We start from the raw sequence: 72,089 nt of genomic DNA, 5'->3' as shown, positions 1-72,089 counted from the left end.
GCTCGGGGGTGGTGCAGAGGATTTACCTGCTGGGAACAGGCAATGCCTGGCTGGGGAAGCGGGAGAAGTTCCTTACAGAATTAGTAAAACATTGGAGGTCTTCTGTTGGTACAGTTTCTATTCCAGCATCTCTTGGCAGCCCTCGTCCACTTTAAGCCTGGCCACCGGCAGGTTGCACACAGAGTCCGTCTGTCTTGGTCTGTGCCTGCTCTCTTGGGCAGCACTTGGAAATCCTGCAGGTATCCAGCATCAATCCAGATGCTGCCATTCTTCACCGCTGTCTTGTACGGTGGCATCGAGCACTCCGGGCTTCCGAGCTGCTGGTGGTGCCTCTGCAGCAGTGGTCTTTGTTAGGAAAACGAACTGCACGTAGTAAAGCATTGCCCCGTGGCCACACAGCAGGAACTTTGCAAGGACACTTGCGAGTAAAAGTTTATTTTTGGCTTGCAGGAGGTCACAGCAAAAGCACATGTCAAAGAGCAACTCCTGTGTATTTTCTTCATGAATATTATTTCAAATACTTGGAATTTATTCCTTTCTTTCCCCCCTGCCAAACTGAAGTTATACTAGTGAATATTGTTTGTTTTGCACAGGGAACACAAGTTGTCTCTGACCTTCCAGAGCACTGGCAAGGGTCTGAGCTGCAGCACTACATTAAATTAATTCTCTGCAATTAATAGACCTTCTTTGATGTTTGTCAGAGCAAATGATTGGCAGTATAAAAGAGAGCAAATCCAGTAATGAAGAAATATGCTCCACTCTCAAGTCTTTTTTCAAGTTATTAGGAAATGGCACTAAATCTCTATAACTCTTCCAGTCTGTTTGCAGACATGCAGAGGAAGAATTGACATGTATGTGTCCTGGTTTCAGCCAGGGTAGAGTTAATTTTCTTCACAGAAGCTAGCGTGAGGCTATGTTTTGGATTTGGGATGAGAAAATGTTGATAAGGTGCTGATGTTTTGAGTTGTTGCTAAGTAGTCAAGGACAGTCCAGCTTCTCATTTCTAGTAACATCACAGAGCTGACTGTATCTGGCTGTGATGTCATTTAGCTTGGCAGATCCAAACAGAGCTACTGGAGATGGGCTCAGATTTGTACCTCGCTCCAGAAATGACATGAACACACCGCACAGAAGAAAGATGATATTTCCTGTAATTACTCACTGACAAATTCCCTGCTTGATGTTTTTCCTGATTGCTACTGCAAGAGAGAAACTGGCAAATCCTTGAAGTAACAAATGCCAAAACACCCTTCAGAGCTGACACAAGCTTGATTCGGCACCAAACAGCTCCACCATGGGCTATTGTAAGGAATATTCGCTTTCTGGCTTTTCTCTCCTCCCCCTCCTGATTGTAACTTGTGAGAATAGCTTGAAAACACTCTCAGTTTTGAGATCTATTTATAAACCTGCCAAGGGTTCACTAGTTCGCTGACTGGTTGGTTTATCAACTTAAAAAACCATAAGCCACCTTAGTGCTGATGTCAATACTTAATGTGACAAGGCGGTTGAGGAGCCTCAAGGCAGCAGGAGAAGGGCTTCAAAAATATTTAGGCAGCAAGACCCCAGGTCTCAAAGGCACTGAAGGAGATATTTGGGGAAGTGAGTAGGATTTATGGGGTTAGGACTGTATCCATAAGGGGTATTTTTGAGATATGTAGACGGCAAAGGATTTTTCCAGTGCTGCTGCACCCATCCACCCTCCTTCAGTCAGTGTGCGTGCCCAGCCCTGCAGGGACCCTTACTCATACTGCAGTCCTAGCAGGATCTCAGACTTGAATTTCTTAAATTTGGGTGAGGTGAGCACCTCAAGCCAGTTGGGCAAAACACAGCTGGATAGGTAACCTTTGGGGACTGAGTCTTAAGTTGATGGCAGCTTTTAGCTTATTAAATGCTCTGGCTTTCTGTGGGACTCAGACTACTAAATGATGGCTTTTTCCAAATCCAGGCATGAGTGTGCAGCCACAGTGACTAAGTGGCTAGAGCACTCCAGTGCCATGTGGGAGATGAAAAGACACTTTAGATTCCTCCATCTGTCTGAACCAGAGTAAGACCTTCATGCCAGCTCAGTTTGACCCCAGGAGAGCACTCTCCTCTTGCTGCAGCATCTCTGGGTGCAGCTCCCTTACCTCTTCTCCTGATGCTATTCCATTTGGCTCATTAATCAAGGGAATTGATATCACCTATTGCTGGGCTAAATGTAACCACAAAACCAGGGCATCTTGCCTGAGCCTGCAGCAGTGACTAAATAGCCCAAACTACTGCAGTGATCTGTAACAGAAGACACCTTCCATTTCCCATCTTTCCTGTACAAGGATGTCACCTCATTCAAAATCACAAGTTTGACTTGCTTTTCTTTAAGAGGGGTTGGGCATAATTGGGGGTTAAAGAGTGTGTAAAACTAGGAATCAAGTGATAGAGTGATCCAGTGGCTGCCTCCTCTACCCATTTGGTCTCAGTCTTCACTACCTGAATCCAAGACTGCAGCCTTGAAAAACCTTCTTGCAGCTGCCACATTAACTCTGAGGGCTGTTAAACTCTGCAATCAAACAGTTAAACTCCTCTCCTCTCTTCTCCTCTCTTCTCCTCCTTCTCCTCCTTCTCCTTCTCCTTCTCCTTCTCCTTTTTAAGCATTCTCTGTGCTTAACCTAATGAACTTTCTCTGTCAGACATTGATTAGTAGAAAGGAAAGCTGAATGAAAAGTTTAGGTGTCATCAATAAGCAGCAGCTTGATCCTCCATGCAGAAAATGGCAAGGCAGTGGGATCAGCCTCACAGGTACCTTGCCACTTCAGAATTCTGCCTTCCAGGGTTGTGGACAAGACGACAACAGGCCTCTGGAACAGGGCTGGGATTGTTGAGACGGCGCTTGGTTGCTGCTGTCTCTCTGCACTCCATCTGGAGCTACAGGCAGGCTGTAGCTGTATGAGACAACTTCATATAACGTTACAAATATAAGATCTTGACAAAAAGATCAGGCAAAATGATAAAATGTATTTTATGAGAAATGGGGGAAAAAAGGATATAAAAAAAAAAGAGGAAAAAAAAAAGAGAAGAAAAAAAAAAGACATGAACCCTTAGCAGCTTTAGAGCTCCAGGTGGGGATATCCCCTGTTGAGGATTGCCTTATCATTTTCTTTGAAAAAAGTCTGCTCAGAAACCCTCCTGACTCTAGTCTTTGTTCATATGCCTTTTTCTTGGGTATTTCCCCAGCAACCTCACCAGGTAAAGAAATCTCAGCCTGTAGTGCCATAACAGCTTTGTGTGGGTACAACATATGTTTGTCTTGATAAACAAGGTGTGGTTTGTCACCAGGAGACTGCAAGCAAATATCAGCAAAAGCTGCATGTATGATCTTTGTTCTTGGAAGGCTGACAGCCTCACTGTATAAAAAACACATCTTAATCAGACCTTCAATCTAGAAAATAACATGACCTCTCTGTGGTGAAGAAGCAGCTGGTTTAGGTGAGAGGGAAAGACAGTTCTCAGAAAAAAAGAACAAAAAGACAATGTAGGAGCAGCTCTGGCTTTCTGGGTCATCCTCAGCTGCTCACAAGCTATTCCTGCCTCCAGCCCAAGAAGTTTAGGAGCAGCAACACAACCCTGATGATTGTATGGTGGAGAGGTTTTCACTTGACTAGCAACCTTGATGAGGAATTTCCACAGGGTTGAGAATGAATCTCCATCCAGGCTTGTATCAATCACGTTCCTTCTGCAAAATGAATCAGTCCTATTTCATTTTGCAGTGGAAATGACATCCCGAGTGGAGGATGAAGCAGGAAAATATAACCACATGCAAGCATTTCAACACCTCTGTAATTTAAAGGAAGCTTTTCTGGAGGTAGTAGGAGTTCAAAAAGATAGAGGAAGTTATTGCATTATAGTTAAAGAAGCTGATGTTCTACCCAAATATACAATCTCTGTCTGTCTTTCATCCCTTCTACTCCTACATTTAGACCCATGCACACTGAAAAACCCACTTCAGTTTTAGTCACTTTTAAAGTGTGGGGAACTCATGGTCTCAGTGAGGTGATATCTGAAGAGTTACTCACTTGTGCCCTTTTAGGCGACATTGAGGGTAAGGGTTTTTTTAGGGTAAAAGTCCCTCTTCAGGACCTGAGAAACTGCAAAAGTTTGGGCTGAGCTTTTCAAAGGGGTCTTGCAATACAGGAGGCCCAAGTCACATTCCTTATTGCTGATGTTTTACTTCCCCGACTTGGCTTCTCAGAAGACTGGGAAGAGGAACAGCGGGAACAGGTTCAAAACGGCAGCTCTGGCTGTGCCACACCGACGGGAGCCTGCAGACTGCCTGCCCCTGCCCAGCACCCGGCTGCAGCTCCCAAGAGCCGGCCGGGCAGCCTCGCGTTTTTCGGTCTCTGCATACGGCGCGGAGCCTCCAAAGCCCATGCACTGTGTGCAGAAGGACCACTAGTCACAACGTGTTAACGGCCAAGAGGTTTTGGGGGCTACAACGTGCAACGTAACTAACAGCTGCTGTTACTCACTAATTCAGGACTCGTGTGCTCGGATTGCCACAGGTAAAAATTCAAGCCTCAAGTATCTCCCGCCTGCCACGCACTGGCAAAACCACTTCAAAGGCATCTCGTAGCGAGATAGCATCTCTGCCTGAAACCATCGAGGATACAGGGGTAGTGACGAAGTCAAAGGGCCCAATGATTTTACTCGTTCACCTCTTTGGCAGGTACTTTCCTCAGAGGAAATCATTCAGCTTCCTGTGTTTTTACTGTAAATTATATGCTGCAAAGAGGAAAGAGAGAAAGAAACCAAGACAGATGGGCAGATTAGGAGGGGAAAAACGAACACACGGATGGTTTTGGTACAGATAATCCCTTTCACTGCCACTTCTGTGGCTCCCTTTGCCTAAGACATCCCCCTTCTTTATAGTTGAGCTGTTAAAAACAAGAGCTAACCTGAAATTTTGTCCACTGCTTAAACTGAAACTACTTTCAGGACTGAAAGTGTTCATTTCCTCCCCGCCCTTCCCCTGCCTCTTTACTTTTACTTTATTTAGTGCCTTGTCCTTCTATTTCTTTATTTAAGTGGCAAAGAGGAGAAGTAATGTGAAAAAGACTGTTTCTTGTCCAAGTGGAAGGAAAAGAAAAACCTGGCTATGACACTGGAGAGCACAACCATTCCAATTTATTCTCAAAGATAATTTCCACTTTTTCATCAAACAGATTGTAAAAGTCACAGCTTTAGGAAATGTTGGGACTTTTTTATTAGCCAGATATTGTAGGTTTCCATGCAAATAGGATGCTGCTTGCAAAGAAGGTACTTAGACAAAAAAACCCTATCTTCCCTAGAAAAAAGGTCTGAAGGGAATTTTTGAAGTAGCCCCCACAGAGATGTTTCAAGTCCATTATGACAGACCCAAGAAATGTAACTGGCTGAGTTAAACTGGAAAAAAAACCAAACCCAAACAACCAAAACCATCATATTCTGAGCATGCATGTAATTGTGTAATTGTCTTTTCCCTGGAAAATAAATAGTAAAAAATGAGCTTAGACTCCTGAGGCGTCAATCTTTGTATGTTTCAAGTACAAGCTCTGTGCATCCTCTACCCTATAGTGGCCAGACTACCTGGAATTAGCACACCCACTGCAGTGCTGGCACATCAGTCAAATTCATTTCAGATGCTTTTTTAATAAGAAGTTCATCAGACCAATGACACAGGCGGCAGCTCTGTGTTTTGGCAGTCTCCCACCAGCCCAAAGGAGTCTCCTCTGAAGCCCTGGGTGTGAATATATTCCAGCCGCGGCTATACGTGACTACATGGATACCTGGGGGGGCTTGAGGGGGAGGGCACCCTGATTTCACATTTGTGATTGCATCCGACCAGCCTGATCTTTGCTTTCCAAAAGGCTTTCCAAGCACTCACAGCTCCAGCCGCTGCTCTGACCTCTGCCCACTGAAGTGGGTTAAGGTCTCTCAGCTACCAAAATTTCAGTTCCCCTGAGCAAAACCTCAATTCTAAGCCCTGCTTCACCCCAAACCATCTCCCCTGTCCCAAACCCTTGTCACCTCACTTGGCTGTGGAGCTGAAAAACAGCTCTTCAATGAGGTGCTGTTTCCACGCCGTAGCAGGAGAGCCTCTCGGAGCTGCAAGGTGAAACGGGATCGCCCCGCGCCCGGAGCGCAACGCTCACGCGCACCCCTGCAGACGGAAGACGGGGGGGGTGGGTGTGTTTTGGGGGGGTGGGGGTTACACGCCAGCGCCCTTAGCTGTGCTGCCTTATGACTGCCATCATGCCGTCAGACCAAGGGAAGAATTCAGACGGGAAACCCCCCGGGTAAAATCCCATGTGCTGGAGGATGTAATAAGTCACCTTAGGTGTCACGTCCCTGGTCACTTCTGTGCCCCCCCCACCCCGCACCGGGTGCTACTGGGTGCAGCCCCTTCAGCTTGCTTTCCTGCTTGCCTCGCACCGGCTAGCGCGGGCTGGGGGGGGCTTGTAGAGGCCCTTGGGCTATGGCTCTGCCAGGGCGAGGGCTCTCCCGGCAGCTTCGGGGCTGAGTCGGCGTCCTGCGCCCCGCCAGCCTTCCCTGTGCCGGCACTTTGGACGATGCCCCAGCCGCAGGGAAGCGCTGCTGGCGGCTGCCAAGCAGCTTCAGCCTTCAGAGAGTCAGCAGTGCTTCCGCAGGTGAGGTACGTGCGTGCGCGTGCGTGGGTGTGTGCGTGCGTGTGTGCGCGCGCACCTATGCATACACAGAAACCCCACGGCTCTATGTGCGTTTGCCCACAGGTATCGATGGGCACCGGGGGTGTTCCTCGTGCACGAGAGAGCGCGGGCGTGTGTACATACGCGTGAACGGCATGCGTGCGTGCACACGCACACGCAAACTACATGCACACATACGCAGGTATGGATACATACATACATATACATATACATATAGACACACATACACTTATATATATAAAAAAAGGTAATCATTGCAAGGCTGGGGGGTGTTTAGCTGCGCATCGCTGCTACGCTGACCCCAAAGAGCTACCAGCTCAGCATAAATTTCAGTATTTCTTCTTGCAGCTTAGAAGGAGCAGAAAGCTCTGAGGTTTCGGATGGCAGCAGGTATCAGGACCTCAGCACCGGCCCCGGCGAGCTGACAGCAGCAGTTGATGATAGCGGATAGCTGCGTCCCACCAGCCCCACGCTGCCTGCAAGCAGAAATCACCAAGACTGCAAAACACTTGGATGGACACCCCCTTCCACAGTAATCGTGTGCTTCTAACTTTGTTTAATGCTCCTAGCTGGAGAGTTTTTTCTTCTCCCAGGGAAGGATTTTAACAATCTGTGCCTTTAGAGCTTCTCTCCTTGCTGCAGTTTGGCAATTCTCATCAAAGTTCCCATCTCAACAAAGCATTGATTTGGGAGGCTTTGCAGTACACTGGGTTCTGGAGAAGTTGGTTTTCTTCGTCTCATTTGAGCGCTGAATAAACACCGCCCGATCATGTTACCCGTGTGGGTACCCCAGGAACTTTACAGTACAGCAAAAATGGAGACACATGGCACCTCTGAGACAAGAGACCGACTTTCCATTTAAATAGGAGGCAGTAAAAATGAGGGTATCCCCTCGGCTCTATCACAAAGGCAACAAAACCGAAGAGGCGGCCGTAACCGATGGGCTGTCTGGAGTTAGAACATAGCAAGAAAGCAAAACATTGGCATGCTCAGCTGTCCGAACAGCTAGTGCCCAAGCGGGCAAGTTAAGATGATTGTGCACTTGGTTAGACCGTGGATCCGGGGAAGAAATAGCAGAAAGGATACACGTGGCTGCCAAGCGACTTTTTTTCCAACTGCAAAGCAAACAACACATGATGAGAGTTTAAGGTTTCTTTGCACACATCGCTGGCCAAAGAAGCATCAGCTGCTTTGTTTTGCAGTTGAAGGCTGCATGATTAGCTGCAAAACCAGAACCTGTTGTTAGGACTTTGCTCCCTCCCCAGGGGTCAGATTTCCAAAGTACTGAAGGTACAGCAGATTTGGGGCGACTGTTGTGCACTTAGCATTTCTGGAACTGAGAGCACCTTGCTAAGTGGCCTTCCAGTGATTTAAAACCTGCACTGAGAGTCTTATTTTACATCAGTTTAGTCCTGAGGTAGGTAGGTATGTATGTGCACAGGCTAGGAATCAGATTAAGAGTGTGTACAAAGTGAATATATGATAATAGTGTGTGCTGTTCCTGCTAGGAAATCACTTCTGTCTCAGACAAGTGGGTGTAAAACGATATTTTGTAAATCTTTTATTGGTGATCGGCATATGTGAGTATGTGTAGGTATATGTATTTTTAATATATATACCTCTCTCTCACAGAAAGATGTTATCTATCTCCTGTAAACAGCATGGCAAGAAATGTCCCATCAGCACAAATGTATTGTGTGTGATCCTTCAGAGTTAACAACAGCGTCTAAAAGCAAGAATATTCCGTAGAGTTTCAGTGCAAACATTTCACAGAAGGCTTCAGTTATTATTATTGTTATTTGCAGTGCAGTACTTCCTAGAAGCTCCAATGGAGAAGACGTAGCTTTTTAGGGGGACAACTGCGTGAGCATCTAACACCCTGCCTGGCATTTAGCCCATCTACCCTCTTCCCGGAATAGGACCTTCGGAAAATGAAGGCAGTGTGTCCTGAGCACGCCATACGCCATCCCTTAGCACACGAGGGCCTCTGCGTTCAGATGTTTTTCCACTGACAAATCAACCGGACGCCTAGGCTGGTGCGGCACTGCCACGTTTCTTTGAAAAACAAACTCTCCTTCCTAGGAAGTCAACTAATGTCAGGGGTCAAACACGCCAAACAGGCCAACCGGCCGAGGGTGTCTGCGTGGTCCGCAGCAGTGGCAGGGAGCGGAGCTACCTTTTGTGGTCGCCACAGCTCACCCCAGGGGAAATCAATAGAGAAGCTGGCAGGCGTTGGCGTCTGTGATGGGCAAAGTGAGAAAATAATAAAGGCAGGCAGGCTGTCAAAGAGGATTTTTAGCAACCAGTACTCATGTTAATCCTCTGACCTAGTTTCTGAAAGGCCTATATAAGGAAGAATATTCTCCACTGAGCAAGCAGCTAATAAGCATTGCCAGCATTTTAGAGTTTGGAGTGCATCAGTTCTGAGATTCAGCTCTCTCTTCCTGGAAAAAAATAAAGCACAGAAAGCAAACGCTCTTTCAAAAAAATCCACCCCCCCATCTATTTCTAACAAAAGCTTTGCACCTTGGCCATGTTGTGAGTTGGCACCATGGCTCCAAAGACATTGCTGCGTCTGCCCGCTTGCTGCCAGAGGGACTTCACCGGAAAGGAAAATTCCTTCCCTCAAATTACCACAGCTTATTTTCTTATTTTAATGGAGTTACTGCACACTTGGATCCCTTGGAACCACATGTGTATACAAGCAGCCAATAGTGCAGTCTTGGCACCATACTCTTGAATTTCCCTTGTGGACTCTTTCCTTTTTTTAAGGTTTAAAGCTGTTGACAGCCTTAAGTCTACAACCTATGTAGGTAGGTCCAGGTCGGGCAGAAAGGCATCTCGCTTCAGCCAGCGTGACCACTCCTTGGCAGTCACCTGTGGTTTTGGGAGCATTCATTTCCACTTGACCAATGTGAGATATTTCAAGGCTTCTTTCTTCAGCCAGGCTTAGCTGCAGGACCTTCCCTTTGACTGCCAGTGGGGCTGAGGTACTCAGCTAATTAGTATGAAGTTTATCAAGTTGGACTTCAAAAAGCAGGAAATGTAGACTGGTTGGTTTTGCCCACCTGGCAGCTTTTATTTCACTGGTGTCCTGGTTTCGCTGGGATAGAATTGTAAAATCAGTTTTCTGTTCAGGAAAGCTGCATTTCTAAGACGACTGCAGCATCCGTTGCTGTAAGAACAAAGTTGATGAGACACTTTGGTTTAGTTCATGGCCAGCCATGCTGTGCGGGTTCCCACAGCGGTCAAGGCTTCTGGCAATCTCGAGACAGCCAGGCGCTAAAGCGGGGAGGAACAGAGGCCAAGGGAGCGGACCCAGGCTGGCCAACAGACGTATTCCATACAACAAAGGTCACGCTCACTATAGATTGGGGAGTCTGCTGGGAATCTCTCTCTCCCTCAACGGCTGCCATCCCTGGAGGGTCTCGCCCACCGCTCTGCTCCGGAGCCCGGCTCTCCCTGCGCGGGAGCCGTGCCGCTTGCAGCCGCTATCTGGGCTGAGTATAGCTCTGTGTACTTTATACTGCTTTAGTATTGATATTAGTTTTGTTGTTTTATTAAATCTGTTTCTATTTCAACCCATTTGAACCAACGAGTTTCCTTTTTTCCCCAACTCCCCTTTCTCAGCTGAGAGGGAGTTTTTGGGGATAGAACAAGTGCTTGCGTTTGGTCCGGAGGTGAGCTAAACCAAGACAGCTCGTTACCTTGGTTCTATCTGGGTGTACAGCAGTAAATGGCACTGGTGTTATTTCTGATTTACTAAGTTGAAGGCTACCCAGTCAGTCCTTGTCAGAGTCACGAGATTTTTTCATGTCATTGCCCTGCCAAGAGATGCTTCATATACTCTAGCGTAAGAGATACCATAGTGTTTCAGCGCTTTTTACCCATCTATTAGGAAAGAGGTATACCAGAAATTATACAGAAATGCCTTCCCTTCTGAGAGTCCCAGCCCCTTTCTATAGAATGAGGTACAGAAACATCAGCTCGAAACAGCCTGCTCCTCAGGATGAGGATGTTTTCTATGCCATTGGGAGAAAGTGAAAACCCATTGTGCGGTGCTGTGGTTGGGGGAAGAGAGAAGGTTTGGTTCATTAATCATCTAGTATCATTGATTCTATAACTTTCTTGCTTTCTTCTTAGGTGAGCATTTACGGAAGAAGGCTTTCCTTATGCAAAAAAGCATCGCCAGATATAGGTGTTCTCCAGGGACATGTGGGCATGGGGAAGAGTACAAAATAAGAACTACTTACTGCCGTTCTGTACTTTACTTTAAATGTTTTCCTAATCTTTCTTCTTATTCTTACATTAAATTTTTCTTCTCATAGAGAAATATGATTGAAAACACTTTCTACTGGAGCCTCTCAAACACATCAAATGACAGCAGCCTCACAACAGACCTCCTCGCTCCTGAGGGTTTCCATTTTATCTGTGTCAAAATCCAAGCACAGGGGCACTAAATACCCCGTTCAATACATGCAGCAAATCACTGCCAGAGCCAAAAGCATCGTCATCTTCCTCCCTCGACTGCCATCCCCATTGCTTTGACCGTGCAAGTGCCCGCTCTCGTCCTCGTCTCTCTCCTGGAGGCACAGGGATCGGGATGAGCTCAGCACACGGACGGGGGCTGCCTGGCTCCTTCCTACGATGCCGCTGTAATAGTTTCCACTGACTGTCCCCTGTGAAAGAAAAAAAAACACACAACACTCTAAACTTTTTTTTTTTTAAATAAAACAGCGAGCCCCAGAGGAACATATGACACAATCTCCTCCCTCCGCCTTTCTGCATCATCTTGTGCAACACACACTGCCTTGTGGGAGGACCTCTGAGAGGAATTTGCCACAGGTGCTAGTAAAACTAACCGCATTTTTCTTGCAGCTTCATAACTGTCTGCCTCATCGCCATGTCGAAAGCCCTCGGCGCGGCGTGCTCGTGGCAGCGGGTTTGGTGCCAGGGGCCGGCAGACGAGCCCATCGCGGCAGTGCTACAATTCCTTGCCCCTCGCTAACCTCTCACAACACCTACCTGTTTATTAGGTCCTTAAAGCACTGCGGCATACTTGTGGGTTTCTGTAAAATGGCAAAACAAGAAATGCAAAACAGATTCTCAGGAAAACATACAAAACCACACCAGTAGCCTGTCAGCTACTCTTGAGTGTGTTCTTACTGTGCCTGTCTCACTAGGGATGGGGGGACTAATTTACCAACAAGTAAATATTGTTTCATTTTAGTTTTTCTTCATAATTTTGACCAGCTTGGGATCTCCTGCTCTTGGACAAACCTCTCAAGGTGAAGCAGAGGCGCTGCGTGTTCTCCCGCCGGGTGCGGGGGGTGGTCCCCGGGAAGGGCTGCATCCCTCCCGGCTCTTCGTGCGGAAGACGGGGCATGTGGGCTCGCAGCTCTGGTCCCCCGTGGGGACAGACAGGGGGTCCTGCCTGCTGCCTGTGCCGCTTCCGCCCAGAAACCCGCAGCGGCACCTTCCCCTTTCACCGTCCTCAGTTTTAACGCCTTTTGCTCCAAGCCAAAACACCGGCACGCAACTCCTTCTGCTCGCTGTCTCGTGGGCTTCAATTAGCCGCTGCGGGGGGCTGCTCCTGGGGGTCACAGCCCTTCAGGGCTGGCTGCCCTACAGGGTTCACATGTTAAAGAACACACCTTCGTTTTGATTTTCCTTATTCTTTCCCACGGGCTGAGACTTCAGGCAGCTTCAGCTGCTCCCACGTACGGCTGGGCTCTCCGTTTGCCCAGACGTTCGGGTGTCTCGGAGACCGAGAGCAAAAGCCGGCAGCAGCTGAGTGGCTGCGGAGAGAGGGCTAGTGCCGGGCATGAATCTTCCCCTCCCACAGTGGACAGATAGACAGAATAAGCCAGACAAACTCCTTCTGAAAATTGCCTGTCTCCCTCTCGATTGCGAAGTGAAGAGCACAATGTGCGGGTAAGTCCCATTGCAGATGTCTAAAGTTGGCTGAAAGCAACTCTCCCGTGTCCTCCAAAGCCAGCAGCCGCCAGAGAGAAAGGCTCTCGGTGCTCTCCCAGCTCAGTCCGCGTGCCATAAAAACAGGCGCACAGATCGAGGGGCCCTTTTGGTTAAGGGAAAGCTCCTCATCGACATCCATCTCCTGCAGCTGTGATTTACCCGGGAGACCCTCTCGTACCAAGGTCTGATCACAGGGAAAGCCTCGCACAACCAATGCTCTTTTTGCCAACAAGTGCTTGGGCAACATTATCATGTACTGGAAAAGGCACTTTTTGGTGCTGTACCTGCTGACTCACCCCATGGAGAGCTGAAAGGGGACCAGGCAGAAGGGACAGTGCAGGGAGTGTTAGAGGATGCAACAGATTCTGGGTTTCACCACCATCCCTAAGAGAGGAGGCATGAAAGAGCACTATGAAATACTGAGTGCGTGGAGGTAGTGAGCCAGAGACGAATCCAGTTGTTTATCTAACAAGCCTACGGGGCATTACAGGAAAATAAACCCTTCAAAACATTTAAAAGAAATGAAAAGAACATTTGCTTTATACATTGCATGATTAAATTATGGATCTCATTGTCACAGTGTGTAACTGGACTCAAATAGGCATTAGATAACGTTGCTTATACTCTCTCCCAAAGCATCTTGTACTTATTTACTGTGCTTGCAGATGGTGTATTGGGCTAGGTGGGTCTCTTGGTTTCAGCTGGGGTAGAGTTCATTTTCTTCCTGGTCTCTGGGACAGTGCTGTGTTTTGGGTTTCCTACGAGAGTTACGTCGATAACACACTGATGTTTTAGTTGTGGCTCAGTAGTGCTTACACTAAGTCAAGGACTTTCCAGCTTCCCACGCTCTGGCAGCGGGGAGGTGCACAAGGAGCTGGGAGGGGGCACGGCCAGGACGGCTGGCCCAGGCTGGCCGGAGGGAGATTCCCTACCAGATAACGCCATGCCCAGTGTATAAACTGGGGGGAGCTGGCCAAGGGGTGGTGACCGCGGCTCGGCAACTGACTGGGCATCGGTCAGCGGGTGGCGAGCAACTGTATTGTGTACCACTTGTTTTGCATATTATTATTATTACTATTACTATTACTGTTGTTACTGTTGTTACTGTTGTTACTGTCATTACTATTATTACTATTAGTACTATTATTATTATTCCCTTCCTTTTCTGTCCTATTAAACTGTCTTTATCTCAACCCATGGGTTTTACTTTTTTTTCTGATTTCTCTCCCCCATCCCACAGGCAGTGCTAAGTTGCCGGCTGGGGTTAAACCATGACGACAGGTATTTGGCCTGACTCAATACAGTGCTCTGATTCACTGCAGTGACCAAAGGCAGTGGGTGGTGACTTATTTGACCTTTTGTTAAGTGGCTTTTGACAATCTGCATGTGCAGGCTCCAGAATAGTTTTATTGTACATATGGAGCACACCTTTCTAGAGCCTAGAACAGCTGCTGCTGCTCCTGGCATAAAAATGAAATTATAGCTCTCTCCTTACCCAACTAATATTGAAAGGGTTGTTGATCTCCTGCAGGGTCCAGGTCATAAGTGTTTGCATTCACAGACTTATCTAATAGGTACTCATCCTGTAAAAGTGAGTCCCACGGAGGGAATTTTATCTTGCTGTTTTCAGGAAATTATTGTCAGGTATTTTCCTACTCTTTCATTGAGTTTATGGTATTCTGGTTTGTGCATGTTATTTAATAGTAATTATTTAATGAAGATGAAAGAAGATTGCTCAAACCTGTGGTCTGAATTACTCAGAGAGGGAGATCGTATCTACAGTTATTATGGTGTGCATTAGTACCTTAATCAGCCAGTTAATGGATGAGGAACCACACCTCCATCACCTAGCTCAGGTTTTGGCAAGAACCAAATCTGTCAGAAGTATAAAAGCAATTAATCTTGGATCTGTCTAAACCACCATTTAACCTTGTCTAATTCCAGTGTTTCAGCACTTCCAAAAGTTTTCAGCACTTGTGGTTTCACCTCAACCATTCACCAAAATTCAACTCAAATTCATGAACTGGCTTGTCCAACCCAAAAATGCCTTTTCCAATGAACTGATGATTCATTGAACATTTTTCTCCCAGCTTTAGGGCCACAACATTTCATGGAAGCGAGTTCTTTGCTCAGAGAGATGGCTATCACAACCGATTCCACTGTAGGAGTGTTGAAAGCACAGGCTGTGGGCTGTGCAACCGTCTAGGACTCTCTTCTGTGGTAACTTGAACACTTGTGGTACTTCCTCCTCTAACTTCTTTCAATTAATCTAACAGATTTATTGCCATTCAGCTACTGCATTCAGCAAACTATTTACCAGGGTTAAACTTATCAGACTTTGCAGTCTCCTTATGATTGGGATGTTCTTTGATTTGGAGGTCCATCGTGTGCTCTGTCATTTTGCTTTCCATCTGGCTGGTTTCCCTTCCTTTACACTGCACAGTCAGATGTAGGTCAGGCTAAATATTTAGATTTTAACATTATAAAAAAGGAGAGGTAGAAAGTCTCAAAGGTGGCCTACAGAAAATTCCCCTTGGTGTGGAGAACCATTGTCCCAACCACTGGTTTTAATCAGAAAAATGGTCCCCAAACTAACAATTTCCCTTATGAAATAAAGCACAGTCACCAGTGGCTGTCTGCCTCTCTGCTGGAGTACTCACCAGAGGAGCTGCCTGACCTCTGCCTCTCCCCATCTCCATCTCCATCTCCTTGCTGTTGCCCGCAAGGATGGGCACCTGCTCCTCATGCCCAGATCCCATGAAGCCTGGCCAAGCTGTGCCCTCAGCTGTCTCTCCCTGCTGCTGCTCACTCTTCAGAGCAGAGGGGTGAGCAGCAGCAGTGGGGTTGTGTCTTCCCCGCTCCTCCGAGCTATGCACCACATCCTCTGCCTACATGGTGACTCACCACTGGTTGTACCGTCCAGCGCCTGTGCATCACCCTGGCGTCAGCTCAGGGCACACGGCCTCTGCTGCCCCCACCTGCACTGCCTTTATTCCCAGTTACCTCTTATTCTCTGTTCCTCTTCAGTCCCACAATCACGTGTGGTAAATGTCCTGGACCATATCCATGCAGTGCCTTCATCCTTGGTTTGCCACTACACCCCTACCTTGACACTCATGCTGGATACCCCATGGCCATCCCATCACCCCAGTTCCCTCCTCCAGCCCTCTGCCACTCTCTCAAGTGCTGCATCAAGAAGGGCAGAAGATGGTCCCTCACTAGCAAGGCAGCCCAGGCTCTTGTTGCTTTAATAGTGTATTATGCACTGATAGTGCAGACGTTCATCTGTGACACGTGGCTGTATTGGGAATAGTCATTACCCTTTGGTGGCCCTACACTCCTTTAGCCCAGTGCATTTGACAATGATGTTCCCAAGTGAGATTTAGTGGTAGCAGAACTAGGGAGCCCCAGCTCTAGTCCATGTCACAGAATCACAGAATCACAGAATCACTAGGTTGGAAAGGACCTTTAAGATCATCAAGTCCAACCATTAATCCAGCACCACCATGTCCCCTAAACCATGTCCTGAAGCGCCACATCCACATGTTTTTTGAACACTTCCAGGGATGGCGACTCCACCACCTCCCTGGGCAGCCTGTTCCAATGCCTGACCACCCTCTCAGTGAAGAAATTTTTCCTAATATCCAATCTAAACCTCCCCTGGCGCAACTTGAGGCCATTTCCTCTTGTCCTATCACTAGTTACTTGGGAGAAGAGACCAACACCCTCATCGCCACAACCCCCTTTCAGGTAGCTGTAGAGAGTGATAAGGTCTCCCCTCAGCCTCCTCTTCTCCAGACTAAACAACCCCAGTTCCCTCAGCCGCTCCTCATAAGACTTGTGCTCCAGACCCCTCACCACCTTCGTTGCCCTTCTCTGGACACGCTCCAGCACCTCAACATCCTTCTTGTAGTGAGGGGCCCAAAACTGAACACAGTATTCAAGGTGCGGCCTCACCAGTGCCCAGTACAGGGGCACGATCACTTCCCTACTCCTGCTGGCCACACTATTGCTGATACAGGCCAGGACGCTGTTGGCCTTCTTGGCCACCTGGGCACACTGCCGGCTCATATTCAGCCGGCTGTCAACCAGCACCCCCAGGTCCCTTTCCGCCGGGCTGCTCTCCAGCCACTCCTCCCCAAGCCTGTAGCATTGCATGGGGTTGTTGTGGCCAAAGTGCAGGACCCTGCACTTGGCCTTATTAAACCTCATAGAGTTGGCCTCTGCCCATCGATCCAGCCTGTCCAGATCCCTCTGCAGAGCCCTCCTACCCTCCAGCAGATCAACACTCCCACTCAGCTTGGTGTCATCTGCAAACTTACTGAGGGAGCACTCAATTCCCTCATCCAGATCATCTATAAAGATATTGAACAAGACTGGTCCCAGAACCGAGCCCTGGGGAACACCACTCGTGACCGGCCGCCAGCCGGATTTAACGCCATTCACCACAACTCTCTGGGCTCGGCCATCCAGCCAGTTCCTCACCCACCGAAGAGTAAACCCGTCTAAGCCACGAGCCGCCAGTTTCTCCAGGAGAATGCTGGAGAATGTCACAGCAGATGACTTCATTAAGAGCATCCTTTCCATTCCCATGGACCCACAAACTTAATCTTTCACCTCACCTATTGCTACAGCTCCTTACTTCTCCGCCAGCTTTTCCTATATTTCACCTATGTTGGCTGTCTGCTAGTCCCTGACCCCTCTCCCCATGTCTTTGTGCACCATCATCCAATCCTTATCGCCCTGAGGTGTCTCTTTGGGAAGCAAAGTAAACCGATCAATATTCAAAGTGTTATGAAATTCATTAGATGACAAGGGAAGTCTTCCTGAAGTACTGAGTAAAAGTGCTGTCAGAGTTTGCTATCACTGGAGAACCACTGGTGATGCATGAACTGGCTTTTGTATTTGGGTTGTAATGCTGCAGTTTAAGAACAACTTCTATTCAGGGAAAAAAAATAATCCTAGAAATGTGTCACAGAATCATAGAAGAGTTTGGGTGGGAAGGGACCTTCACAAGCCATCTAGTCCAACCCCCCGCAGCGAGCAGGGACATCTTCAACTCGATCAGGTTGCTCAGAGCCCCGTCCAACCTGACCTGGGATGTTTCAAGGGATGGGGCATCTACCACCTCCCTGGGCAACCTGGGCCAGTGTTTCACCAGCACCGGAAGACACCAGCAGTGTGTCACAAAGCAAAAGTCCCTTTCTCCACCACTAACGTGTAGCAAACAGAGATCAAAGTGCTTAATTTTTTCCCATGGTTTCAAGCTGAATAAATACATTGAATAAATAAAATAGTATCAAGTGAAGTGTTCCAAAACACTTTTTTGTATCAACAATAGCGTGGCCAGCAGGAGCAGGGCAGGGATCGTGCCCCTGGACTCGGCACTGGTGAGGCCGCACCTCAAACCTTGTGTTCAGTTTTGGGCCCCTCACTACAAGAAGGACGTTGAAGTGCTGGAGCGTGTCCAGAGAAGGGCAACGAAGCTGGTGAAGGGTCTGGACCACAAGTCTGATGAGGAGCGGCTGAGAGAACTGGGGTTGCTTGGAGAAAAGAAGGCTGAGGGGAGACCTTATCACTCTCTACAACTACCTGAAAGGGGGTTGTGGTGAGGTGGGGGTTGGTCTCTTCTCCTAAGTAACCAGCGATAGGATGAGAAGAAATGGCCTCAAGCTGTGCCAGGAGAAGTTTAGATTGGATATCAGGAAAAATTTCTTCACAGAAAGGGTTGTCCATCATTGGAACAGGCTGCCCAGGGAAGTGGTGGAGTCACCATCCCTGGAGGTATTTAAAAGACATGTACATGTGGTGTTGAGGAACATGGTTCAGAGGTGGACTTGGCAGGGCTAGGTTAATGGTGGGACTTGATGATCTTAACGGTCTCTTCCAATCTAAATAATTCTATGATTCTATGGAAAAAAAACATAATTTTTATAGGAAAATGAAATCACTCTATTCCCAAAATGCTGAACTTGCATCTTTCAGGCTTGTTAAAATGTAAGCTGTTTTTTTTAATTTTCTGAAAAGTTTTATCAGAATGGCCATCTTTCCAAAAAAGAGTTTTGCTTTTAACAAACCAGCATTTTTGAGTGGGGGAGATCCACTGCAATTTTTCCAACTGGTTGTATGCCATTTTGGACTTAGACTCAGAAGCCTGTAGTCACAGTGTGGGAGCCGACACAGATGTGCAGTATGACTGTCACAGGTCACTTAGTTCAGGCTAGAGCTACCCTGATAGTTAAGGTTGCCCTGAAGGTCATTCTAAAGCCTGCAGTGGCCAGATATATCCACAGTAAACCCCAAATATGCCATTGCACCCACAGGATTAAGGTTTCCTTGGGTTTGGTGAACCTACCAACACATATCTACCAGCTATCACTTGCTGAGACTCTCCCCCACGCCTGGAGCCCACCTGGGCATGCAGAAATGACTGTGGGTGCCCCAAGAGTCCCATCTCCGGAGTCCCCGCCGCTGCTGGTCCTCCCTTTCCTTCTCCCCAAATCCGATCAGCTCCCTGCAGCACCATCCTTCATGCACCAGCTCTGAAGGACTTTGCTGCCCACCCCGCAGGGATGCTCCAGGCAAGCAAGGGCAGTTTATGCACTTCAGACTGGAAGATGGAGCCTTAAAGACCAAATAACCAGTGCTCCGTGCTTTTGCTTCCTATCAGACTTTGTATCGCCTGTTCAGAGTGCAAACTCACAAGACTGCCTTGTAATACGGTTGTACAGCAGCCAATACCGCATGTTTCCATTGCTAGCTGTTACCATGACACAAGCAAGGCTTTGTCAAGGCTATAAAGCTTTCTTAAGCAAGTACACTGATAACTCTGTCTAGCTGCTTATCAATGCCTTTATGTCTCATTGCTAGTTTTTAGACTTTGAGGTCCGTGTCTCTGTCTAAGTTGTCTTTTGGCAAGGAAAAGGCTTATAGGAATATAGATAGTATCGCAAAACAACGATAATCACCGGCACAGATTAGCGGTTCGGCTGTGCTGTCCCTCCTTCACCGTAGGTGAGTGAATGACCTATATTTGGCTTGTGGCTAGCCCGTACCTGGTACATCACAGCCTCAGCCCCTGCCCTCCTGTTCTTCATATTGACTAATAATAATAACAACAACTTCTTTGTGAGCTGTTTACCACCCACATTTATCTACCCCCAAAAAACCCCAGAGGAAATAACATGAGGTAACATGCTTTTTTCTATTTATAAACAGAAAAAGATGATTCCCAGTAATAAAACAGATAGATGTTTATCTGCTACAGCAGAAATGTTGAGTCGATTTTTTGAAATTCCAAAAGTGAAGTTTCCCTTGCTTGTGTTAAAGCTGTTTCATCTTCTCTCACAACCTACACCTCCACCTCCTCTTTCTCATTATCTTCACCAAACTCCTTCCCTCATCCCTTGCCTTGCCTGGCTGCATGTGAAGAGACTGCCCTGGCCCAGGCAGGACGGCAGGGACAATCCGCTGTCACAAGCGCCTGCGGAGTTTTTCCTTGGCCCGTGATGCTGTTTCTGCAAAATGAGTTCAGGGTAGAAACTCACTGCAACTTCATGGATCTCACTTCTACAACGCATCTGGCAAAGGCTTTGGAAAGGTGCAGAGCGTCTCTGCTCTGTTAGTTACTTCTACTTACTTCTTTGCTTGACCAACCTGATCTCCTTCTATGACCAAGTGACCCGCCTAGTGGATGAGGGAAAGGCTGTGGATGTTGTCTGCCTGGACTTTAGTAAAGCCTTTGACAGCGTCTCCCACAGCATTCTCCTGGAGAAACTGGCGGCTCGTGGCTTGGACGGGTTTGCTCTTCACTGGGTGAGGAACTGGCTGGATGGCCGAGCCCAGAGAGTCGTGGTGAACGGCGTTAAATCCAGCTGGCGGCCGGTCACAAGCGGTGTTCCCCAGGGCTCGGTTCTGGGGCCGGTCTGGTTCAATATCTTTATTGATGATCTGGATGAGGGAATCGAGTGCTCCCTCAGTAAGTTTGCAGATGACACCAAGTTGGGTGGGAGCGTTGATCTGCTGGAGGGTAGGAGGGCTCTGCAGAGGGATCTGGACAGGCTGGATCGATGGGCTGAGATCAACTGTATGAGGTTTAACAAGGCCAAGTGCAGGGTCCTGCACTTTGGCCACAACAACCCCATGCAATGCTCCAGGCTTGGGGAGGAGTTGCTGGAGAGCAGCCCGGCGGAAAGGGACCTGGGGGTGCTGGTTGACAGCCGGCTGAACATGAGCCGGCAGTGTGCCCAGGTGGCCAAGAAGGCCAACAGCGTCCTGGCCTGTATCAGAAATAGTGTGGCCAGCAGGAGTAGCGAAGTGATCGTGCCCCTGTACTGGGCACTGGTGAGGCCGCATCTTGAATACTGTGTTCAGTTTTGGGCCCCTCACTACAAGAAGGATGTTGAGGTGCTGGAGCGTGTCCAGAGAAGGGCAACGAAGATGGTGAGGGGTCTGGAGCACAAGTCTGATGAGGAGCGGCTGAGGGAACTGGGGTTGATCACTTTGGAGAAGAGGAGGCTGAGGGGAGACCTTATCGCTCTCTACAACTACCTGAAAGGGGGTCGTGGTGATGTGGGGGTTGGTCTCTTCTCTCAAGTAACCAGCGATAGGATAAGAGGAAATGGCCTCAAGTTGCACCAGGGGAGGTTTAGATTGGATATTAGGAAAAATTTCTTCACCGAGAGGTTGGTCAGGCATTGGAACAGGCTGCCCAGGGAGGTGGTGGAGTCGCCATCTCTGGAAGTGTTCAAAAAACGTGTGGATGTGGCTCTTCGGGACATGGTTTAGGGGACATGGTGGCGCTGGATTACTGGTTGGACTTGATGATCTTGAAGGTCCTTTCCAACCTAGTGATTCTGTGATTCTGTGATTCTTCATCCTCTGCCTCACTTTTTCTGTCTGTAAAATGGTAGAGATCAGGTAGATTGTTCTGGGGTGGAAAAGGTTGGAGTTGGGTGTATTGCAATAGACCCAAAGGCAGGTCCTTCTCCTCAGTGCTGGGTCTTGTGCCTCTTCCCAAAGTGTTCATAGAGGAAGCAGACAAGTGAGAGCGTGTGTTGTTGGCTTTCCTTGCAGAGTGATCTTTCGGTCCCCTCCCACCCTCTTCCCTTGGGCTTTTGGCCTGAGAAACTCAAGGCAAAGTCATTACCATCTCATCTAAAATCATCCTCCTCTTTCAAGGGACGCTGACAGATGGCGAGGCCGTATGCTTGCACAGCTCCCACCCGGGTGAGAGTGCCGCTTTCTTGCCGGAGCTGCTGGGGAAAGTGGGACACAGCCAGTGACATGACATCAGTCAGGCAGGACGGCTGTGGCAGAGCTCAGACGTGAAACCAAATTTCCTTTCAGTCTGAGTTTTACACACAGGCCAAGCCCCTCTAGAAAACAGATAAACCAAGCCAAAACAAAACAGCTTGTCAAGACACATCCTGAAACTGCCTAATTACATTTAACAGTGACCACAGAGAAAACGGGATATTTTTGCATGTGAGTGGGTGCCTCTAACTTTCAATTGTTTGCTGTGTCTTTTTTTCATTTGAAGCACTGTTTGAAGCTGCACTTTGCAGTTTCCCATCCTGCATGTTCTGAGAAACATACCCTGTTACAGATTTTCCCTGCCAAAGAGTTGCAGTGGCAGGAGTGAGCAAATGATTTGGGGTCTAGAAAATGCCTTTAACAAAAGAAATTTGAGCAATTAGGTTTATTTGTTCAATCAAACGGAGGAATGAAGAAAATTTGAACGTGGGTCCATGTGAATTTAAGAAAAGGAAAGTTTTGACCAGTGGAAATGAGAGTTAATGACAGATGAGGTGAAAGAAAACCCCAGAGCTTTCCTCTTTTCTATCTTTCTGTCTGACTCTCTGTCCATCCAGTAGGAAAGAGAAGCACATTCAAGAAACCAAAGTTAGTTAAACACTGGCATGACTCCTTGAAAGAAATGGCAGGCCCATCATGACTTGAAGTCTTTGAAATGAAAGCTAGCTGTCTTTTAAAATGAAATCTTCCAATCTAGTTGAGTTTCCTGGTTCAGTTGTGCTCAGTAAGGTAATTTCTAAGGAATTCAGCGAGAGAATTAGTACTGATTTATCCTGCATGACAGAATGGGCTCAGTAGGTGAGATACAGCCTTCAGAAATGTATCCAGCAAAGATACACACATTTGCTTATATATCACTAAAAATGCGCTATATTTCACAACAAATTTTCTACAGCGTAATGTATCTCTAGTACATCCTCCACCTCACTCCTGTTTTCATTTATCTACTGTTTGACTATCATGAATTCAAGGCTGAAGCTACCTTCTGTGTGCACAGCCCTTGCTGCACCACACTCACAGGCATGTGAGTAGCCTGAGCTAGCAGGTGCTTGACAAGTTCCCTGGCCTGACTTAGAAATAATCCAAGTTTTATTCTTTACTGGAAGAAGCCGCTGAGAGAACAACACTAGAGTCTTAAGTATTTTCCCAGTCTCTTTCAACTCTGAGATATAAATGATACAGACTTGTCTATGCCAAGCCTGCACCATCCATAGATTCCCCACTATGACAAAGAGAATCCTTGGTTTTTGTCTTCCAGGAATGTATTCAAAGCTGAAAATATACTCACAAGGCCAATAGAAGCGCCAAAACCAAGTCCAAAGTTCAGGAGCAAAGGAGGGCCAATAAACCAATCTGTTTTCACTTAAAACACACTGAGGGTTCACACGGTGCAGAGAACTGTCTCTTTGCAATCAGGCATCTGATAGCAAAGACTTGCATTGTCAACCATTATTATTCCCAGTAGACGAAAGTGTATAGATAGCAATTCAAAGTACTTAAATTTCATGCTTTTTTTTTTTTCAGACTCCATGAAACTTTCATAACGAAACCCCAAAAAACTAGGTGAAACGTATGGTTTGGTCTGGAAACCATGAGCAATTCTGTGGTTTTGCTTAGGTTTGTACTGAAACTAGTCCAAACTAGGTAGTTGCTTCTAGCTGAATTTTACCTAAAGATTTTGTATTCATTCACACCTGAAACTGAGAGCGAAATTTAGGGGGCATGAACCCATATAGCCTAAAAGAAGGAAAAAGGGTTTGCATGAAACCACAGGTCAGGTTTGCTAGCTGAGTTTAGCACCACTTTGAGTTGCTCTGCGTAGTGTTTGCTGCTGACTCACTGAACCACGGCTGCTGTTTGATGGACCCCATGATTCTTTGGCTACTTGTGAATTGTCAAGTTGCTGTGGGAACACACAGGTAACGCAGTGCTGCTGTTTTCCTGGTAGCACCTTTGAATGCATGGCTGAGCCTCACCTTGTGGCATTCCTTCTGCTTTGCTCCAATCACCTAGAAGTCTACATGTAGGCTGTCAGGCCTCCGGTGTGGAAAAGTCTGGGCAAAAAGTACGGTGAAGTAGTATTGCCAGAAAAACCTTTGCTATTTGGTACAGTGGTTCATGTTGATGGGTTCTCTTGATCGTCCTTAGGCATCTCAGTGTCTAACTCTTCTCAGCAGGGTGAAAAACCTGTTTTTCCATCAGCAAAACCTGCTGTGTGTTGTATCCCAAGGAAGTACTAAGACATTTGCATAAAGGCATCAAAGAAAGAAATGAAGGATTTCAGGGTTGGGGGAAATTCAAGAAGGGACAAAATTAAATTTTTCAGCATAAGCTTGCATAAATTGAGACTGACATTGCTAAGGTTCCTGGGTTACATTAATTCAAGAGAAGCTGAAGTAGAAATGATATGAATATCAATAGAAATGCTCAACAGAGCTTTTGTACACTGTGATTGGAATCAGACAGAAACACCAAATTTAATTCCACAGAGGGCAAACAAAACAGGATCCATGGTGGGTATGTTCTTCTTGTGGATAAGAAATACAGCTTTGATGGATAAAAGCTTTGGGTATTTTTAGGGTAACTGTTCTAGTGAAAATACTGGCAGATGCAGTATTTTGCCTGACATTTACCTTTGTAGGTAGAAAGACAGACTGTTATTCAAGGCTGAATATTTTGATTTTGCTTTTTCATTCTCCTGTGACTTACACATTGAACAGCCAGTTTTTCCAGAGGTGCCCTGACTGTTGTGTGACACCGATGCCTCGATTTCCTTATCCTGCTGTTACTGTTCCTCCTCGGATGCACCTGAACGAGAATACTCTCAATCCCTGGGTCATCCCTTCTTAATGATGGCCTTCTATCATTTCATTCCTGAACGTGGTGCTTTATGCTTATTTGGTGGCTGCCACCCTCAGAAGGGTCATGTCCAAAGGTGGGTGTAATTTTTCTCAAGAACCACAATGATTAACTTCCCAGCTGATCGCCTGCTAATGAGGCTCATACTCCTAAATCACAAGTGCCCCCAGCCATTTTCCCTGCCTTTAGCTATCGGAAAGATATCTAGACCAAACAACTTGTCCAGGTTGTTTCTATAATCCCTCTGTGATATGGGCTGGGGACACAAACATTACCAAACTGATTCACCCCACCTAACTCAATGATTTTTAAGCCAGGATGAATCACTTACCAGGAAAGCACGGTCTAGCTTACACCAACGACTGGCTCTAGAATTGGGCTGGGGAGGTGAGAAGTATTTCATCCAAAATATTTATGAAAATCTTGCCCCTTGTCAATGAGTAGAGCTTGTGAGAAGCCAAGGATCTCTGAAAAGTCACTGCAGAAAAATGATCATCCAGAGTTGTAAATTAGCACAACTGTAAATTAGCATAATTGCATAGGGCTGGGATCTGAACATCTCTGTTCAGAGATGCTGATTGCAGCCAAGTGCTCACTACTCCAAGGAGGGAACTTGCAGCTTTTCTTGTGGTGATTTTTGTCTTTAACTATAGTTATGGGAGACTAGAAAGCGGCTACTGCTTGCAGGTGTCCCAAGCTCATAACCAAAAGCTACTGGTAACTTCAAGCTGACCTTGTGCTAATTGCTATGAATAAAAAGCTCCAGATGACTTTCATCATTTAAGACTTTTTGAAACATTGTTCTTGTCTCATTCTTAGGATTTCTACCAATTCCATATCTGGAGAGAAAGTTCCTACCTCCCTGAGGAGATGGGGTTTATTTCCTTCTTTTACCATTGATTTTTTGTGTGGATTTTGACAGATCACTTAAGCTAAGATGTCCTTGGCTGCAGCTTTTCTGTATGTGCTCAAGCTCCTGAGCCACGCCACGTCAACTGTGTAGAGGCCTGGGGACCTCTTCAGGGACCCTCTGTGGGCACCAGCACCTGAAGAGGGTCCCCAGACTTGAGTGCACAGCTGTATTTAGTGACTGAGCCCATATAGAGGCACTTACAGCTTCTCATGTTTCATTATTTTAACAGGGAGCTAGAGGAGAAACACCAACATTGACTTCACCTTCAACAGGTGCTGTGAGGATAAATCCGTCTCAGCCTGTGAGGTGACCTAAGGCAGCTAACTCTGTCACATATGCTACAGCAGAAATTTTGCAAGGTCTTTCCCTCCTTGCACTCTAGGGATGGAAAAAATAAACAACTTCACAGTTTCTTCCCTGACAAGAGTGATGGCACTTCATTATTTTGAGGAAAGTTGAACTACTGAAGCCTTTCAGCTTGCCAGAATTATAAATATACTTTCACTCTACATTCCTGCTCTTCCTGTAATATATAGACTGCATTTCAAGCTAGTTGTGACTTTGGCTTTTTTCTGGTTTTCATATTATTTCTTGATAGAGTTTAGTGTAGGACTGCCACACTGAGCAGACTATATATTTCCCTCTTTATAAGACACATGGAGATTTAGTAACTGTCTAATGTAGAATGCTATCCTTTCGTTTGGTCTTTATCTCTAATCTGGATACATTAGACTGCCACCTAAATTCAGTCGTGATGTAACTCTGCTCTTCTAGTGCAGTTTAACCAGAGGTGATGTGGTCCCTATGAAGGTTTCATTATTTTCCATCGGACTTCCAGGTCACTCATCTCTTTTCAATCAAAAGCTTTCAACATACTTCAAAACTACAGTTTTGACAGAACTGAGACCAACTAACCTTTAGTTCAGGATTCCACTTCTTACCATGGCCAATTACTAAAAGTTTCATATTCACACAGAGGAAAATTCTTATTATTACAGCCAACATTTCCAGAGCGATGTCTTTCCTAACCTAGACCCTTATATCTATGTCTCCAAAGTCACCTGAGTTGTCCTTTCCATCTGAAAGGCACTGTCATAATTTCCAAATTCCATAATTTCCATTGCTCAACTGCATCCCCAGGTGTCTACATGTCTCACACGCTTCCTTAGGTGGAGTGGGAGGGCCACACGCAGATGGAAAACGTTGCTCCAGTCTGATCCTGTCCCACAACTCAGACCTGATGTTTCTTTGCCTGGCTCATCAGCATTATTATTTTCCAGGTTTTCTGGGTAAAACCGTATGCCCTTTCCCTGAACAGCACGTCAGGGCCCAAAGGCCCTTTTCTGACTTAAAATCTGTGACTCTCTTGCGCACGTTGAGTGTAAGATCCTTTTCTATGATGCCTTGATCGCAGTGCTGTGTTCCTCTGCCAGCCCTGGCTATATCTGGATACAGCTGCTTGCGGTGTCGCTTCCCCTCATGCAACACATAGTCCCTGTTCTCTGCAGACCTCATCCGAAGTCCAGCACAATGCAATGGAGCCGTTCCCTTCATCCACGTGGGTTTCATTGCTTATGGTTATTTCTTCCTCCCACCCAAATCCATTTATTAGAACCTTCCTCCTACTGGTCCAAAACCACCGTATGGATTCGCTCGGGCCAAGATTTTCAGGTGTGTCCAGAGAGTTCAAGGACCATGCTCAGGCCAGCAAGTGTCAAGGTCCTTCCTTTTTTCCCTCTTAATGGACTTCAATAAATGTCCTTTTTTTCCCTCTTAATGAATTTCATACACTTCTCTTTCTTTTGAATTCAGACCCCAGAGTAGGCACCAGAGTCTGAATGTACTTCTGGGTGGCTCAAATCTTTATTATGCTGCTTTAGTCACATAGAAATGGCCTGTTTTCAGCAATTTATGAGAACCATGCTGGAAATGAAGATCCTTCCAGTTATTTATAACACAATAACTGGAATTTCAGGTATCTGAAATCTCTAGGCAAGCCTGAAAATCACATTCTAAATAACTCTCCTTTTTTTTTTTAAATTTCATCTATGTTATTAATTATCCTGTTTCTTCCAGCGTTGTGATTCATGTATTATCTATCTTCTTCATCTTACTCTCAAGTCATTCATCAGAATACAGTGGGGTTTAGTGCTCAGAAAAGAGCTTTTCCATTTGAATTACGTTTTACCGGCAAATGCTGCTGAAAGATACCAAAGATTTTCCAGCAAAGCAGGCAGCTGCCTTCTTTGGGGAGGACGCTACATGGGAAGAACTGTTACTGTTCGGGCAGACAACAACTCATACTGAGCAAATGCACTCTCTGACAAAATTGTGGAAGTTACTGCACTTTTATAACTGTTCCGTTTGTACTGCTTTATTATTGCATTTTATTAACTATCCTAATGCCTCCAGTTTCTACCCACACTTCAGAAGAGATGTATGGTGTGTATCACCTACAGTATAAAAAAGTGGTTTTCCCCCTGTAGCCAATTTTCAGCTAATTTAATATAACGGTTTTTCTATTGGCTTACAAGGCTGAGTGATATAATTCTTTTGAACGAGGAAGACAGTTGCACAGCACGAATGAACACTATGTAGCTTCCCAAGGAGATAATACTGCACAACGGCAGCTCTAACCTTTCTTTTTTTCTCTTATTTTCCTCCCGTCTGGTATCTAGTTTTATTCTGTAATTTTATTTGAGAAACAAAATGAGAAAAGAACATTGCTATTCTTGGAAGTCTTCCAATATGTTTCAGGAGCAGAAGGCTTGGATGAGAGATACGCAGCATCTCCCTCAAAAGACTGTTTTATGACAACAGCCAACAATACCACTGCAACAGCTTTAGGAATGTGATATTGGAGTGTCATTTATTTCATTTTGTGACCAACCTTTGGATCAAGATCGCATGAATAGACATAGATTATAATAAATATAGTTAAAAAAAACCCCAACAACCAAAAAACCTTGTCAACCCTGGCCCAGGCTCCCATCTCCCTTGGCTTGGGCTGAGATGTGGAGTACAAACATGACACCACAGTGCGACACGAGAGAGTGATTAATCGGAGGAAACTTAAAAACCTCCGACAATAAGGTGATTCATACCTTGAGTGCTAATGGTGTTTTGCAGTAACCTCAATTTACTGATTTTTTAAATTATTTTAACCTCAATTTACTTATTGTTTTATCACATTTCCGTATCAAGTGATTTACAAGTGTTCATATGTGCTCACATGTCTATATGTGTGCACTCAGGTGCAGCTCAGCTGCAGGTAAATAACCCTATGCTTAATGAGCTCTCCTTTTGAAGAGAAGCAGCCAAACAGCATCTTTGCTAAGACCCTTAACTAGGGGGGTACTAGGAATCACTCAGGGTAATAAAATTCACATTATGGTGCATCTTCCCTCAACCCTCTTAGATCTTGAAAAGCTAAGGATGAGGTTCCGGTAGCAAACTACATGGATGTAAACATGAGTGATGTTTTTGATGAGAAATGGACCCAGTTCCCATTGAGGATGAAACTGGAAACTTCTAAAGGCACCCATACACTTCACACCCCTGGATTTCAGTGGCAGCTGGGTACCTACACATCTTTGAAGAATTGGCCATTAATGTCTTTCAGAAAGGTTTTCAGTTCTCACAGACTTCAGTCAAGGGTGAATTTCCATTGACTATGTGGATGGGTTTTCAGTTCTCAGCAAGTTTATTTCCTTTCAGTGGAGGAGTAGACAAATAAATATTAACAAGGGGCTGGGATATTTTTGTATTTTTCTGCTAAAGAGAATCGCTTGCCAAATCTACCAAGAAATAATTAGAACTGCTGGTTTTGTGGTTCATTTGTTTTCTCCCTCTTTGTCCTTTTATGCAAAGCTCTTTGCTGTGGAGGATGCAAATGCACATGCCAACGCAAACACAGGGCAAGCATCTGCTATTTTGCCTCAACTGGAGCTTGTGAGAATTGATGCGACGTTGGTCAGAAGGCATGAAAGCAGCGAGCTGTGCCCTGGAAATCAGGCATAATCAGGCAAGTGATAGAGTGATGGGGTTCCTAGGGCGCTGCTGCTAGGAACGAGAGGGTAGCAGAGCATTGCACTAAAGTTATGTGTGAAAGTGCATTGTCACCTACAAGCCAGCGTACACAGCCACAGCACCCCAAGAACACCTATGTAAAGGGGAGGTGCAGTGGTTTATTTACTGCCTAAGACAAAGCTGCAGAGGTATCCACTCGTTCTGCAGTGTTCTCCTGTTTAAAAATTACTGGGTGCCTTAACAGTATAGCCATCTTACCTGAGCAGTATTTCACTGCTACATTTCAAGACATTTCACCTGTCGCAAGAGGGGAATCATTGGTAGATTCTACCGGTAACTGGGGCAATCTTAGGTGTTTGCCTTTGCTGTCTTGGAACACTGTATAGCATGATATCACTGCATGAGTGGATGCTCTGTGCTCCTATATATTATTATGTGACCTTCCCAGCAGATTTCAACATGGGGAGGTTTAGATTGGATATTAGGAAAAATTTCTTCACTGAGAGGGTGGTCAAGCATTGGAACAGGCTGCCCAGGGAGGTGGTGGAGTCGCCATCTCTGGAAGTGTTCAAAAAACGTGTGGATGTGGCACTTCAGGACATGGTTTATGGAACATGGTGGCACTGGATTAATGGTTGGACTTGATGATCTTGAAGGTCCTTTCCAACCTAGTGATTCTGTGATTCTGTGATTTCCATCTCACTAAACTCGGTGGGTTTCCAACACTGTACTAGTGGGCTAACCAAATTTAGCTTAGAAAATAACAGGCCAAATTTAATCTGGATTGCACTTGTTTACACAGGGGATGAATTTGTCCTGTTTTTCCTCACTGGCCTTCACTGATCTCTTTTTCTTTTGTAGTCTGCACCACTACAGTATCTGGTTGTCTACTCATATGTGAGTTTAGCACAAGTGTTTTACAGTTTGAAGAGCTGACCGTGCACATCCATGTGCAACAGCGAAAACCTACAAGCTCACAGAGGACTGTGCCCTCCTCATGACACCAGGCATGATATGACATCCTTAAAACTACACCACCATTATTCTCTCAAAAATCATCTTCCTTGCTGAGGTATGTATCTGCTCCGCAATGAGCAAGAGATGCTGAACCATCTTTTCAAGAATAGGAGATGTTGCCAGTCACTGCAAGATCTTTGTAATTTGGATTTTCCTGCATTTCAGAGTTGCCACATGCTCAAGGAGGGCTGGGGAGCCATGACAGTGTTAGGGTACCTCCATGTGCCTCTTGCCAAAATGTGGGTTTGCTGCTCTGCAGGACTGGCTGCTTTAAGGGGTCAAATGAACTTTCACAGGAAAGACTCTGTAAATCTTTCCCTTGCAAATCAAGATTAATTTCCAGTACAAACCAGGGTGAGTGAGAAGCACTGCTGTTAGTGGCTGTCCAGAAGTTTTGCATCCACCAGGTAGGACTCAGCAGGTGAGGAGCCATCTCATCCAATCTGTCAGATTTCCTGAGGAAGGCCGGACCAAGCACGTTGGAGGAGAGGAGGCTGCTTCCCTTTGACTTTGATTAAAATAGATTGTGTCTGTTTCCATGGTGATAAGAGATGCTCTGAAAAAAGCCTTTGTAGTGCTGTGATCTAGTGATTTTATTAAAGATAGTAGCATTAATAGTAAGATGCCAGAACTCTAATGTCAGGGGTGCAAAGGAGAATTGGATTAAAATAGAAAGGTACTGCCTCTGGTTTGTGAGTCCCACAAGCCCAAATCGGAGGAAACTGGAGAATTACACTCAATAAATACCTGCTTCTTCTGTTCTGATATTCTTCCTAAGACATCTCTTGTTGCTCTCTACTGAAGGCAAGATGTTGAGCTAGATGGACAATTGGTAAGATCCTGTTTGGTCTCTCTGATGTCCTTGTATTATTGAACTGGGAATAGCTGAGACAAATAATACTTCTAGTCATTTTTATCATGTTACACAAGTTCACTGGCTCGCACAGATACAAATCAAACGAGGACACACATGTAACTGTGAAAATTTTCAGAAACATTCAAGTGTCTTTCGAGTTGGACTGGCCAGAAAGCATAAAAAATGCAGGATTGGGAATGACTGGTCCTTCCACATTAGAATGAAGTAGGAATGTCTCCAGTTGAAGGAATCTCATTTGAGTTCTGCGAGAAGCCCCACGGCTGGGTGATAGTCCCACGCTAGAACAGAGGAGAGGCTTGTGGACAGCATAGAAATGAGCATTAATTCACTGGCTGTAGACAAGCCAGGGCAGGGAGGTGAATACAGACACCCTCTGCGTGCACATCCTAACATCGTGCTTCCAGCTACTTCGGCGTGACCGCTTTCTTTCTATGCTTCTACCTAGAACTCGCATCCTGCATCAAAGACATCTTCCTGGCACATTTCTATGAAATACTTCAATAAAAATCTCACCCAGTATCTCCAGACCTGCACAGGCAAAAGCAACAGTCAGCAAACTCAAAGCCTAGTTTACCTCTGAACACAGAGCTCTGGAGACCACAGCTCTGGGATGCTGCTGGGAATGAGAAGAGGTTACTCTGTGCGACAGGAAGGCAGAGCTCTGGGGTGATTTACTGCACCGAACTGTAGCTGCACTACATACAAAATGAAACAGAATTTGCATAGCTCTCCATTTCACAGAAAGCCAGTGGCTGGGGGGGAGGCGACGACTGGTCGTGGTAACTATTCACCTTCTGACATCAGAAACCTCTGATGCAGCATACAAGACTGCTGTTGCGAAGTCCCTGATCGAGAACATGAAGCTCCTTCCTCTCTTCACAGCTGCGTCCTGCTTCACGCCCCCAGGGCCCTCTTTCTTTGTACTACAAGTGATGAAGTTTTTTTTCCAAATCACATGAGCCAGGATGAAGGGGGAAAATCCTACCAGGAACAGAGATGGGCTGCAACTTGAACCTGATCAAGGGGAGATAGAGAGCAGTACCTTGAGAGCTATATAAGAATGTGCTCCACACAAGAGCAAACACTTTTTCAGGTGAAGGACTCTCATGAATCAGCCATGCATGTGGATGAAGACACCGTTTCAAGGAGGCTTGGGGCCACTAACAAAACGTGTTTGTATTTCATCATCGCCACCCTTGTTGCGTTACTTGTCTTTGCGTTGGGCACCATCATGGTCTTAGTCGTTCAGAGAACGGTAAGAAATTTCTTACTTTATTCATTGGCTCTTTCTTTTTTTCTTTCTTTCCTTCTTCCTTTCTTTCTTTCCTTCTTCCTTTCTTTCTTTCTTTAATCTACTGCTTTCCAAAAATTATTCTGTGGCCTGAAAAACAGTCGCTGCCTCCTGTTATAAATGCACACACATGCATTAGGGGAGAGACAGATGAAACAAAGAGGGAGAGAAAAGAACTTTCAAAAAAAGACGACCTTTCTCCATGGGCAGCATTAATTGCTAGCATGCGATTTCTACTCTGTAAATGGAAGTGGAAAGCTCATAATCCAAGAGGCAAGCCACCCTCTGTCCTCTGGGCTGCCTGGTTAGGAGGAGAGGTGGAGAGAAGATAGATCAGTGCCTCAGTGTCTGCTACCTGGTTTTACCTGTGTCTCCTGTCAGTTCTTTGGAGAGCAACCACTGAGATGGTCTGCTCTGGTAGCGTCTACACGTGTTCCTCTGAAACGTTGATGAATTTCAGTAATGGACGTAACACAAGACACCTGTGTGTGTGACACCCTGTGGTGCTGCCTGCTGGGACGCGCCGTGGTGTGGAGAAACGGAGCTCTCTTAACCACCCAGAGCAGTGGATGGGGCAAAGCAGCTCACTGCTGCTCTCTTTTTTCCAGTCCTCTTTCCTGGGTGTGATTTTTAATGCAAAAGCAGAGCTATAGCAAGGATGATTGAGGATATAAGTGAGCCGAGGTCTCACAAAAAAAGCTGTTCCCTCTGCCTACAGATATTTTTTCTTTCTTAAAATAAAGAGGGCTGTCAGGTGGATCTGGGGTTGAATGGGGAATCAGTGAGACAGTTACACCAGGGCAGAGGTACAGGTGGTTGTGGATATAAAAAATGCATTTCTAATCTTACCAGGAACATTGCCATGACTTTTACCAGTGTAAAATGCCAGGTAAAAAGTTTTACAAGCTTTGAAATCTTATTACAAAAATCTAAGTGCTGAAGTAGCTCCACTCCTATTCACAGAATGAAAGTACCAGTGTGGGGTTGCTGGAGGAAGTTGGCTACAGAAAAGAAAATATGGTCTTTCAGCTCAATATTTTCTCTTACTAAATTTACCCTGTGCAATTTTTGTGTCTGTGTATGCACATTACCCAGAAATTAAACCATGAAGGCTTGACTGATACTTCTTTAAGTTGCACCAGAGAGGAGTCATTTACCTGAAATCAGCGTTCTTCCAAAAGAGAAGCAGTTTGGGCTCAGTTAGAATGAGACATGGGGATTTTCGAGTGATAAATAGTGGGACATTAAGGGAGATCTTTAAAATAACAGCCTGGGTAATTACAGAATTGCCACAGCTTTCCTATATAATGAGGCTTTCATTTGTACTTATTATGAAAGTAAGTATTAAATTACCTCTCCATCAGGATAAACGCAGTTACACTAGTTGCCAGAGGAACAATATTACAGAAAGAGTCAAGGTTTTCATTTAAAAGAGTAATGACATTATGGCAGCTGCTTTGGAAATGAGCTTGGCTAGAGGAGAAAGTAGGAAGCTGAGGTGTGTGAGAAACAAAAACAAAATCAAGCAGCAATTTTATACTGTGAGAGGAATTTGGCAGTAAAAGTATAACTTGTGTTCTTGCTCTCAGGGAGCCAAAAGACCCTCAGTTGAGAAGCAGCATAGTCATTCTCCATCCATGTCTGATCTTGAATTTCCAGACCAGGGAACAAGTGCTGATTCTATGAGACAGATTCCTCAAGAAACTCCAGGGCTTGCTCCAAAACCACTTTAGTTCATGGTCACACTGTCAGCCTGAGGCTAGACACACACTCCTTAGGTAAATACAGTTGTGGCTGGGCTGAGCATCTTGTAGCATTGACTTCAGCAGCTCCAGGACAGGAGGTCTGGGGGGTTCTTGTACTTGGAGCCCTGTGGCTATTGAGTCCTGTTGCTGCAGGGATTAGACCACCATCAATTGTCTTAATTATTTTCTTTGTAACTCTTTGTAAGAGAGAACCAACACTTTGTGTGATCAGCCTCTTGAAAAGATCTGGTTTTCTCTCCAGATGTTGTCAGCTGGATTATGTGAATGGTTCTTGACCACAGGGGCAATGGTGGCAGCTACATGCTCTCCTTGTGCTGAGCTGAGATAAAGGTTCCTCTGTCCAAAAGAATGTTAGAAGGTCTTAGGGACAATGCAGGCCTTGTGACCCGTGCCTTGGGTACCACTGCATTAAGAGGAGGCTTCTGGTGGCAAGCAGACCACAATCCCCTAGCCCCATTGCAGGTACTAGGAAGTTGGCTGTTTGTCTTCCTTTTGATGAATTTACACCTGCCTAGTTTAAGGTGAAGGAAGGCGCATTGGAAAGGGAAAATCAAGCTGTGTAGAAACAAGGCATTTGCATCACCCAAAATCGAGGTGCTCTGAATAAGGGCACCAACGTGCCTTTCACCAACATGAAAGACCAAAACAAAATAACAACTATGATTCCAAAGCTGTTTCTCCAAATCTAACAGCATTTCTAATACACATTATTCCCTGCCCCCTCCCACATTTTCCAACACCCCAAGAAATTTCCTTTACGCCTTGTTTTCAAGAAGGGCGGCACAGCACCTTAGTGTCAGACCTGGGAAGTGTCATTTTTTGGAACTAAACTACATTTTTTTGAACTAAACTACTGTTTTTGGAACTAACGGCATGCGGTGCTGAAGTCAGTTTGTTCCTTCAGCTTTCATCCGCAGAACCCCTTGGCTTCAGGCCATCCACTTGTCTAGATCCTTCACAAGTGACTGTTTCTCTCTGGAATAAGAATAGTTGCTGTATGGTGGTCCGTAGCCTGCATTTTCTGTCTTAAGAGTGTTACAAGAGTCCTAAAACCTCCACCCTTCTGCCTGCTGCGTTTCACTGCTGCTCGATACGTGTATGTACACACATCTATGTAGCCATTGAGGTATATAGAGAAACGTATGTAAAATCAGTGAAAGCAGATTCAGAAAGGACTAGACAAATGTACTTTTAAGACACACAGACCCTAGGAAATCTTATGCTGTGCTGCGAGCTATGCTGAATCAGAGACCTAGGTCACCTACCTCTCTGAACAAATTCTGTGTGAGTGTCCAAAGTCCATCATCTGGGACAGTCCGTCACTGCTCTGGATTTTGTAGACTTCACATTTTTAACCTCCAAACTGTGCGGGCAAATCTGTTCAGCAGAGTTAAGGCACCAGTGTGGCAAACGGTAAGATTCAGTGCAGATATTTGTATTTGCTGATCACTGGTTCGAGGCTGCTAGAGTCACAAACGGGACTGCTGTAACCAGAAATCACTCCCGCAGCACCTAGCAGGTCCCCGTACTATGTACTTGGTGATTTAAGTCTGCTTAAAAACGGTCTTGCCACAGGCTGCCCCAATCGGTGCCTATTGGCCCCCTCTGGTGGACAGCCTTGAGAAAAATTAAAAAAAAAACCCCACCACACCAAAAAAACCCCGCTGAAAATTGCCCCTGAAAGCAGATTTCCCACGCACTGAACCCCCCCGAAAAACCACGGAGGCAATTTAGAATAAAACTGCACTGTTCCAACTCTTGCCATGGGTATTCTGCACAACAACGGTCACCTGCTCATTTTAATAGGTTTTGTCAGTACTGGAAAAACTGAATTTCAGACGGGGCTCTGCTTCCTGTGATGCTCGTTATCAGATCAGCTGCAGGGCCGGCGCTCCATTTTCTGCAGTTTTCATGTCTAGTTTCTACCTTTGCCTCTTGGCAACTCAGGGCCACGTACCTAAAGTGCCACCGCCGTCCTTCCCCCTCAGCCGGGGACAGGCAACGATGGCTTGAGGCTGAGCAGAACCACAGGAGAGCCTTGAGGGTTGGGTTTTTTTCAAATTGCAAAACTTTCTTGGAGGACAGCAGTGCAAAGAGCCTGTCCCTGCAGAGCTGCTGTGCGAACATGCTCTTGGAAGAGCCCTGGACCTAGTTAAGCCGAGCCCAGGCCAGTTTCGGGGGGGCTGTGGTTTCAGGGCGTGTTTTCTTGGACTTTCTAGAGGCCAACACACACTTCAGAGACCTCTGGTTAACTGGATATTCACCGTTCTGACACAGGACACTAGAATGACCCTCTAGCAGCACCAGGCTGTCTCAGCTTGGGGAAATTTCTTGTAAAATGATTAAGGGAAAGAAGAAAGAAATTACTTTCACTGGCACCTGATTATCATTTTCTCTAATGAAGCAAACAAATTATTCTACTTGCTGAGTAAAGACTGAGATCCTTCATCAGCAGCACCCAGATCACTCCAGACAGGGTGAAATTCATTGTCATTAAATCTTTCTGTGCTGGCACAGTAGAATTTAATCTCTTTGGGCTCCTACTGTGGTGTGCCTCTTTGCATTCCAAATTACAGCATTACATGCAATATTTTTACTGCTAGAAAAGAAAGAAGTAATGCCAGTAATATTTCAAAGCAAGTTCTAAAGTTTTATTTGAATATCTACTCAATTGTCACTAAAATAAATTGCGTTAGTATCTGCTGTTTTCACCCACTGGGAGACTTCCCAGGTGAGAACACAATACATTAGCACATTTTAATTTTGTTTCTGTTGCACGGTACAAAGCAAGCTGTAAGCCATCAGCCTTGTCCTGCACGCCGTCTCCGAGGGAGGGCTGCAAGGTGAACACCGCACTGATGGCAATGCCCCAATCACTTTACCAAACACTTCTCTACAGGCAGCAGCGGATCTGCTGCCCGATTTCGTTTAGCATGATCTAGCTGGGGACAGAGCATCACCTTTCTCCCATGCAAAAATGCCTTTAATTCTCCACAGAGGGTAGAAATGCTCATACATTGCGTTGAAAAATAATGCTTCCCTGCGCCCCGAGTGCACGTGAGAGGGATATCCCAGTGCAAGGGCGTCTCGCACGACAGGAGCTGAGAGGCTCTGGCCTGGTCCTTGCCAGTGTTTTCAGCCAAGACTGTTCTCAGTCCCACTTTTGATGATACAGGTGCATGGGAACCGTGAGAGTTTGGGAGGGAGGATGTTGTGTAGGGGACCAAAAAGTTTGGAAATGCCTGTTTTTTCAACCTGCAGCTCTAGATTCCCATTCAGCTCCTAACCCAGCAGCCTTCCTGTACATCCTAGGAAGATCACCTGGAGAAACACTTTGTGTCAACAGATAACTTTCTCCCCATCTTACATAGGTGTGGGGAGAGAAAACAAACAAATCAGATATTACAGGTAGATACCCAAATCATGAAGCACCTGTGCCACCTCTGCAGGACACGGCATTTTGGCATTAGACCAAAGGATAACTTTGTTTTGCTGGAATCAGATGTAGCTCTACACTTCAGCCATGGTTCAAAACATGGTCACATTAGGCCAAAGTCTAATTAAAAGTATTCTTAAACATTTAAGGCTAGAACATTAAGTACCACAAAGAGACACAACATGACTTCTCTCATGGCCCAACCATCCTCCTTCTCCCCGCACCAGACATTATCCTGTTTACACCCAGAACAAAGCGCTTATGTTTTAAGACCACCATGGATGAAGCTGTGTCCCACCACAGGCGTGGTCTGCCTCCTTTCTCCCAGGAAATTATTGGATGTTCTGCCAAAGATGGTACCAGCTTCGCAACTGTCGTCTTCTTGGACATGCTAAATTGGTCCTGGCCTGGTTAGTCTGCACAATTAGCCCAGGTAATTGGTATCCAGATAAGAGGAACTGGTTTAGGCTAGCCTGGGCAAAACCCACTCCCTAAAACTGAAATCACTGTGGGACTCCCGGTGTGTGTCAGTGAAGCAACGTGACACAGAGTTTCAAGCATTGATGCACTCTCAGTACCTTTCCTCGGCTGTTGGGAGAATTTGTTTGCTTCTCAGGGGCACTGCTGGAAGTTTATGAGCTGTCGGTGACTACAGGTGCCCAGAAGTGATGTGCAGCAAGCGCAAGATTCGGGGTTTTATGTCTGGATGGCAGAGAGATGTGATAAAACAGAAGCAAGACCAGAGATGAAGTTTTCAGGCTGTGCTGACTGAGGACAATTTCCCGTGCCATTTTGACCCTTGGGTTTACATCCCAGCAAGAAATAGGAGGAGGGGTGAAGCGGGACAGCACCGTCACTCTCAGACCTGTGTTGGGGCTCTACAGCTTTTATTTTTATCCAGCCACGGGCTTCCCAGGGATGGGCACTGGCTCTCGAGGGTGTCCAGTCCCACTCTGTCCTACTCTCTCTGAGCTTTGCAAGCCACAGAGTCAGGTTTTCATGGTTGGTGCTTCCAAAACAGCCCCAACAAAAGCCACACACATTTCTTACCGCACTGAGACAGTCGCTGGCTGCGTCAGAAATGTAGATTTTCTGTGTTAGAAAAAAAAGGCCATGATGAGGGATGACTGAGGATGGCATCTGGATGTGTTTGCTCCACAGCAAGCCCTCACTGGCCTGTGAGGCTCTATAGGAGCCACACGCTCTGTAGTGCTTGGCGCTGGCTCCCAGTGCGTCAGGCTGTGTACTGCCTTCATGGCATGCGATGGAGACTTTTAAGATCCGCTTTTAAAGCAGGGTCATACTTGAACATGGGTACGCTCCCAGAATGACCCTCGCTTCTCTCACTTCTCTTTCAGGCAGCTGATCCTGCCATGGAGGGCATCGCAAAACCTATCAGGACAGGTAAGACACTTAAACTGACTATACATGCCACTTGTCTCATCTGTAACGCAAATATTGCTCAGGAACACAAATAAGCCAATTGTGCACATATTAACATTTCACATAAAGTCTCTTCTTGGTGACAAGCCAAGGTAGTGGAAAAAAAAAAGAAGAAGAAGAAAAAAGCTTTCAAATTACTCGGTACCTCCGGAAACTAGCGCATGGCTGAGGAAATAACAAGTATCTCTGAATCTGCCCTGAGGTGTCTCTGCAAGAGAGCCTTGCCAGAGGATGTGAACATCAATCTGACTATTGGGTCTTATTTTAAGGGCTGGCTCTTGTACATGTGGACGTAACACCCCCGACTTCACAAGGCTCGGGTGAAAACGTGTTGGCACATATTTCAAAATAACTGAAACTCCTCCTGTACTCCTCTGGCCTGGAGCAATCATGCGTTTCCTACTAGTTTGTGGGGTAAAGGGAGGAGGAAAGGGCTAGGTCTTGAAGGGGCAAATGGAGAACAGCAGCAAGAGGCACAGAGCAATTAATTAAGACAGGCAGAGTGTGAGCACGGGGAGCCCAAAATAGGAAAAAAATGTCTAACCAGACTACCAAAATTCTGCTTTTCCTTAGTATACATCAGGAGGAGCACTATTTATTTCATTGACATTGCCTCCCTGGTTACAAAGCCCTTACATTCAAGTATTTTGACTTCTTGCAAAAGTTCATACTCAGTCCCAGAGGATAGGAGATACCATCACCTCCTGCTCTGCAGATGGGAAAAATGAAGCACAGGGCTCATCTAGAGACGTGGCAGAACGAAAATTGAAGTTCAAGGGCCAGAGAGCCCTAATCATGTAACCGTCTCTTCTGCAGCCGTGTTTTTGCACACAGGTGACAGAATGCAGCATTTGGGCAACACATACTCTATCTTGGATAACTTTTGAATCTGGGACTCTTCCATATTGGGCTTTTTTCAGCCCACGGCTCTCAGAGGAGTCCCTGTATGTCACTCTGTCCTTCCTGAGGACTTCCCATCTTGCCTAACCATCATTTCTTTGTGTTTTACAATTCCTGGAGGGAATTTCTTTTCCCCTTAGGATGTCCTTAGGACATATTGCTTTCTCTCTTAAGCACATATTGCTTTCTCTCTATCAACCTAAGCAGCTCCACAAGTCTTTCTAAGTCCTTCTTAAGTCTTCTAATGCTTTAGTTTGTGCCTGAAGGTCCTCAGGAATAAGGCATACATACAAGGCAGAAGTGGATAAGGACATTTGGACGGTCACATCACAGCCCCACTCCAGTGCACCCCAAAAGGTGCCCAAAAGGGAGATTTGCAAACCTAACAGGCTGCAAAACATCAGCCTCGCTGCCCCTGGTCCCCCGTGGCGATGGAGGGTCCGCAGCAGCTGCGGGGCGGCACGGTCCCGGCGCAGAACCTCCGCTCTTGTGAAACTGCGTAGCCTCAGAGAAGTCACCAGAACCGCGCCAGTTTTCACGGCTGAGTTTTACCTCCGGTTAGGAAGAGGTAGTGAAAGCCGTCAGCGTGGAGGCTAGTGGTGGACAGAGGAGGAGCCGCAGAGACTGTATCTATATATAGTCTATATATCTGCATCTATCGGTCAGTATTATTCCAAAGCAAAGCACGAGTGATACTGGCATTCCCAGAGCAGGGACGAGAGGTCTCACTAATCCAAAATTGCATTACAATATATATATACATATAAAAAAATATTTTTTTTTTTAGATTTCATATCAGGCAACCTGTGGCAATTGCTTTTTCTCCTCACCAAAATCTGGCAGGTGCCGGGTGCGAGGAATGCGCTCTCTCCGGGAATGTAAAAAAAGCCGTTTCATTAGCCGGAAACCTTTCTACCCTTGGGTCAGTATCAATTACAGGCACCCTCTTGCTCTGAATTCTGCTGCTAAATCTGAGATGATGCCAGCAGGGCAAGACAAAGGAAGGAATGACAGACAAAGCCCACAGGCAGGAATCGCTGCGGAAAGCTGTTGGCAAGGGGTGTGGGTGCTCTGTCAGCCCGTCCCCGCTGCCCCTCAGTCTCCGTTGTACGTCGGGGTAATGGAGCGTTAAAGTGTAAGTTTAACGGCCTTTTATTTTTCTCTTAAAATGCATAAAGCGGGGCTAATTGATTAATATATCCCAGTGGGAGGTCACCGAGGCCCCCTCGGCGGGGAGCTGTCACACGCCGCCGGCCATTTGCCGACTTCTGGGCAGGGAGTCGCGGCGGCCGCCGCGAGGTCCCATCCGGCAGCTGCGGAGCAGCCGGGAACAGAAACGTAAGAAACATCTCAGGACGGGGACTGTGGCGAGGCTGAAGTTGCTGTGGATTTGGATTTGGATCCCCGCCTGCCTCTCAGGCAGCCCAGGTGTGGGGTAGTGTCATGTGGACGTGTTTTGTGCCCACCTTGGTCACAGCAGGACTTCCGAGCCCCGCATTGTGAAAACGGGCAAGCGCGCAAAAAATGAGCGACACCGAGTTGCCAGCTGGGTGCTCAGCCGTGCTCCAGCCCTGTGTCGGTACCGGTGGGGAGGCTGAAGGCACCTCCCTGTGCAAAACACCTCGGAGATGCCGGTGGGGGACGCAGGACTGTGCCAGTGGGAGCAGCTGGGGTTCGCTCGGGCAGAGACTGTACTGTAATGCAAACGGACGGTGGTCCAGACAGGGCTACTTCTCTGAATTAGTTTTGTAATATTACACCAGGAAAACCACGGTGATTTCACTTAGCTTTCTGATGAGATTATGTTCTATTATTAGCTAAACACCAGTGGGCACTGAAGCAGATTTATAGGTTTACGTTCCTGACTCGGCTGTCAGTCCTCAGCCGATGGGGTTTGCAGGAATCCGCAAGCTGAGCGCGATGCAATGTCAGCTAAGCAAATGTTTGCGTGAAAAACGATATCAATCTCCTCAAAACGTCCGTGCCATTGTCGGTGGAGTACCTGAGCAGCAGGGAGAAAGAATTAAATTCATCGGGAACTAAATGTTTGTGAAACGTTCTTCCTGTGGAAATATTTCTCTGTGAAAACTCATCCACATTTCAAAAAAATCAAATCATGTATTAATACGGGCCAGAGAGGCATTATTGTTAGGTTCATTTTTTAGAGGGAATACTAAGTCACAGAGAAATTTAGGACCTCTGGAGAGGTCATAATTTATGACTCTAGAGAGGCTCAGCCCTCGTCATCTCCTTGCTGTCCTCTCTGACCCTCGTTTCCCCATGAATGCTGTAATCCTGGACTGATGGCTTTTCTTCTTATTTCGAACTGCAAAGACAGGATACCAAACTCTCTTCTCACTTATAAAAGGAAAAACCTGCAGATACATACACGCACCCAAACCCCCACTATTTATAGATACTTTGGTCTGGCATTAAGATCCATCAGCTGTTGACGGACAGACCGAGAAAGGAAATCCAGCACTCCATTCACAGTTTCAATGGGAAATAGGTTCCCAAATAAAAATCTGGCTCCGAGAAATTAATCTAATGCAGGTGACGTTCACATCCTTGCTACCCTCGAGTAAATCAGGCTGAAGCCAGTGAAGCAAACAAGTCTTTCCAGATTTGCAGCGATACCTCTGAGTGCAGCCTAGCCTTCTGCAATTAAATCTGGTCTTTTCCACCCTGGAATTGTCCCAGTGTGACACTAATGAAATTGCTGGGTTGTTAGTCACAAATCCCATGATGGTGGGTTTTTCAGAAACGGATATTTCACATTTAGACCATCTAGATTTTTGCCTTCTCAGCTTCAGTACCTGGATGCATTTGTGTGCATATATGTGAAACTGTATAAGGTTCTGTCTGCTCTTGGGAGGTCGGGCAGGTGAGCTGTGTTTCTCAGTTTGAAAAACTTTGACAAGCCTGGGCTTGCAAATGCTAGAAAGAGCACACAGACATCCTCCTAGGCAAGCATCCGGAGGAAACTGCGGCTAGACGGATTCCAGCTAGTCATAACCAGGGCTGGTTTATTTGCTTATTTAATTAATAATGAGATGATCTGTATTGCTACAAAATGCTGAATGTTAGATTTTCTGTCTCTCCAATACTTAAAACACAAGTTATAGATGAATATATATATTTATAGATGCATAGCTCATGAAATCATGTGACCTGTGCTATACTGATGAGCAGGCTAGAGACTTGAACCGTTTTGGGCTTAAACTCTACAAGTTTTGCAGTAGTCAGGTATGCAACGATGAGTTCATACCTTATGAAATGACAGGTTCTTCCTAAATTTGGAGGAAAGAAAGGATACTTTTAAAGCTTACATTTTTGGAAGGAGGTAACACCGGCAGCTGAGTTCAGTCCCCTTTCAATGCATGGGACCAAGAGTGACAGTCCTGGGGCTCTGGAGGACCAAAGGCACAGCCACGAGCAGAGCCCAGCTCTGCCACCAAGCCCAGGAGAGGCCGTCACCCGCTGGCACTGGCACAGCATCGCTCAGCCGGCAGCTGCTTGCAGGTCTCTTAACTGGAAGGAGAGGGTTAAAGATAGCTACGGGGGCTTCAGCGAGGGGCTGCTGAGAAATAAAATGAGGCAAGTTCTGCTAGCTCTAGCGTGCTGAAACGTATGAAATCGCCTTGCCTAATTTTATAAGCACTCAAATAGGTGGGGGGTATGGAGGAATTGAAAGCTGTTTGTTGCCTGCCTGTACTTCTTTACTTTGTAAAATAAGTGCGGGTTTTTCAGCTGCTCTTGTGCCTGTTCACACTCAGCCTCCGGCTAGTTGTAATGCCACACACACTGCAGAGGAATCTCACTGTAATAGGTGACTGGTACTAGGACAAGCTTCAGATACCCCGCTGAGGGGCTTTCTGTGTCTGGGTAGCAACACTTTGCGCCCTGGCATGCCTCTTTCAGCTCTTGGTTTCTCTGCCCTTTGTTTGTGCTCCCGTTATACCCATCTCAGAGGTGGGGAAACTGAGGCAGCCAGCAGTGAGGTGAGTTCCCCAGGCAGAGCCACATCTCCTTGGACCTGGCTGGCAGCAGCCCACATGTCCACGTGTTCCACAGCCCCTGGCTCCCTCCTGGCTGGACAGGGTCCTGCAGTGTTTTGATGAGGCTCCGCACCGCAGGTGGAAATGATGGGAGTGTCAGTGAGGCTGCAGCTCCTCTGAGCCCCGTCTCACAGTCCTGCCATGCTTCCCCTTCGGCTCAGTGGGGAAAAGCTGCATTAAGCTCACGGAAATAGTCTGTCCCTTTTCCTCAGGGCTGCTCCCTCTGGATGTTCATTCTGTGGTAAAAGGGGTCAGGAAGACAGAAGTGAATTATCTCCCGATAGCTTCTTTAGGACAAAATAGCCTAAATGGCTTCCTGCTAAGACTCCTTCCTTGTCAGCAGGCTTCCTCAAAGCAGCCTGATCTACAGCATCTGTGCATCACAGCAGACAAGGAAACCAGTGTGGTCTCCTTGGTGCTTCATCCCAAATATGGCTTTGCTTTTCCTCCTTCTCACAGCATTTTTAAGCTCATATAATCCTATTGACTTCAGTGGGATTACTTCTGATTTACAGTTACTACTGCAAAGCCAATTAGGCGATGTGATTGAACATATCTATCGATCAAGTCTGAAACTCTAGTAATTTCAGTCTCTCCTGGCTTGCACTGAAATGTTTCAGATAAAAGAATTAACTTGAGAAATAAAGCTAGAGAACAGTTATAAGCTGCCTCAGCAGAACAAGAACCGGAAATGTCTCTATAAAACAAATTTTTTCCGTAACTTGCCTTCTCAGAAACACAGCTGATATCACCAAATAAATGGTTTAAACACACACAAAACCTGCTGATATCAATAAATTAAGTACAGCTTTGGAAATGCAACATGCAGCTAGATCAGTGAGGGGCAGAGCATGAGAGATGCCGTGAATATCCTGAGACAACTCGTGACTGATTGGGCTCCTGGCAGCACCAGGCTGTTTGTGTGCAGACACAGCGTAGCAGATGGTGCAGGGCTGCAGCTTCTGAAGTCTGCTTGAGCAGCAGGGGATTTTCTGCTTTAGAAGGTAAACTCCCCAAATGCCACCAGGTTTCTGTAAAAATACTCTCCCTTGCAGGACACTTGCAATGCGAATGGGCTCAGGGCACTGACTACGCATTACCAGAGACTGTTGCTACCACCGTAAGAGTCAGAGGAGTTTTTTGCTATCCTATGCCATATCTCCACATCTCTGTAGTGTCTGTGCACTCACCAAAACACTGTATTGACATGAGTAAAATCAGGAAAGTAGGCTTTGGTTTTTTCTTTGGGGATTTCCAGCATGGTCAAGGGACTTTGATACAAGACTTACTCATTCTTGAAGCACAGTGAGCATCTGCTTCCCTCAAAAGTGTTTCAACTACTGAAATCACGGAAGATTGCCATTCTTTCAAGATATCCACAGCCTCCTTCTCCAACAGTGAGTGCAAAGGGTGCAATGTTACAAATCACCAACCAGGGGGATTTGCGTGTGGGACCAGCTTCTCCCTGACTTATCCATCCTCCTGCCCAAACACCTCTTATAAATCAGGCCACGCAGGTACTGCAAGGGTCTGGAGATTTAAACCTCTTTTTTGTACCCTTAGTTTCAGGAATTCTATGAAACTGAAGATCCTTGTCTCACTCTGCATTTAGTAGACTCCTACTTGTTTATGTAAGGAACAAGAAATATGTTGTCTGACGTCATGGAGTAGCGTCAGGATTTAGCAGAATTTAGTGTTGTGTATTAACTGGTCCTTCAGAGACCTTTGTAGGGTGGGTGAGTCTTACACTGATTTTATAAACCGAGTCACAGGAAAACTTAGGTGATTTGTGTACCCTGGGAGAGGGGAGTATAATTTGGTAAGGCTTTACTCAAACTCCTTCACGCTTTAATCCTGGTATGCAGCTGTAGAATAAAACACAGGGAACTCCCAGTCTCCTGCCTGAGCTGCTATGCACACCCCTTCCACAGCTGCAGCAGGGCCAGGAGATATAAAAACAGAGTCAGTGCAACGAGAAATAACCATTCACCCATCTGGTTGCAGCCACTGGGATATAGATTATTTTCCTGAATGTACCTTGCTGGTGCATCCCTACGGCTGTGGGCTGCACGGGGCAGTACAAACTGCTCTGTACAATCACAGAACAAAGGAGGAACAATCAGTGCTGCTCGCTGAACCTCCAGGAAGGTGAGAGGAGAAAAAGCTTGCACAGAGCTGATGCGAAGGAGAAATGTGGCTGGGAAGGAGGCGAAACGCAAGGGCAAGCGGTGGGGTGCAGCAGCTGGGACGCCGGGATGCCGGAGCTCGGATGCCGGGACGCGGTGCCGTGGCAGCCCCGCGGTGCCCGCAGTCCCGGGCGCGGCCGTGGGAGGGAGCCGTCCCCGCGCGGCCGTGGGAGGGAGCGTCCCGCCGGGCGCTCTCCGGCGGGGCAGCCCCGGCGCCTCCCCTGCCCGGGGCTCTGGATTTTGGGGGCATTCCCGTGAGCGACGCCGCGTTCCGCACCGGCCCGCGGTGCTGGCGCGGCGCGTCCCGCAGGCGGCCGTCGGGCCCGAACCGCCGACATCCGCGGCGACATCCGCGTTTGAACCGTGGGAGAACGGAGCCACGCTTCAAAAGCGCCCAAAGAGCCATTTTCAGAAGTATGTTCCAGCTAAATGTTTAAAAGTTTCTTTCTGTAACGGCGCCATACAAATAATTCGGTTAAATTAGGATTACCTGAACATAATCTCTGATTGTAAGAAGGAGAAATTAAAAAAAAAAAAAAGTTTGACGGATAGCTGCAGCCTACCAAAGCTTTAGATTATTGTAAGTTTACCAATCGAGTTACACTGCTATGAATTCCCTGTGCAGATCAGATATTATCAGCTGAGGAGTAAGGTTTATCTCTCCTCCCCACTGTTCTAGCTGCTGCTGCTTTGGAACTGCTGCTGTGGAGTCTGTCCTTAGCGCAGTTATAGCAAACAAGTGAGGTGCCAAATGCTGTCAGCATTTTACAGCACACAAAAAAAATCAGGAGTGGTCACTTAATCTGTTGTTTCCTTCAGGGAACACCTCTGAAGACTATTTGAGAATCCTGCGGAATGTCCCGACCCAGAGAGCTGCTGCGTACGTGAGAGGTCAGTGGGGAGCCCAACGGAGGGCAAGAGTCGGCAAAGAGAGGTTGCAGAGCTGTCTTAAAAGCAGGCTGTTCATGCTTTTCAAACTGGGTTTAGTGGGAAATACCTTTGACCAAATGGGCATTTTATAGGAAAAAAATCGTTACCTTTCCCGAAATGTGGGTGTGTTTGGTAAACCCATCTGATTACATAAATGGGTTTTTTAACTTGCTAAAAAAAAGAGATACCTTCCACGCATGAATACACGTCTCCATTATTTCCCTTTAAATATTGCAGAGGCCATTTTCACTGCATCTCCCTGTCTTGGGTTTCCCAAGAGCTGTGTAAATCCTTGGAACTTTTTAACACCCCACTTCCAGGTGAGAAATCTCAGCTGTCTGGCCAGGGTCTTTTCTTGGAGCTCGCTGCAGGAAAACCACAGAACAGGTATCTCCACTTACCAGGAAATACACTGCTGCAAGTCACATAAGGCTGAACTCAGGTCACTAAAGCTCAGCAGCTCATTTTAAAATTTGTTTGCTTTCCTTTCTAGTGTCCAATCCAGTAAACAGTTCAAAACTGAGCTTGGTCGAGAAGGGTATTTGTGAAGACATCCAGTGCAAGAGCGAAGAGCTGGTGATAAGGAAACAAGGCATCTACTTGATCTATTGCCACTTGAACTTCCATTTTCCCAATTGTTCAAACAGCCCCACCGACCTCAAGATAGAGTTCCTTGTGAATGACAAAGTCGACAGGCAAACATTATCCACATGGTGTGCATCAGAAATGTGCCAAGAAAAGACTTTTAAGACCTTGTTCCAGCTCCATTTGACATACCTGAATGTGAAGGACCGAATATCAGTAACACTTAATCATCCTAAATTCTTGAATGAAATTTCTCTTCCCAATGAAAATGTTCTTGGGGTCTTGAGGTACAGTGATGAAATGTGAGCAGTTCTCTGACTTCTCACTGCTGCCCAGACTTCTCTTTCTCTGAACAACAAGCCGCCTGCTCTTACTAGGCAACACCTTGTTTTAAATTTCCTATCTTACCTCATCGCTAGGGTAAACAAGGAACTTTGTGAGTGTCCCAGAACGAAACCTAAAATGCTGCAGGAGCCACATCTGACAGATTCCTCTGGTCGAGCTCAGGGTAGGGTTGTTGTTGGACTGTCCAGCATATAACCCACAGATCTGCCAATGGTTCCTCAAAACAATACTATGTAAACACAGATTAAAGTGTAACTAGATTATGAGAAGAATATGCAATATAAAGGCTTTTTGGTTAACAGGCCACTGTCAAGTTGCCTGTGCTCAGGACTTGGGGGAAATCTTTTTAGCTGAACTTTATGGAGTAGTATTTTGATGTGGTCTTTCCAAAAAACTAACAGTCAAAGCTTGTAATTAAGATTTTCTTTACAACTCAAGCATGCAACCATAACTCTGGAGTAGGTTTATGGATAGATCACACAAAAGCAAAATTGATGAACTAACCTGATCTAGTTGAAGATGTCCTTGCTCATTTCAGGGTAGTTGGACTAGATGACCTTTAAAAGTCCCTTCCAACCCAAATATTCTATGATTCTATGAAATTATTAACTCTCAGGCTGTTAGCTAAAACTCTGGGACAGGACATAGGAGATTTGGGACTTAAAGGAAATTTCTGTGCTGCGTTCTGCTGTGGACTTTATGCAATTTACTTCCAAGTGTCTTCCTGTTCACTATTTATCCATCTTTTCTATTTAAATATTAAGCTCTTTGGGGCAGAGACTTTGTATAAGCAGAGTGCTCAGCCTCTGTTCTCATCTGAGGATTCTAGACCTTTTCGTAACAAATATTAAAACAGAAATCTAGTTGTGCCACGTAACAAAGTTCATTATGATACACTTTCCTTGAATCCTGTCTTGCCTGCTTGACAGTACGTGGAGTGACACCAGACCACACTGGTGTGTAAATACACCTCTAATGCCTGCACTTTCTGACTTTCCCAAAGATTATTTCAGACCTGGCCCTCAGCTGTGGTGTTTGGGCAGTCCAGAGGATAGATGCTATTTGAGATGCTTTGGCTTATCAGCGAGCTTAGATAACGAAGGATAAAAGAGTATTCTCAGGCCCTCTTATTCTATGAATTGCAGTAACACATGCATTTACTTGAAAAGTACAGTGTGGGGAGGGAAGGGACCAAAAAGTTACAAAAGCTGGTACCAGTTCACTCTTTCCTCTTTTCCCCTTATCCCTGAGATCTTACTAAGATCTATTTTCACTAGTATTCCAGTTTTTCCCCTGGCATACCCATACCATCTTTCCTTCACATGACTAGAGCTTGGTGAACTCTTCACATCAAAACATTTAGTCATAGATTTAGTTTCTGGCCTCAGAAACTCAGTAAGTGTTTTATTTTTCAAGCTTAGTTGATGTTGTCAACTGATGTAGCTCAGTTTGTGTGAGCACACTCAAGATACTCCTACTAGTAGTAATTTGCTACTTGTGTAGTGTCACCATAAACTCATGGTACATACTGGTGAGGTTCCATCCTATTGACCAGGTGACTTTAAAATACACAAGAAACTTTCAAAGGGTCATGAGCAATTGATGGGATTCATCACAAGAGATACCTACTTTCTGTTTTGATAAAAAACCTTTTGCTACTACTGGTTGGGGAAAAAAAAAGAAAAGTAAATCCATGTTTTCTTTCTTTCTTTCTTTCCCCCTTAAGGCAAAGAAATTTATTTTTATAAGAGTCGTCTTACCCTGCCTATGACATTGTAACCTCCACTGAGATCTCCTCAACCTTCTGGACCCTGTAAATCTTTCACGTCTCTGAACAGGGTTTATTAACCTCTGTCTGCCTCCACCTTGATACACACGACGAATGCCCAGAGAAGTTTAAGCAAGTCTGGTAGTCAGGAATCATAGCTCCTGAGTATAGAAAAGGCAGCTAATGAATGAAAATGTGCATTTACTCACACATACCCACCTCCCCCTTCCTTCTCCTGAAGGCTTTGAATTGAAGGAGAAAGATCATTCTTTAAAAAAATAAAGCATCTCTCTGCATAAGATGATTTTATTCTATTATTTTGCCAGATGGAGAAAATCCTAACAAAGCAGCGCTAAGCTTCTCAGCCCCAGGCTTTTTCATACCACAGGATAAAGCAATCTGGCCTCTACGCTGTTGCCTCTGAGAAATAAGAATAAATTATAGCCATAAAAAGAGCTCATTAATAGCGTGCAATTTTGCCATCAGTTATAAAAATGTTAAATAGTTTTCACTGAAACAAGGCCCTGAGGCAAGCAGGAGCCTCCACACTTTCTGGCAGACTCCAAGTCACATCGCTCTTTCATCCTTTTTCCTTCTATTTCCAATTTTTTTTGGAGCAGGTCATTTTTGACAACAATCATGTACTAAAAAAAAAGGCCAAGCTGATCCTTCACACAGTGCCGTGTCTTTTCAACAGCACCAACAACAATGCAACTTTGGGCAACAACCTGTTCCCATGCTCTCAGCCTCACTGCTTGCAGCAGACCAGCTTTTCTGCAGGAGGGTCCTCACTCTTCTGAGGAGCATCTCAGACCTTACAGACCCTGCTCTGGTTCCCCACCATGGGGCTCAATCCATGAGAAAGGGGACACTACTGAAAGCACTGAAGTCACGGAGCAATTTCAAAAATTCCTCCCCTTGTCCTTAGATGTGGCAAACGTGTGGCTTTCTGTGCGTATGCTCTATTGCGAGCTTGACCAGAAACAGGAAACATCGGCAATCTACGGGCAAGTCTGTTCTGTTGAGGTTTCTTGGCCCTTTTCAGACACTGAAGACGTTGCACTCTTAAAGTTTTCTGCATGGCTAAGAAGCATCTACAGGACTTAATACACGGCATTATTCATGGTCTTGGTTGATAGAAAAAGATGCGTATTATTGGCTTAACTCTGTCTGCTGTTAATTGCTATAGAAATTTTTAACAGGGACTTAAATAGAATCAAGTCGATGGAATACACTTCCATCCAAGCTCACCCAGGGGCAGCAACCCAAAATCTGATCAAGTTTAATATCAGAGATTACAGAGTTGCATCTGAACTTCAACGAAGCTGTGAAGACTTTGAATCCAGGACTGCACTTAGACTTCACCTCCTGTGAAATTGGCCTGAACCCAAACTCCTCAAAGCTCAGATCCGAAAATTAGGTCACAGCTTATCTAACACAGATTCGTTATTTAGGCTAAGCAAGTGCTTACTGAGGCACTTGGAGAGTTTTGCATTCACTTCACTTTTGGTTTTGTGTCATTTTATTTTTTTTAGCACTTTCCAGAGGGAGGAAATACCATAGTCACTTAGAGAGAAATCCTTTCCTGTGCCCTGGGCCAGCCAAGGGCTGTGTGCTACCTAAAAATGCACAGCAGCCCCATGACCCCACTTGGATCAACAGTGCACTGATCTTCCGTACTCCTGTGCTCTTCTTACGCACCCAAATTCCTTTGAAGAGCAAACAACATTCTGCAAAAACCTCAGCCACTTGCTCATGCTCTTAAATTAATATTATTACTCTTCATAATGCTGTTTGATACAAAAATTACAAGCAGCTCTGTTTTTAAGCACCCTGTCCTGCAGTTAAAGTAAGAAAGGGACCACTCAACACAACCAACCAAACGAAAACCAAAATAAATAAGAAGCCTTTGCTTTTTGGGACCTCTAACTGAGCCTTACTGACAAGACTTTAAAAAATGGAAGTGAAACAACTTGTGTTCTTGTGTTTGGTGCAAATAGCAAGGGAAAACCTCAAAGAAAAAGCAGCTTCTGTAGGAGGAATAACTGTAAAAACGCAACCTCCGACGAGCAACACTTGTGACAGCAGGAGTTGCACTCAGTGACCTCAAAACCTCTCCCAGCCTCGGCTTTTTACGGTTATAATTGGCTCAATTTCAAGAAAGTATGATGCGTCTTGGAAAAATATTTTGGAAGAATGCATTCTGCAGCAGTGCCCAACCCACAGGGGAGCTCAGCTGAAGTGGTTTAGATTCCTGATTTCTGTTTTCAGTACGGATCCCAGAAGCGTGAAGATTTGGGGTGGAGGAGAGTAGAGACCAAAGAAGGACAGCGCAGCATGTTCTGAAATTCAGGTTCTTCCAAGGAGAGTGAAGGTGGAGAGCACCCAGAGCCCGACATTTGCCCCAGGGCCAGCACCGTCAACGCTCAGCATCCCCGCTGGGCTGCAAAGGGCTCGCTGCAGGCAGCAACCACCCTCCTCTGTTGTAAGACAAGGATGTTGTGCACCGTGGGTAAAGTCATCTGTTTTTCCCGAGATGACACATCCTGCAGTCTTGGTACACCGTTTCCCTTCAGCCATGTCCGCGGCATCTAAATTTAGAATCCCTATTTCCCTCTATAGCCAGGGTGAAGCAAGAGCCTCCAGGAGCTGAGTCAGAGCACCCAAAATAGCTGCCCAGATAAGACATCGTCAACTGCTGAGTGAGGCTTTACTCAGTCCAGTCACCAGGCCCTCAGTCTCAACAGCTTCACTCAATTCAAGATAAATAAAAGGTTATTTAATGTATGGATTTTTCGTTTGCGGACACTGGCTGCAGCTTTCCACAGAGCGCTGCCTGTGCTTTGAGGCTGTGTGAGGCTCATGGAAAGCCCACGGCTCTCCAGCAGAATACGTTTGTAAGGTAAAACACGAATTCCAACTAAGTTGTTAGATTTATGGATGCAAAAGAATAAGATTTTTCTGCTTAGGTAATTCTCATTCCCACCAGAACCTATTGCTTGGACTTGTCCAGAACTGATAGAGGGAGAGCAACATTTTGGAATTAGGCACCAATTTGATACTTAGGTTTTGAAGTGACCGGTTTCTCATCTAAAACTGTTTAGTAAATATTTGACAATTTTTTTCATCCCTTTCCTTTACATATTTTTAATTTCCTTGTTTTTCTGTCACTTTGCTTCTTCTCCTCTTTACTCCTATTTTTCAGTCTCTATTTCTGCATAAAAATGGAGGGGAAAAAAGCAAATAAAATATGAAGTAAGGGGGAGAGGGGGGAGGAAAGAAACCGAAGAAGTGGGAAGAACTAGGGGGGGGAAACATGTTTGAACAGTTAAATGAGCTCTACAGAAGCTCTGACTCCAAGAATGTGAGTGATTATTGGCATATGCAACAATCTGAAGATACGTATTCCTAAAGCTTGTGCTTTAGGGGAAGAATAAGTTTAACACTGAAAAATGAGAATTTTTTGCAGTTTTTTAATACTTTATATAAATGTAATTCCAGGGGCTTCACCCAAGTTCCTCAAGCTTGAGAGTGGCAGAAAAGCAGAACTTTTGCCTCTGGCAAGCAGAATTGTGTGCAGTATAGCAAAGCCTTTATATTTAAAGGGTATTTTTTTCATGTATAAACCCGACTGTGTTGTGAGACAGTTCATTGGGGGCTTTAGCAATCGACATGTACGAAATGTCAAGATAATTATATAATGTAAAATGAAACCGTACTATGTTAATTATTGCAGTTTAAATATTGGGGGCATGGGTGTTTTCCCAAATAAACACATCTGCTTCGTAACACAGCGGTAAGTGTCTTTCATCATCTTCAGTCGTACCACAGAGCGTCTCTCCGGTAGATACGCGTTCAGACCTGATCTTGGCCTAGCCAAACCCAGACCTATTCCTCACGGGCCGGTTCACCCGATACTGGGCCACCGCAGCCCTTTGGACCCCCTGCGCGGGTTCAGGTGTTTCTGAAAGCAAAAATTACGTGTCCCTTGCGCGAGGTTTCGTTCGATTTACAGCCCATTTCACATGTTTTCTCTCCTGTTGCTACCTGAGCCATCCATAAAAACAAAGGGAAGCTGGAAACACAGGGAGGAAACACCTGTAACTAAACTCTACAGAAAGGAAACTAAAGAATGAAAGAGAAAACAGGGAAACTTGGTGTGAAAAAATAGCCAAGTCGTACGCTCCCCTACTTAACTTGTAAGATAATTCAGCTAATCTGGTTTTATGCATCGTAAATGTTTCTTACAAACTTGCTGTTTTTACCATACAACCCAAATCCTGTCAAGTGGACAAAATGAACCTGTTGAACAACATTAACTATAACACATAATCCAGAAAATAATACTCAAATCCACTCCCGTTTATTAGCAAAAATTCTAGCTTCTATCAGCAAGGAATTTTTTTCCTTAATGGTTTTTAGACGTTCATATGCTACAGTTGATTTATCCTCCAAGATTCTAAAATATTCTGAGCCTACTCAGATCAAATACACATCCCTGTTTGATGGGGACTTGTATTACTTGAATACATAAACTCATATCACTCATAATACCTTTTTTTTTTTTTCTCTGAAAGAACAGGCTCCAAAGGGGAAGAAAAAGATCTGTTACTCAACTCTGCAGTAGCTCACCACAGAATCAAAATGAATAGATTACGCTAAAGGCAAAAGGCAATATCGCATAAAAGAAACTGAAATAATTTTTTTCCCCCTTTTTTTTCCCCAAAGCTTGCAAGGTTCAGCCCCACAAGGAAAACAAACGTCCCAGAAAGTGCAAGCCATGAATTTTTCAAGAAAGCCATAGTTTTTCTCTCTTTTTCTGGAAAGTACCAGTTTCACTGACATGCTTATCAACAGAAGTTGCTAAGACCAGGCTGGAATTTCTGGTCAAAACCACAGAAAGATCAAGACACTAACACAAAATGTCCAGGGGATCTGGCTCTTCCCAGAGGCAGGAGGACATGGCTGCCAAGCCTTACACCAGGTTCTCTATGATGGACGAGCACCCAGCAGACCGCCCCAGTCCCCAGTGCTACGCTTCCCGTTACCACCAAAAAACCAGCCCTGCTGTTCAAATTTCTGTTCGTTAATACAAGAAATCAATTGTGGCTAAACATCCTGTTGGGGTGTCCCTCTCCTTGGCTGCAGAGTAGATGATTCCTTGCTAATAACAGGTTAGCTCTGAAAATCCCCGAAGCGCTGAGTGAGGAGCTGAGTGTTGAAGACCAAATCTGGGAGCCAGTGCTTGGGGTGGCCCAACACAACTCCTCTGCTGGACGGGTTTGTGGTGCAAAAATTACTGATTTCGCCCAAGGGAACCAGAATGCCTTATCCCTGTATCAGAAGTCTAATAAATGGGTTTCAGTTATTTGATTTGGGGTTTCGACGGCAATGGAAGAAGCTCTGAAGAGAGTCCTGGCGAGCTGCAAATACTTGCAACACGCAGGAGTGGTTTTCCACCCAGATTCAGCATTCATAGTCCATAGTTGTTGGAGTCTTCTGGAAAATCTATTGCTATGTAACTCTCCCCAGACGAGGCGATACCCGTCCCTTCCGGATTTTGCGAATCATCTCCTTGGAAGAACGCCTGGAACAGCATCAGTCAGCTAAGCAGCACCGAGAGTACTCGCCCTCACTCACATTCCTAATTATTTTCCAGCTATGCCTCACTCTCCTCTTGACATCAGGCTCTCATTCGTCTCTTAAAAACATAGAAGCCCCTGGAAAATATGTTCCAGGCCTTTTCTTTGCTATTTTCTTTCACCACGCAGAAAGGCAGAACGTGCAAGGTATTGACCTGCGCTTCCTCCTGCCATTTCCTCGAGTACGTTTCCTCCGTGGATTTGCTTTGTGCCAGTTACGGTCTCTGCTGCCTTCCTCTCCGGCGTCTCGGGGAGCCTCAGGACGGAGAGGTCCTCTGTCTCGGAAACTCTTTAGCAGAAGGGCACTGGGACTCAGCTGCCTGCTTTTTCTTCTCAGGAGAAACTCTGGTGGCAGTTAAACAGACAAGAAAACTGTTTTGCTAGTTGAAAAGAATGATCTTGCTAGAGCTCAAGATGAATTTTGGCTGGGGTTTTCCAAGGAGTCCAAAGCAGTGAACGTACAGCTCGAATTCACTGACATTTGAGTAGCGGCTTTTTAAAAACATCATATCCCTGTGCATTCCCAGCTCTGCCCCTGGTTGAGTACGGCTGTGCCTACAGCAAGCTGGGGGCAGGGTTTGTCCGTGGCACGGCGCTGGCGTCGGGCAGTCGCGGCGTTGGATGCTGGGGGGTCAGGGTGTGACAAATCCCGCACCCGGTGTGAGGCTGCGGCTTTCCCAGGAACGGTTCTGGGACCAGCGACGCTGCTGCCAGGCCGGCAGCGTGGCTGGCCGGGCTCACCTGCAGGCAGACGTTTTCCTGGCCCGTATTAAGGCTCCCTTTTCCCTCCCACCCCTTCCCAAATCTCAGGCTGTATCCTGCTGCTTGTTGCTGGTTTATCTCAGAGCGTGCACTGACGGCATGGGACAGCAAAGGGACAGCAAAGCTGGGCTCAGCTTCCAGCTGAAATCCACATTCAGCACGTAAATGCGTCCTCTGCAAGTTCCGGCAAGTCACGGGCAACCATTTGAGGCTGTCTGCATTTTCACAGGCACTGCTGGAGGTGTATCCTAGCGCCCAACATCCTCCAAAAGCGCTTGCACAAAATGAGCTACCACCTATGAAAACATTTGCCCGCATCCTACCTGAGGCTTATGCCTCCTGATCCACAAGAAAACATCCCCAACGTTATTTTAGCTCTGCATGATCAGACAGATGCTCCAAAATTACAGCAATGACATCAACAGAGAAATTTAGAACAATGACAGATGTATTTGTAGAAGACACGGAAGGCTTTAAAAGGCACGTTTTCACTATTGGATACGTATGAACTACCCCCGTGGGATACGGCCCCTGTGACTGAAGCGGTATAGGTGATTCCTACGGTATCACTGATGAGGATCCAAGTGCTGTGGTATAAAAGCAGAACTCATTCAGCATGGCAACTTAAGATAGTTTGGAGACATTTCAACCATACATAACATCGGATTACGCACTTCAACCACAAATAAAGAGATATCTTCCAAGAAACAAATCAGAAGGAAAAGTTCTGTAAAGAAGGAAGTTTAATTCTGCTAATGTCTACTATTCTTTTTAGGCTGAAAATTAAATTGCAGTGCATTCTTCTGTTTAAAGTGCTGCTACTTCATAAGGATTTCTGATATTCAGAATATTTCAGTTTAGTTGAAATAATTTAATCTTGACATGTGGGGTATCAACACAAAGAGATAGAAGGAATGGTCAAAAAAATTCTACTCTTATGCTGGAAAATAATTACCTGTATGATATAATGGAAAGTCTTTATAATCCTCTTCTAATTATTTTCTCAAAAATATGATGAAAAATTAATCACAGGTCTTAAGCAATCATAAGCACTGAAAAGATTCCCATCAACTTCCCCTGGAACTGCTGAATGCTCTAGACCTTGCTAACACCATTTACGCATTTACTCATATGCCTCATTACTGCCATTACTCTCATTACTTTTCTTGCCCTTTGTTTTTCCTTTTTATTACCGAAACGGAAAAGCACTCCTCCTGTCACAGTTACCAGACATCAAGCACAGTTTTCCAGCTCAAGAGCCATTTCGATTTTTACGCTCCCTCACACGAAGCCCCCAGCCTCCCCAAGCTGGTGCCCCAGCAGCAGAGGTGCCCCAGCGCAGTCGAACCTAGAAGAGAAACTTCTTCTTGGCTGGGACGCAAGCTCAGCCCATCGTTTGTTTGTGGCAAGTCACTAATGAAGTCATAAAGCCTGATTTTCATTACAGTCAGGCCTGGACATACCACGGTCATGGTGAAGAAGGGAAAACCCCTGCAACTGCACCTTTCCCTTCCCATGACAAGCCAGATGCCACCACCCAGAGAATTTCTTCAGAACCGCTGGCGTTTCTGCTGTCACTGTCATGTCTCTCCACAGCAGCAAGGAAAGAGCTTCTTGCACCCTGTCCCTTGTGCGTGCTGACAGACACAAAGCGGCAAATCTTTATTAGCAATGCAAGGCTCTAAAAGAGACCCTGTAGGTTTCCAGATAAACCAAGAAAAAATCCAGGCTCTGATTCATACAGCAAATCATTTCACTGTGAATGAATTCGGGTGAGGAATGGGAGGAAATCACTCAAGGTAGATGACTGCGCAGTGATTTTATATCAGGCATCAAGGCAGTTGGAGCCTATCACAATTCAACAGCAAGGCTTTGTGGCAAATTGCGCACCGTGCAGGAGAGGATCCTGTGAATCTGACCAAAATCTCTGATCATCTCAGTGATGGAAAGAGACCTATGACCAAGTCTTGTGCAAGAGGAAGACGTGTTTGAACGCAGGCAATGAAGAACCCTGTAGTAACATTTGACATTACCAGGTACTACTCCACTTAAAGCCAAAAGTGACTAGAGAAATGAGCCAGCAACTGCTATTCAGTCCACTAATAGGTTGGTTAAATGTCTTCTCTCTTTTTCAGGCTTTATTCTGTAACGGAAGATACCATCTTTGTTGCTTTCTTCTGGAACTGAGCAAGGAGCACCACTACGAAGAAAGGGGGGTGAGAAGCACCAGAGGGCAGACCACAAGCCCAAGAGCTAAAACAATTTCCCTTACATTTTCCACACTCCCCTTTTATGCCTGGCTTCTTGCTCAGAATCATACAAAACAACTTATGTAATCTCCTAACAGCACAGTGACGTCCTCATGGTACAGATCTTGCTCATTCCTATTTCACATGTGTTTAGACATGCCTGTGAGGTACAACATCTAACTTCTGCTGCTTTCTACCACAACCACAGTGCCCTGAAACAGCTTCTCCCCTTTTCAAAGGGCTTGGAATATTAAATAAAGAAGAATCTTCACTTTGATTAAAGATGCAGAGGAATAGCTAACAACCCAATAGACATTGCTTTATGTTAATGTTTTCATCAACGTCAGTGCAAGACCTCAACATCGTATTACATTTCCCATCATAGTTTCTTTCATTTGTGCCTACATCTGCACCTTGCGCACTAATCAGCACCTTGCACGTGCCCTGCAGGATCTTGCCAGGGACCTGAATGATTCCAGGACTTCGGCCAATCCAACAAGCAATTAGCCTTTTTTTGTCAGGAAGGGAAGACTGGCTTTTGGGAGAAAAACTTTAAGAAAAGAAAGGCTGAACATAGTTAAGTAAATTGCTTGGAACAGCCTTTGGGTCCAGATCCACCCTAAGCAGAGCGACATAAATCAACATGCCCTCACTGCACTCACCAAAAATGAAGGGGGAAAAAGCAAAAGGGTATTTCAGCCCCGGAGACAGGGTTTTGCTGCCTCACCTGACCCTCGGCCCCTGCTGAGCTGCCAGAAATGGCTAGCCTTTTCCACGCTTGCTTTGCTGCTGAAGAGACCTTGGTTTGTGGGAAACGGCAGAGCTGGAAGCACTGTGGGAAGGACTGGGCTTCCCTGCCCCAGCGAACGCTCCCTCTCCTACAGCTCCACTGTGCTGCTGGTGACAACCCATTCACAAATCTTCCCTGGGATCCTACCAGGTCCTCACTCTCATGTGCCCGGGCTGCTGCCACGTCTGCTGTGTGGTCTCCCATGGCAGGGGAGTCCAACTGCCATCACACAGACCACGTGTTAGGTGAAGCCTCCTGCCTCCCCGCAGCTGCACCATCCCTGGGGGAAGGCTGAGTGTCGTTCAGTATCCACACACTGAATGTCTCCCTTGACCCAAAAGAGGTCAAAAGAAGGGTGAGGTACTCCCTGCCTTCTCAGCAGCTCAGCCCAACACACACTACCAAAGGCAGAGGAACCTCACATGGTCTCTGGAGGTCCTGGGCGTGTATGAGTGGGTCTCTGCAGGGCTGCTAGCAAGCTGTCCAGGCAGGACGCCGCTAGACCCATGTTTCTGGTGACTCACGGCAGCTGCTGTTACTCTGCCTTCTGCTTTCTCCACCTCTGCTCATGGTCATCATTTCAGAATTAGAAGAATGAAACGATGACGTATATGATGTTGCATACTGCTGCCTACCCTGCTGACCAGTATTGCTTCATTCTTATCCTCGCTCTCTCTTAATGGCATGTGGCCATTTCTCCTCTTACACTGAGCAATTTTTTTCATTGCAGTTTTATCTCAAAAGACACCAAAACATCTCCCCAGAAAATCTCAGATGAAGCAAGTTATCTAATATATAAACTTATATGCAATGTCTACTGGACCCGTTTCAAACCAATAAACAGAACTGTGTGTTGAAAAGGAATTGTTTTGCTGGTCGCCTCTCACAGTTAAGCTAAGTAAAGCTGGAGGAAGTTAGCTCAGGAAATAGCAGGGATTTCGCTACATAACTAAGGTTTGTTTTTCACTTTGCACAATATCTGAGGCGTGAGCAACTTGATACTACAATGGTGCTGTTTAAATTATTATTAATAACATTCCCCTCTTTAATTAAGCAATCTTCTTTAATTAATCTGAGTCCTTGGCTGAAAGAGTTAAAGAATCATACGTATATTGGCTGAACCGGATCTTCAGGGATCTCTAGCCCACTCCCCTGCTCAAAGCAAGACTGTCACCAACACTAGATCAGGTTGGCCACGGCTCGCTCTAGCCAAGTCTTGACAGCTTCCTGGGGAAGGGATTCAGACATCTCTCTGATGGCCTATTCCTGTGCTGTGTCACCCTCTGAGTGAAAAACGTCCTCCTAACATCCATCATCAAGTTCCTAAAATGCAGTTCATGGCTGTGAATAGCCCCTGGGTATATTATCTATCTGGCATTACAAAAGCTTTTTGGCTCCCCTTTGCCAAGTTAAACCAGCCTAGCTCCCTCAACCTCTCCTCGCAGGTCATGCTGCCCAGGACCCTGAGCATCCCTGTAGACCCTGTAGTGCCCTCTCTGCTTCCCCACATCGCTCTTGAGCCAAAACTGGACACTGTATTCCAGATACGATCTCGCCCTCACCAAACGGGAGGGTCTAACAACACCCCTCGGTCTGCTGGCCACTGTCCTCCCGACTTTCATCATGATATAAAGAAACCATCTTGTTTTGTCATCCACACCTACAGTCGCACACCCTAATTTGGTGTAATGAGGCCTGAGTACAAACTTCATCAAAAGCTGTAGAATATCTTCCACTTATTTCCCTGGATGGGGATCAGGCACTCATATTTTACTGGCATTGCCGCGAACTGCCAGCTGCCCCCAGAGCACGAGTCTGAATTCGCCTTCCCTGGATATTGGTGTTTACCCCTCCCTGGGGCAAATGAAAAGTGCCACCCCACTGGGATTATGGAGAACATTATCTCCCGCCACATGCCTTTCAAGTGGAGGTACGTAGAAAGAAGTTTATTTAGAATCCCTTCTTCCTTTGGCAGTTACGAAGCTCCCTGCGGCTGCAACGCCCACGTCATTCCTCGGTGCTTTGCCTGTCAGGGAGCTGCAGAGCAGTTTCTCTGCGTGGAGGTTGCCTCTCGGCCGCCTCCAGATGCGGTGGAGGGGAGGAAGCACTTCGCAGAGGGTGTGTTGAGGCAAGCAATGGGACTTTCATCCCATGTGGCCACGTGTGGGCTTCCAGAGTTTTACTCTTTCTTTTTTTTTTTTCTTCCCCAGCTGTATCTTTATGCAAACCGTATATAGAGACGGAAGCAGGTATTTTTCACTGGAAATGTGAATAATAGTGCAAGAACATAAAGCTTTGCCATATTTCTGGAACTTTACTCTCCTCCTCAGCAGGAAGATTGGGAATTTTTCCACTATGGCTGCAGAACTTTATGAATTAAACAAGGTTTCCTCTCTTTTCCTAGGATCCTTCAACAAAGTAAGGATTGATTGATCGATTGATTCCATCAATAAAGTAAGAAAACTGAATGCAGTCTCTCAACCAGATGAAAAAAAAATTGCAGTTTTTTGTAAATATTTTCTGATTTAATCAGTTCTCCGATATGTGTTAATCATGCACCTCATCCTCACTCGAGGCCAGATGAAGTCCCAGCACACTGTGCTTGTCAGCTTTGTCCCCAGCGCGTTCCCCTCAGGAAATGTGCAATAGGTGGCTGGCACGAAGTGTCCTCCCTGCAAAGTTCAGGTTGCTCAAAGTGACCACAGGGACATTTCTGATTGCTGTCAGAAGCTAGTGCTTCTGATTCAGCTCAGACATAACCCACCCCTCAGACGGTGTTGAGCGGTGCGGGAGGAGTGCTGACATGAACTTGTGGCACCTCTACGGAGGTAGTTGAAGGGTGCTGTGATGCTGACCTGAAACACCATACCAAAGTCTCAGATGGCTTCAAAGCTGGAGTGACGAAACGTGACTTGCTTCAGTGCAAGGCTGCAACCAGGAGGTCTTGGCACCCCTGGGCTCCCTGAGGAGCAGCCAGGCTGCCAGCTGTGAAAGAAGGGGGCTGACACCGCACACGAGCAGAAAAGGACAGTTTTTTCTCTCAGATTTCTCAGCAAAGCCCTGTTGAGGACCAGCATGCAAAGATCAACACCTACTGGTATCAGCAGGCGCACTGAGATGCAAGATGTGTAGCTCTCAGGGCGCAGACCTCAGGTCAGGACGTTGTCCCCAGCTCTGCTTGCTGCAAGCAGATACTGGAGGAGCCTTCGTGCTGCTGCCAAGGAGCGCAGACCTGCTTGAAATGCTATGGGGTGAAGTAGTAAATGTAAAGCTACCCACCTCTGCAAAATCTGATACGTATGGAGAATGCCCAAGCCTGATCTCAGACCCAAGCTCTCTCAATTCAGCATTTAGTAATTTCTAGTATAGGTTTTGCTGGAAGAAGTGATGGATGGCCAGATGAGAAGTGGTTAGTGATTAAAGTTAAGGCATTCACTGGGGTCTAGTCCAGCTCTCTCCGGTAACCTCAGAGAACACTTGCAATAGCTCGGAATGACAATATGAACTAAGATCCATAGAAAAGAACATCACAGTAATGTAGACATGACTCTACCATTGGGTTCATCTCACAAACATTCTGTTGATTGCACCATATTCATACCAAATTTATCATGGAACAGCTTAAAATTCTGCTTATATTTTTAGCACATCCCTTTTCTTAGTAAATAAGTAAAGATACCACACAGAAAAATAATGCAAGAGCTGTTTCTGACCAGCGAAATCAATACATAGTACACAACTCTGGAAATGCATAATGTGCACAAAATACCATTTGTATTTAAAAAAATGCTCTTTTTCTCATGAGAACTGACTCATGCTATGACAGCCATAGGTTTTATCTTGTCAGTGTTAAACTGAGATGATACTTGGAATTTCCTTTCTGTGAGCAATGTTCAAATGTTTCACTTTTTTGTCCAGTACAGAATGAAAAGCTGAAAACTTTTTCCTGAATAGAATTCCTTAATTTGTCTAAGATTTAACTTAAGAAGAGTTGAGGTGCTTCTTTAAAATTCTGACCAAGACAGAGAAAAAAAACTCTACAAAATTACATTAGTTTGAAATTAAGTCAAATTAAGTCAAAATGGGACAATCAAACATCATTGAAATGAAACCTATGCATGATTACACTTGACAAAGGTAATGCCATCCCTCCAAGAGTTTTCAGTTCATTCAAGCAAAATTTCCTTCCAGAGGAAAAATATTTTTATCAGAAATACTCTGGTCAGATCTGACACCACTCAAAGTGAAGTGTCAAGGGGTGCGTGCACCCTGCGGTTGAAGTTTTGCACCTCACCCTCTTTGCGCTAATCCAGCTCAGCTCTCCGAACTACGTAACGGCATCCTGCGCTGCGCCTTGGTCTGCGGTGTTCATTTTCTCTGCCATTTCTTGTTTTCTAGTTGGATGCCAGACGAGCTGATCACACCAGCACATGGCAAAGGCAGCAAGTGGCGTGCCTGGAACTGGGCAGATTTCTCTATAGATTCCACTGAAGGGGTTTCCAGTCAGATCAATAGAAGAGACCCATGAGCTAATTGATCTTCATTTGCAAGAGATTTCCCTTAGCATTTCCAGCCCAAGTTTCCTTTCAGTTACTACCACCCCTTTGTCCTGGACGCCTTCCCTCTTCTCCGTCCTGGCGCGCTTTGCTATTTTCACGTTATAATTGCACTGATCACAGTATAAGCCTTTGGGGGGGGGTGTCGGGTGCACAACGTGAAACAACCACCACCTCTGTGGACCTGAGAGGCGATACATTAATTTTTTTGAAGCTGAGCATTGAGACAGAGACCATTGTGTGGTGGCTAGATTTTTAACAGCATTTTAGCACCTATTTCACTGACAGGAATCAAGCACAACTTCCAGAAACAACTAAATATGCTACATAAGAATCATATCCAGATGAGCGTCACTGCATTAGCACCAAGGAGCAGCGTCACATTAACACAGCTGGTTTCCCAATAACATAAAACAACAGTACAGGAAAAAAAAAAAAGAGAGAGTCCTTTAAAAAAGTTGTGTTGGTTCCCTTCTCCCCAGTCATTATGATAGACACAAGTTTTGTGTTACGTGACCTGGAAAGATTTAGAAAGTATTTCCACACTACAACTGCAACCCTAAACAGTACAGAAATTGATCTAAACAACATGGACATTACAGATGAAAACATTATTCGCATTTAAGAAATGCCTGTTACTGAAGAAATCTACTTTAATAATAATAACAATAGTAACAACAGTAATACTAGTAATACTAGTAATAACGATTTATTAAATCCTCAAGTGCTTCACAAATAAGAAGCCCAGTATCATAGCTCACGTTTTCCTATTGTAAATTCAAAGCCCAGACAAACAAAGCAACTGGCCAGTGCAGAACACGTGTTTTTAAGCTGTTGGTCAGTGCTCTGTCCTTTTCCTCCTCTCAAGGACATTTTATGTAGTAAGTGTAGCCAGCTCTCAAAAAAGCCTGTAATCATATTTTAGCTGCACACTTTGTCTGTGCTTATGCCTTATGCTGCTTGAATTCTCCACACCTCTAGTAATCCTCACCGAGTTTTCCTGGAAGATTTTCAATCGGACATGCTGCTACAGAGATGCTAGAGACATACATACACGAACAGCACTTTATACTGTTATTTCAGACAGTCTTTACCATGGGAGGTCAATAAAAATCCTTTGAGACCAACTGCTCAGCAGCCTTGAAACACACAGAGGTTCTAGCCATTGCTGGAAGTCTTTTCCAAAGATGGTGGTCCCCCAAATGACCATGCCCCAGCTTGGGGGTGAATTGTGCACCCCAAGTGCACAAGCCAGCCTTGGACCAGCTGGGGAGCCACCGTCGTCCCAGCGCTGGAGGGCTGCCCTCGGCTTCCAGACTTGCTCTATAGTTGTCCCCTGGCACTTCAGCAAGACGTGGCTCATGGCACGTCATTACTCACTGTGGGTGCCAGGGGTTGTGCAAGCGGTGGTGGTGATTTCCAGGAGAAAGATGATTTCCCTGCCATGAGAACAGCCTCCACAATGAGAGCTATTCACCCTGTTTATATTACCTGGCGGCTGCGAGCAGGCACACACAGTTCAAACCCATGAATGGGAAAGGGATGGATTGCTTGGTTCCCACAAGAAACCCTCTTTTGTTCCGCAGTGTTGAGACTGGCAGCTGGGCAGAGGTAGACCAGAAATGCTGTAGCCTCCTGGATTGTCCCTGTGGCAGCACAATTCCAGAAAGGCATGGAGGAAAATGACAGAACAAATCAGACCTAGATAGGAGAGAAGCCTTTCTACCTTGACTTACTAGGTTTTTGTCTACCAAAGGTCTGTGATTTCCATGAAAGGCAATAGTTACTCATTCACAGAATCACAGAATCACAGAATTACAGAATCACTAGGTTGGAAAGGACCTTCAAGATCATCAAGTCCAACCATTAATCCAGCACCACCATGTCCCCTAAACCATGTCCTGAAGTGCCACATCCACATGTTTTTTGACCACTTCCAGAGATGGCGACTCCACCACATCCCTGGGCAGCCTGTTCCAATGCCTGACCACTCTCTCAGTGAAGAAATTTTTCCTAATATCCAATCTAAACCTCCCCTGGTGCAACTTGAGGCCATTTCCTCTTGTCCTATCACTAGTTACTTGGGAGAAGAGACCAACACCCTCGTCGCCACAACCCCCTTTCAGGTAGTTGTAGAGAGCGATAAGGTCTTCTCTCAGCCTCCTCTTCTTCAGACTAAACAACCCCAGTTCCCTCAGTCGCTCCTCATAAGAATTGTGCTCCAGACCCCTCACCATCTTCGTTGCCCTTCTCTGGACATGCTCCAGCACCTCAACATCTTTCTTGTAGTGAGGGGCCCAAAACTGAACACAGGATTCAAGGTGCGGCCTCACCAGTGCCGAGTACAGGGGCACAATCACTTCCCTACTCCTGCTGGCCACACTATTCCTGATACAGGCCAGGACGCTGTTGGCCTTCTTGGCTACCTGGGCACACTGCCAGCTCATGTTCAGCCGGCTGTCAACCAGCACCCCCAGGTCCCTTTCCGCCAGGCTGCTCTCTAGCCACTCCTCCCCAAGCCTGTAGCGTTGCCTGGGGTTGTTGTGACCCAAGTGCAGGGTCCTGCACTTGGCCTTATTAAACCTCATACAGTTGACCTTTGCTCATCGATCCAGCCTGTCCAGATCCCTCTGCAGAGCCCTCCTACCCTCCAGCAGATCAACACTCCCACCCAACTTGGTGTCATCTGAAAACTTACTGAGGGAGCACTCGATTCCCTCATCCAGATCATCTATAAAGATATTGAACCAGACCGGCCCCAGAACCAAGCCCTGGGGAACACCGCTTGTGACCGGCCGCCAGCTGGATTTAACGCCGTTCACCACGACCCTCTGGGCTCGGCCATCCAGCCAGTTCCTCACCCAGCGAAGAGTAAACCTGACTAAGCCACGAGCCACCAGTTTCTCCAGGAGAATGCTGTGGGAGACGCTGTCAAAGGCTTTACTAAAGTCCAGGTAGACAACGTCCACAGTCTTTCCCTCATCCACTAGGCGGGTCACCTGGTCATAGAAGGAGATCAGGTTGGTCAAGCAGGACCTGCCTTTCATGAACCCATGCTGGCTGGGCCTGATCCCTTGGTTGTCCTGCAGGTGCCCTGTGAACACTCTCAAGACCAACCGCTCCATAATCTTCCCCGGTACAGAGGTCAGGCTGACAGGCCTGTAGTTCCCAGGATCCTCCTTCTGGCCTTTCTTGTAGACGAGCGTCACATTGGCAAGCCTCCAGTCTTCTGGGACCTCCCCTGTTAACCAGGACTGCTGATAAATGATGGAGAGCGGCTTGGCAAGCTCCTCCGACAGCTCCCTCAGTACTCTCGGGTGGATCCCATCAGGCCCCATAGACTTGTGGGTATCCAGGTGGTTTAACATGTCCTTGACTGCTTCTTCCTGGACTATGAGGAATACATTGTGCTCTCCATCCCCGTCTTCCAGCTCAGGGGGCTGAATACCCTGTGGATACCTGGACTGGCTATTAAAGACTGAGGCAAAGAAGGCATTAAGTACCTCAGCCTTGTCCTCGTCCTTGGAGACAATGTTCCCCGCCATATCCAGTAGGGGATGGAGATTCTCCTTGCCTCTCTTTTTGTTGTTAATATATTTATAAAAACATTTTTTATTATCCTTTACGACTGTGGCCAGACTGAGCTCTAGCTGGGCTTTTGCCTTTCTAATTTTGTCCCTGCTTTACCTAACGAGATCCTTGTACTCTTGTGAGTTGCCTGCCCCTTCTTCCAGAGGTGATAAACTCTCCTCTTTTCCCTGAGTCCCAGCAAAATCTCCCTGTTCAGACAGGCCAGTCGCCTTCCCCGCCAGCTCTTCTTACGGCACATGGGGACCGCCTGCTCCTGCGCCTTTAAGATTTCCTTCTTGAAGACTGTCCAGCCTTCCTGGACCCCTTTGTCCTTCAGGACTGTCTCCCAAGGGACTCTCTCAACCAGTGACCTGAACAGGCCAAAGTCTGCCCTCCGGAAGTCCATGGTAGCAGTTTTGCTGACCCCTGTCCTTACTTTGCTCACAACTGAGAATTCTATCATGTCGTGGTCGCTAAGCCCAAGACGGCCTCCGACCACCACATCTCTCACCAGTCCTTCTCTGTTTGTAAACAGCAGGTCCAGTAAGGCACCTCCCCTGGTGGGCTCACTCACGAGCTGCATCAGGAAGTTATCCTCCACACACTCCAGGAACCTCCTAGACTGTTTCCTCTCTGCTGTGTTATATATATTCCTTGTACTGATACCATTTGACCCCAAATGCTTTCTCATTACTCATTCTAAAAACCAGTTCTAGGGGATTCATCAAGCGAGATTTTTCCCTTGAATCCTCAAGACTTTAGGTAGCTCCTGCAAAGTCTAGAGGGCTAGAGTGATACATCACTCTGGGAGTTTGTGGTTGAGGATTGAAAGATAGAGGAAGAACATTCAGTGGTGTAAAGAAAGGTTGCTGGAATGACCTAAAGGACACGGGAGGGAGGAACAGGGAAGGGCGGAATTTGGGAAGACAAGGGAAATGGTGTGACTGAAAAAACTGGTCAAAAGTTCAATGGAAAAATGAAATAGGGGAGTCTGTTAGCCTAGGCAGGGTAGCAGGAGTAGCTTCATGATTTGAGCTCATTCCTATCATCCCATGAGCTGGGGTAAGCAGCTCTGCTAATGGGTCAGTGGAACAGGATAAAGGAAGCACAAGGACATCTTTCATCCAGCATCTGCTTGAAATGAATGCGCACACAGCCAATTTAATTCTACCAAGGCTGTTTTGCTGAAAGCTGTAGAAGTCACTATGGTGTCCCTCCTGTGGGTTTCTACAGCTTCGTTGCCTTAAGATCATTGCCTTTTCCCAGCATGCAAGATGATTTAGGATGTTTTTTCCCACTTGCTATACTTCACAATTTCACATAACAGGTAAAGTTTCTGGAAATGACGTGGTAGCCTGCATGGTATTTCTGCAAATGGAAGAGTTTTATTACACATTACAGGCAGATGTTAAAGCTTTCCTCAATAATTCACCTTCCAGCAACAAAAGAGAAGAGTTTAATCAATAATAACTACAAATAAATGGGCACTAGTCCTTCAGCTACAGCCAATACCATGCAACTTGTACATGTCAAAGAGACTAGAACACAGGGCAAGATTATTTGCAGATTTGGGAGAAGCCATGTTATTCTTGCTTGATCCACCTGTGATAGCATAAGGGAGGGAGAGAGGGTGTGATTTGTGCCAGTTTGTTAAAGTTGTTTAATAAGTCTTACACAACAAATCCTTTCCAAGTACTTCAAACTGACCTCCTGAACCTGAGTTGCTCAGATTCTCCAGGTATTTCTGAAAGTCCTGGTCCACATTCTTCAACTTGGCAGTAGTGAGACTTAAGGATAGAAAAAGCAGAGGCTAAGGAAAAGAGGCTAAATTCCTTCTGCCTGCATCTTGTTTTATTTACCATGGCAGCTCTACAGCCCATGCACAGCCCATCTGCACTTCCCTCCAACCTCCCCTGTGCCTGTACCCTTCCCACTTGCAGCGCTGGGTGTAACAGGGACCACCACACAGCCAAAAGGGAAATATATGTCCTTGGGAAGTCACTTCTGTGCCTGGAGGACCAGGACATGCTTGGGTCTTGGGTGCCTTCTGGAAGGCTACATCACTGCTGTCTTATAATATGGCCAGAACTCTTTAAAGTATTGACATGTAAGTTACATGATAGTTGTATGTAGCAAGGTGGAATTAACATAAAATATTTCTATCTTCTTATTTCTCTTGCACCCCAGGATATTTTGTCTAATGGAATTATTACTTCCCGCAGCGGTCTCACCCTGCCTATGGTCTCACCTTGCTTCTATTTTCAGATTACCAAGGCCAAAACTTTAATGATCAAAGTAAAACCAGAAGTGATTTGCCTTTAACAATTGAATGGTGGAGAGTATCAGGGAACAGCCTTCCTTTATAGGAGACCTGCATGCTACCCATGACATATCCACCTCCCCTCCGGCACGCCTCCTGCAAGCCTACTATCTCTACGCTTATAAGACTCCAAAATGAAAAATTCTTCCTATTGCCAACAATAGTGTATTAATTTATAAGGTTCAAATCCCATCATATTAGATAATAAAACGTTCCAGAGGTTGAACATTTTGGCGAGAATTATGGCATGACATCTATATGTAAGTAACAACGACTTTAGATGGAAGTATAAAAACAAGCTGATGTTTAACCTGGGAAATGAGATGCACTTACAGGTAGGAGCTATATGACTAGGTATAATGTTGTGATAAGGCACAGATTGTGTCATTTAGTTGAGCAGCTCAGCTGTCTCTCAGCATTTTCCCCATATAATACCTTTAACATCAACCACTGTGCTTTTGGTTTGCCATACCAGAGAGGTTGCAAGTGGAGAAAAAACCCAAGCTGTTAGTGAATATTGCTTTTTCAAATAATTCTTTGATCCCAGTTTTTAAAAATGTAACTTCTACTGCTTGATTTCTGTATAGGTTAACCTATAACTTATTCTAGCAGTTATAGCTCAGAGTTCAGATCTGCAAAAGTAATGAGCTTTTATTAGATCCAATTAATCTTATCAGATAGTCAAAAAGTCGAAGTCTTGATTGTGGCGTAGTCACATCCTGTGTCAAAAGATAGTGATCCTTCTAAGAGCCACCGTTGTACTCCAGTAACCCCATTATTTCATCCACCGGAAATCTCAGCTCCAGTGCTCAAGTACAAACTGTTTCTACGCTTTCCCAGAGGCCATTGACTCACTGGCTTTGCCCACACAACAGGACTGCGAGATGAGGGCTGTTGCATCACACTTCCAGGCTCATGGACATACTGGAGCACACAATGGCTCCATCTCCCCGATTGCATGCCCACACTTGCATGTCCCTAAGCATTTGGAAGATGGCGTGATCCCAGCTCTTGCTCTGGCCTGCAGTGTGGTCATGGACTGAGAGCAAACCAGGAATGATGTGTATAGCAGAAGGCTCTTCATCGCACGTGTGAGATTCTGTCAAGAGATCGCAGGGGAAGCGATGAGGGGTACAAACCTGTTTACAAGTTTCAGGAATTGACTCATTAACTTCCTTCGCACTTGAGAAAGGCCCAACTAAGAAGCGGCAAACTTCTAACCTCAGGAAGCAGCCAGAAACATTAGCCTCAGAGACTCCTACCTGGATCCTCCATCTGAGGCTGGGCTGTTCCAACAAGTCTCCTTCCTCACCCACTCAAGATGCAATTCAACCTATGAAGCTGACAGAGCAATAATGCCTTTCAGTGAATTGCCTCATTAACCACACCCCAGCAGCCTTCGCTTGTGCTGAGATGACTCCTCTCACGCTCTTCAATCATCCCAAACAGGTAGGCTTCAGAGCTGCAACTTCATCCTAGTTATACCATTACTTTTACCAAAACCTGCTCAGTATCAGAGCGTGCCTTATCTGGGAGCATTTAAGCCTGCTGTAAGCCAGTTTCTTGGATGTGACAGACCCAGTTTTCTACCTCAGGCCCCTAAACCTAGGTCCTAGTGGCTAACCAGTTACCAACCTCCACCAAATCCTTCTGCACAGATGGACCACGAGATTTGGCCATCATGTCTTCCACAGACCTAGTCTTCCCCAACTGGTCTCATCCTTCTGCCACATTTACGCACAAAGCCAGCTGCATTCACAGTTCAAGCCTGTCTCCTGTCAACCTCAAACACTCTCCTTGTGTGATGG

At 45.9% G+C, this 72,089-nt stretch overlaps 1 protein-coding gene across 1 annotated transcript; it reads left to right on the top strand.

Moving 5' to 3' along the window:
- Positions 1 to 32,567: 32,567 nt before the first annotated feature.
- TNFSF8 (TNF superfamily member 8) lies at positions 32,568 to 48,585 on the top strand (the record flags this gene model as incomplete). The annotated part of the gene is made up of 4 exons (XM_082008990.1): positions 32,568 to 32,939; positions 39,536 to 39,581; positions 47,584 to 47,655; positions 48,188 to 48,585. The coding sequence occupies exons 1-4, from the start codon at positions 32,745 to 32,747 to the stop codon at positions 48,583 to 48,585; spliced, it is 711 nt and encodes a 236-aa protein (XP_081865116.1). The 5' UTR covers positions 32,568 to 32,744.
- Between the last annotated feature and the right edge of the window lie 23,504 nt (positions 48,586 to 72,089).

Source organism: Phaethon aethereus (assembly GCF_964289735.1).
Source record: "Phaethon aethereus genome assembly, chromosome: 20".
Taxonomy (NCBI): domain Eukaryota; kingdom Metazoa; phylum Chordata; class Aves; order Phaethontiformes; family Phaethontidae; genus Phaethon; species Phaethon aethereus.
Note: the sequence above shows the minus strand (reverse complement) of the source record. Positions and strands in the feature narration are given on the sequence as shown.